This window comes from Hyperoodon ampullatus, assembly GCF_949752795.1.
Source record: "Hyperoodon ampullatus genome assembly, chromosome: 16".
In the NCBI taxonomy this organism is placed as follows: domain Eukaryota; kingdom Metazoa; phylum Chordata; class Mammalia; order Artiodactyla; family Ziphiidae; genus Hyperoodon; species Hyperoodon ampullatus.
This window is the reverse complement of record NC_136929.1, coordinates 65,716,347-65,776,088: the sequence shown is the minus strand read 5'-3', so window position 1 is coordinate 65,776,088 and position 59,742 is coordinate 65,716,347. Positions and strand designations below refer to the sequence as shown.

General features: G+C 36.7%; 2 protein-coding genes across 2 annotated transcripts; one reads left to right on the top strand and one right to left on the bottom strand.

The window, feature by feature from the left end:
* Window positions 1-1,410: 1,410 nt before the first annotated feature.
* Window positions 1,411-7,548, top strand: EXOSC8 (exosome component 8; the record flags this gene model as incomplete). Its single annotated transcript, XM_079721956.1, has 11 exons — window positions 1,411-1,427; window positions 2,550-2,586; window positions 2,820-2,883; window positions 3,662-3,735; window positions 4,822-4,867; window positions 5,575-5,668; window positions 5,757-5,802; window positions 6,222-6,318; window positions 6,622-6,742; window positions 6,970-7,076; window positions 7,406-7,548. 11 exons carry the CDS (start codon window positions 1,411-1,413, stop codon window positions 7,519-7,521), a joined length of 819 nt encoding a protein of 272 aa, XP_079578082.1. The 3' UTR covers window positions 7,522-7,548.
* On the bottom strand, window positions 7,542-40,958 carry SUPT20H (SPT20 homolog, SAGA complex component; the record flags this gene model as incomplete). The annotated part of the gene is given in 25 exon segments (XM_079721955.1): window positions 7,542-8,035; window positions 8,794-8,897; window positions 10,270-10,375; window positions 13,810-13,932; window positions 15,843-15,898; window positions 18,185-18,339; window positions 18,887-18,956; window positions 20,910-21,068; window positions 21,202-21,304; window positions 21,862-21,979; window positions 22,546-22,578; window positions 23,146-23,172; window positions 24,671-24,828; window positions 25,959-26,030; window positions 28,546-28,602; window positions 28,702-28,858; window positions 30,637-30,776; window positions 33,177-33,230; window positions 33,353-33,469; window positions 35,900-36,003; window positions 37,005-37,134; window positions 39,607-39,673; window positions 40,145-40,203; window positions 40,856-40,936; window positions 40,938-40,958. Coding segments are annotated over 25 exon segments (2,412 nt in total). The 3' UTR covers window positions 7,542-7,894.
* Window positions 40,959-59,742: the final 18,784 nt, after the last annotated feature.

The window sequence follows — 59,742 nt, the reverse complement described above, 5'->3', positions numbered from 1 at the left end:
GGGGAGGGCGGGGGGCAGGCGCTCTGTTCCACCGTAGTAAGGTTGCCAGAATTGGCAAGTACAAATTCAGGATGTCCATATAAGTTGAATTTCACATAGGCAACGAATCGTTTTTTAACAGCATTATTAAAATAAAACTCACACACCATATAACCCACCCATTTGTTTTCGGTATATTACATTAATTTTTTAAAACTGTGATAAAACATAAAATTTCCCACTTTAACCACTTTATGTGTACACTACAGTGGCATTAACCGCATTCACAATTTCCTGCAACCATCACCACCATCTATTTCTTTTTTTTTTTTTTTTTTTTTTTTTTTTTGCGGTACGCGGGCCTCTCACTGTTGTGGCCTCTCCCGTTGCGGAGCACAGGCTCTGGATGCGCAGGCTCAGCGGCCATGGCTCACGGGCCCAGCCGCTCCGCGGCATATGGGATCCTCCCAGACCGGGGCACGAACCCGTATCCCCTGCATCAGCAGGCGGACTCTCAACCACTGCGCCACCAGGGAGGCCCACCACCATCTATTTCTAAAACTTTCCCAGTTCTCCCCCAGCTTCTGGTAACAATAACACGAACTATTTTGGGTGTACTCTTTGTTTATCTGACATTCAAACTGAATTGTATACCCTGTATTTTATACGAAGGAGATGGAGGTCTTGAGCCACGACACAGGATACAACAAAAGCTGCTCCTTTGGAGCCCGCTCCCGGCACCTGTAAATGTAACCTGGTGCGGAAAACGAGCGCACAGAAAATTTACGTAATTCTTCGGTGCTGGAGCAGGGAGGCTTTTACCTGGGAGAAGGCAAGCCCAGGGCCCAGAATAAAAAGGAGGCGGGAAAAGGACGCTGAAACACAGGAATTATGCTCCACACTCAACACCTGATTCTTTGCTTTATATAAGGTCGGTTTTCTCTGAAACTCTTCAACCACCAGTCTCTAAACAGGCACTCATCACTTCTGTAATAGCCGATTCGTCAAAACGCGTCAAAGTCTAGGAAACCTCGAGGGGCGTCTGCCTAGGGGAAGTCTAAGCAAAAGCAGTCTGGAAACCTTCCCCACGCCGCCCGCTCCGCCCACTCCACCCTGCCTTCGAGATACCCGGCAGCTGGAGAAGGGCGCAGACGTCAGCGTTGAAAGTGCGAAGCGGCGCCGTAGAGCCGGCGGAAGGGGCGGTGCTACCCAGCCGGCGGCTGCGCAGACGCAGACGCGCAGACGCAGACGCGCAGACGCGCAGACGCAGACGCGCAGACGCAGACGCGCAGACGCAGACGCGCAGACGCAGACGCGCAGACGCAGACGCGCAGACGCAGACGCGCAGACGCAGACGCGCAGACGCAGACGCGCAGACGCAGACGCGCAGACGCAGACGCGCAGACGCAGACGCAGACCCACGGGAGGAAGATGGCTGCCGGCTTCAGGTGAGTGTGGGAGGCTGGCGGGCGGGAGTTCGTACCGTGCCGGTTGGTGGCTCCCGTTACCCGGAATTTTCTCACCGGGAAGCCCCCCGCCACCTGGTTCCCACTTCTTTCCACCACGGAAGCGGGCGGCGGGCGGGAGGATTGGAGGTGGTAGTAGTGAAAGGAAAGGGGGCGTCTTCCCGCTGGGGAGGCGAGCGCTGGAAGGGGCTGTGTTGAGCTCGGTACCCGCTGCGAGCGCTGTGGCCTGGTGTTTAGTGGACCTGCAGCCCCAGGGGAGCAGTTGTAACCTCGTGAAAAGTGTTCTGTTAGAAGCACCTGCCACGCTGCTCTCCCTCTCCCTTGAAATTTATTTCTAAAAGCGTTGTTCCTCGTTCGGAAGGTTTTACTTAAGCGTTTTTGCTGCCGCTCTGGAGAAGCTTGTAGATTTTTGTTCTGAGTCCAGTTTTAAATAAATAAAAGAAATAAGATTCCAAAGGAAACCAATTGTACTGAAACAGTTATCTGTTTATATAAATTCCAAGTTTATGGTATAATGAGATATACATCTGTTTTAGAATTAACTTGCTTAATTGAGATATCCTGGGGAGCTTAGTAACTAACTCCTGGAATTTCGAAGTAACGATGAGTCTTACAGGTACCTTTGACAACTCTAAAGTAAAAACGAAAACATTTACTCTCTGTGGTTGTTAAAGTCGCAGGTACGGCCAATATTATAATGGTTTATTGCCAACGGTCGTAATTGAAGAGTATGCTTTAAGTCACGGGATAGTGAAAAATATGTAACTTTTTTTTCCCCTGCCCACCAAGAATCCCTGCTTCAGAGTGAGAGTGATGTTATTTTCACACCTGTATTAACCTCTTCTAAAGATGCCCTAGGGTTTTGGGCTCCAACCCTATACTGGTTTAAAGCAAAATTAAGGACAGCCTTTGAGTATGGTTATTGCAAAGGTATCTAATTTTTATAATTAGCAACACGTGGCAACATAAACGTTAGAATTCATGAAAGAAACTTAGTTACAAATTTTGGAGATTTCTGCTCCATCACCACACTATTAAGATTTTTGCCAGTTTCTGGATTTGTATTGATTTACTAATTTATCTCATTTTTAACCTGTGTTTCAGAACTGTGGAACCTCTGGAGTATTACAGGAGATTTTTGGTAAGTAAAGGTGGTTATGTACATTTTTTGCCTTTTGATAATGATATCATGTGTTTTCATACAAATATCATTATATTGCACACCTAACCTAATATGTCATACGACAATTATACCTCAGTTTTTAAAAGATAATTTTCAAGTAATTCAAATTAATTTGAATTAACAAGGTTTAGTGTATTTTCACTGGTGTTTATAAAATATACATGTAGATGTACTTTCATATATTTATTTAGAAAGAGAATTGCCGTCCTGATGGAAGAGAACTTGGTGAATTCAGAACCACAACTGTCAACATAGGTGAGGGTATTTTGAGTTCTAAAACAGAATGTTGAAGTTGCTTCAGTTCTGAAAATAGTTTTTTTTTAAAGTAAATTTTTCTTTGTAAAGTTTTTTAAACTCACTGTCCTCTCAGTTGTTATGCTCATTTTAAATTTTAAAGTAACTGTAAAGTGTTTCCTGCCTTCCCCTGTTCAAAACTTCTAAGACATGGTTTTCTTATATATCCTACATTTATTAAACCTTCTGTTGCAAACATGGAATTGCCCAATTTTACCTATATGACATTCCCAAGTTTTAGCCTCTGAGCCATTTAAACAGTATTTCAGACAAATTCTACCGTGTCTAAGGGATTACAGTGATTTTTGTGTCAAGAGATTTAAATCTTTGTAACAGTCCTGTGATTGAACAACAAAGGATTAACTTACTTCAGGGACAATGAACAGTCCTTAGACTGGTGCAGCTGACCCTTGAACGACGAGGGTGTTGGGGTGCCGGCCCCGCACAGTCAGAAATCCGAGCGTAATTTTACAGTTATGGATTGGTGCTCCGTAACTGAGGCTCTGCATCCTCAGGCTCAACCAACTGTGGATCGTGTAGTACTGTGGTAATATTTATTGGGAATAATCCTTGTATATAGGTGGAAGGGTGCATTTCAAACCCATGTTGCCCAGGGGTCAACTGTAATTTTAAAAATACTCAAGGAATAAATTTTCATAAACAACTTAGATATGTAGCAAGATAAAATCATATGTAGAAGACGAAAACACTTTTTCATTTTGTTTAAATACTTTTTCAGGTTCAATTGGTACTGCAGATGGTTCTTCTTTAGTGAAGCTGGGAAATACTACAGTAATTTGTGGAATTAAAGCGGTAGGTTTACTGTATATATTACTAAGATTTGAGTTACTAAATTAGCTTCATATACTTAATAGATTGTAATATACACTTATAGTTCTGTTGATTAGGCAATCAGGTGTCAGTTTTTTAGTATTTGTTTTCATTTCCCAAGTTTTCACCTTTGAGTTTTAGATAATACAACCCAAGTTTAATGGCTCTTAATTACAATTTATGAACATTCTCAAATGTGCTGAAATGGAACAGTTTAAAAAAATCTTCACCACCTTTACTTTTTAAAGAATTTGGTTGTAATTTGAGAAATTGAGAGATTTTTGGTGACATATTTTTATCTAGTGATGCCATTTAATTTGTGCAAATGTGTAGAAATTGCTCAAAAGAAAAGCTTGAGGGAATAATAGCTACTATTTACTGAGTATTTGCTATGTTCCAGGCACCTTATGTTAAGTGTTTTACAGAATTATCCAGTTTAATCCTCAGAATAATCATTTGAAGTATTTCTCTCTTCATTTCCTATTTTACATGACATTCAGTAACTTGTCTAGGAACATAAGGCTCATAAATAGAACTTGTCTAACTCTAAAGCCTCTGCTTTTTGTACACTGAACTCTGAGTTACTTAACCTAAGTTCATTCAATAACTGGCCCAAAGTCTCTCAGCCAAAAGGTGTGGGTCTGACTTTTGAACAAGGTCAGTAATTCTAGGGCTTTTGCTCTTGACCATTATACCATCAATTCCTAAATCTGACTGTGTCAGTATCACCTGGAGTTTAAATTCAGATTCTTGGCTACCGAATAAGAGAATCTATTTTCTTTCTCTTAGGAAGACAGGGTGGGATGGGAAATCTAAAGAGCCCCAAGTAATTTTGATGAGTAGCACTACCATCAGCTGTGCTACACTGCCTTCTTGCCTTGCAGAGCTAGTGAAGAGTGGTCCAGTGTTCCTAGAGCCCCTGACATACGTTCCCAAGCTCATCTTCCCAGTAGATGCTCATGATGTAGTTAACTAGCTAAGATGGTCTTTGGTAGCACCTTCCATAACTGACTTCTTCACAATTTTTTAGTAGCTTCTTTCATAGGAAACATTTGTCTGCTTCTGTAGGAATTTGGAGCACCACCAACAGATGCCCCTGATAAAGGATATGTTGGTAAGTTAAATGGCTTCATAAATTTTATACAAATACTTTAAAAGTTAATACTATTATAGTTAAATCTTAGTAGGTGAGTTGAAAATTATTCATAAGCTTCAGACGTCCCTGAAAAGTTTTATGTATGTTTATGTTAGAAGATAGCATAATAGCAAGATACAGAATTTTGTAAATACCTTTTATCAAACTTGTTTGATCACTTTTGGTTTATACAGATGTCATCAACCAAGAAAATAGATTCTCTTAGGCAAAGGGCTGTAATTGCAAACTTTTCTGTTCCATAAAGAATTTTCCTTTATACCACTATGTGATTTTTTTTCTTAACTTGGACCATCTTTTCTTTATGGTAGGAACCAACATTTTAAAAATGCATAACAGTTGGTATGACTAGAGGGGCTGTCTACTGTTACAGATTGGGGTATTTTGAAAGAAACCTAGAAACTTTTCTGAATAATTTAGGATTGAGGCTGTTTCTTAAACACATGCTTTTTTTTGGCGGGCGGTTATTTGTGTGGGAAAAAATAAACTTTAAGCATAAGATTCTCACAAAGATGAAAAAGAATATAATTGATGTGTTACAATGCTTTCCACTTGGAAAGCCTATCCATGCCTACAGTTGTCTTTGCCGTGGATTGATATTATCTTTAAAACTAAACGAGAGGTGAAATTTGGTTCATAGCTGCAGTTTCTTTCAGTTCCTAATGTAGATCTATCACCTCTGTGTTCCTGGAGATTTCGGTCTGGACCTCCTGGAGAAGAGGCCCAGGTGGCCAGCCAGTTCATTGCAGATGTCATTGAAAAGTAAGATCATCATGATAAAATGTGACTATCATTCATTTTAGAGAGTTTTTGAACTTTTATTTACTGTGTTCTATGTCTTCAAATCAAGTTCACAGGTAATTCAGAAAGAGGACTTATGTATCTCTCCAGGAAAGGTAAGAGGAATAAAGAAGCTATGAGCTTTTCTTAATTCTGAAATTTTTTTTTTTTTTTTTTTTTTTGGCGGTACGTGGGCCTCTCACTGTTGTGGTCCCTCCCGTTGCGGAGCACAGGCTCCGGACGCGCAGGCTCAGTGGCCATGGCTCATGGGCCCAGCCGCTCCGCGGCATGTGGGATCCTCCCAGACCAGGGCACGAACCGGCGTCCCCTGCATTGGCAGGCGGACTCTCAACCACTGCGCCACCAGGGAAGCCCTGAAATGTTTTTTTGTGGGGGAAATTTAATTTTTTTTTTAAGTTTCTGAGCCTTGAAGGTTATCTTGATTGTCTAGCCAAGGGTGTGGCTTGTAAGTAGAAACAAATACTGCATTATAGCAATCAGAAGGCTCTAATTTCCACTTTGTTTAAACTTTTAGCTTGCTTGGGTTCTATACTGTGATCTCATTTGCCTCAACCATGATGGAAACATTTTGGATGCTTGCACCTTTGCTTTGTTAGCAGCTTTAAAAAATGGTAAGCAACGTTAATAAAAGGGAATATTCCTACTTATGTGTCAGAATGTTCCGTTTTGGTAAAATTTCTCAAATTTTTAAAGGTTTTTGTTAAGACTTACCTATCATTCATGTGTTTCTAAATTAAAGAAAAACATATTTGTATCTATTGTATTTGCCTTAATTGTTCTAAGATATATATTTTAAAAAATAATACTTCTGGACAAGTTTAATAGAGGGAAAAGTGAATTAATGAAGCATAGAACGCCTTTTTGTTTCTTTCACTAGAGTGAGAGACTGACTTTACATATTCGCCTTTTTCTAGTACAGTTGCCTCAAGTTACTATAAATGAAGAAACTGCTTTAGCAGAAGTTAATTTAAAGAAGAAAAGTTATTTGAATATTAGAACTCATCCAGTTGCAACTTCCTTTGCTGTGTTTGATGAGTAAGTTAATCAAATGTATTAAAAGGTTGTATATTTAATTGAAGGGAGGACAAAGATTCTTACAAGTAGTAGAATTTCAGGTTGCTATTAACTTTTCTGGTTTCTACCAGTTCTGTCTAGCTCCTTACTTAAGCTAAAATGCAGGTAGTGAGTTTAATTTGTACTTCTTTCTAAAATAAAATTTGTCCCATGGGTTGATAATTTATACCTTTTCATTTTTAAAATAGCACTCTGCTTATAGTTGACCCTACTGAAGAGGAGGAAAACCTGGCAACTGGAACCTTAACAGTAGTAATGGACGAGGAAGGCAAGCTGTGTTGTCTTCACAAACCAGGTATGCACTTTCCTTCCATTGCAGTACTAAACACATAGATGAAAACTCAGCATGAGCTTCTTTATATTAGGGAGGGCCAAATGGAACATGGGATGTTTTACTGGTTTACGTAATGTAAATTTACTATGGTTTCTTTGTTACTTCAGATGCCTTGCATTTTTATATTGTACGTCAGTGGTTCTTAACCTTCAGGAGGTCTTGTTAAAACATAACCTGCAAATCTTGAGACTACACCACTGGTTTATATTATTCACTTTTTTGGTTTTACGTCAATAACTTGACATGATGTAGATCATTTAAAAATAAGTGTTGGCACAATAATTTTTCAGGTGGAAGTGGACTGACTGGAGCTAAACTTCAAGATTGTATGAGCCGAGCAGTTACAAGACACAAAGAAGTAAAAAAACTGATGGATGAAGTATTTAAGAGTATGAAACCCAAATAAACCACCACCACATTTTCAAAACAGATTTGTAAAAACTGTATTTGTTACACTGTGCACAAACCTTTTATACTAAATAAATATCAAACTACATTCTTCTGAAAGATGTTTCTAGTATTTCTTAGGTCACTTCTGTATTATGTACAGTGAAACCATTTTTAAAAAGCAATGACTTAGGCAAACCCACCCTAATGGTTCGTTAAACCATTTCCCTGTTTTTATTTAAAAATCATAGGGTTGTGCTTCTATATAAAGTTTGTATATCTAGCAATGTAAAATACTGACACATGTTAAAAAACAAAAACGAAGTAGAAACTCAGAATCCTTTTGATTCAATGCTCTTACGTTTTTAAAAAGAAAAAAAATAACGCAAGACTCAGAATTTTGGAGTGGTTGGCGTGCCTCTCTTCATTTTACTTTTTGACTGGCTGCCTGTATGCCGATGACGATGTAGCTGAGCTGTCTGTGCTGCTGCTGCTGCCGCCATAGCCATTTGATGCTGCAAGAACCGCAACTGCTGCAAAGCAGAAGGGAAAAAATCAAGTTAGGTTAAAGGTAGGCAGGTATGGAAGATGCTTTTCCTGAGAGTGATGAAAACAACAAAACTGAAAGGGAGAAAGCACCAAGGTAACAAAAAAGGACTATACCACATCAGGACAATGCACAGTCAAACAGCACCAGTGGCACAGAAGCCTCCTGCGGGCTTTAAAAATGGTTCTTGGTAAACTTCAAAAGTATTTCTGTTACTTTGCCTGACCAGTCTATATTGCAGTAACTCAGCAACTTCAGTTACCATATTGTTGTATGATAGTTTATAGCAATATAAAACCACCCTGCAAATTAAAGAAAGTCAACTATAATATGCTGACTTCTAGAATAATGGAACAACATTCTTCAAAAACAGGTATGACATTTACAAATAGGAACACTGGTACACTTGCCTTTTTCTGCAGTACAGTATTAAAAAGTTAACCATTGGCACTTACAACTAACTATTTCAAAATGTACTGAAACCTATAAAAATGTATGTTAATGTGCCACCAGCACTTCAGGAAGGATTTTGAATTAGGAAAAGAGTATGACTTAAATGTACAAAATATTCAGTGCTCCAAGTTCACTGGCTAAAATTGTCAGACTTTTAAATAAAATTTGCTATTTACCAATTACTGTATAGTCTTAGAAGACAGTAACATTAAAACTAAAGTAAGGTATTTTGAAGTACTTTTGGAGCAGAGTATGTTTAAAAATGTAACCAGAGTGAAGTTGCTGGATTACTTGGATCTGTTGCTGCTGCTGTTGAAAGGCAGAGGAGAGCTGGAATCTCTGCTGAGGAAGGCTTTGCTCAGGTCTGTTCTCGGCAGAGCCAAGCTGAGACAACACTACAGAGAGGAGAAGGGGAAAGCAGGCCAGTCAGAAAGTTTGAAGGCTACCAGGGTTAGAAAAGGACAACACAGAAAATGAAATAATAGAAAAGTATCAGTATGATTAAGTATCAAATCACAGACATTTCAGAATAAATTTAGTACAGTCTCCTGTTAGTTGAGGGTACCATTGATGATAGAACTTCCTGGACATGGAAGAGAAGGGAGAGCATGTGGGCCAAAGCACTGTACCCCTCTCTTTTCTTACATCTCAATGAAACTTGATACTAGTGCTATTTTGTTGAGAAGGCTTTCTAGCAAAATGCTGAATACAGTATGTTATTTTAAAATATAACCAATCAGGTAGGAAATGGAGTGGGAGAAATCCCAACTACCATAAGGACAAAACTGGTAGACAAGCAGTAAAAGATTAGCAACAAAGGTGGTGAACCTTTTAGAGCTGAGTCAGATCAGGGACAAGTTCAACTCTCATTGCTCAGTTGAGGACATTTCAGACCTGGATCGTTTGAGTGACTCAAAGCTTAAAGGTAATTAGTGGCAAGTCGAGCTAGGAACATTCTCATTTTTCAGCCTAGAGTTCTTTCCACTAAATTACACTACAGCTATTTTAGGAATAGCTTGTGGGGTAAAAGTTTATACTAATAAATTTCCATTTGGAAATTCACTGCCTCTAAATTAGAACTTTACATAAATTATTCCAAATTCGGACACTGGGAATTATATCGGGTTCTAAAGGCACCATAGTAAGTCCAGTGATAATTCAAAATGTTAACGTGTTCACTCATTAATCCTCAAACAGTATATCAGTTTTCTTATACATGTGGCTTCTTTTAATTAAATGTAGTTATAATTGCCATCTTCAATTGATGAAATGATCTTCATTAAAGGTATATCTTTGCTGCACCATTTATTACTAGAAGTGGTGAGCAATCATTTAGTACAATCACATTTTTTTACAAGTGTCTTACAGAAGCTAAGCTACTTGACTATTAAGTCCTAATTCATACAACAAGCCACTGGAATGAGAAAAGATTGTGCAATCTGGAAAAATGCAGTCTCAATAACCCAGGAAAACTGAAAAGCTAACAGCTTTAGAAGCTTCCTAGTAAATTGAGTAACTGTAAAATTTTCCCAACAAAATTTAACATGAGGAAAACATTAACTGCTGTTAATATATGTAGGTCAAAGCACTTTAAACAATTATCAAAATAATGAAAAAAATCTGAGTGCCATCAATTAATAGTTCACACATTAAATACAACTAAAGTTTTTCCTTGTAACTGCGCAAGGAAAATAAATAGTTAAAATGGTGAGATCACAAATAGATACTTTAAATAAATTCAACATATTTAGTTATGAAGATACCAACCAGCTGCCTGTGACTGCATATAACTTCCTACTCCAGCAAGGTTAATAACTGCAGTGTGCTGAGCAGATAAGGCCTGTTCTTGACTGGTACAACTTTGTTCAGAACCCTGAATAAAAAGATAATACGTGACTTGTACAAAAATAAAAACAATTTTGGATTGGTGGAATTAGTATTTTATTCCTGTATGAAAAAAAAAATCAACATTAGTCTAGGTCTTGCAAAAAGAATGGCCTAAGGAAAAGACATCAAAGGTATTTAGAATTAGCAAGAATAAGCTTATGGTATTTTGAAAGCAAGAAAATAAAACCTAATTTTCAGAACTGATACTGTATTAAAAATAATTACTAAGGCTTCTATAAAGCTTCATCAGAACTTTTTTTTTAATTGAAGTATAGTTGATTTGCAATATTGTGTTAGTTTCAGGTACAGAGCAAAGTAATTCAGTTGTATATATACACACACACATATTTTTCAATTATTTTCCCTTATAGGTTATTACAAGATATTGAAGGTAGCTCCCTGTGCTATGTTAAATCCTTGTTGCTTATCGATTTTCTGTATAATAGTCTGTATATTTTCTGTATAACAGTTAATCCCATACTCCTAATTTAAGCGCCCCTGCAACATGGTAATCATACATTTGTTTTCTATGTCTGTGTCTGTGGGTCTGTTTCTGTCTGGTATATAGATTCATTTGTATTATTTTTTAGATTCAACATATAAGTGATATCATATAACATTAGTCTTGCTCTGTCTGACTTAGTTCGCTTAGTTTGATATTCTCTAGGTCCATCCACATTGCTGTAAATGGCAGTATTTCATTCTTTCTATGGCTAATATTCCACTGTATATATATATATACCACATCGTCTTAAGCCAATTATCTGTTGGTGGCACTTGGGTTGTTTCTGCCTTGGCTATTATAAACAGTGCTGCTATGAACATGGGGGTGGCATGTATCTTTTCAAATTAGAGTTTTCATCTTTTCTGGGTATATACCCAGGAATGGGAGTGCTGGATCATATGGCAGCTTGGGTTTTAGTTTTTTAAGGAACCTCCATACTCTTCTCCGTAGTGGCTGCGCCAATTTACATTTCCACTAGCAGTGCAAGAGGACTCCCTTTTCATCTATTTAGGCCTGCCCATTTTTTGATAGGGCTGTTTGTTTTTTCAATATTGCTTCTATAAAACTTCATCAGAACAAGTTTTTAAAGCTTTAAACACTGCAACATAGTACTAGAACTTCTAGTGAGCACATTCAAGAAAAGGAAACAAAAAGGCATATAGATTAAAAAGAAAAAATAACTGCCCTTATTTGCAAATGGCATTGACTATCTAGGAAAAACACCCTAATGAATCTACAAAAAAACTTCTAGAACAAATAAGTGAGGTCAGTAAGATTGCAGAACACAAGATCAACATACAAAAACATACAAAAACAATTCTGTATACTAGCAATGAACATGTAGAAAACGAAATTAAAAACAATACCATTAACAATTTCCCAAGAATGGGAAAAAAAAAAGGGAGGGAGGGAGGGAGGGAGAAAGGAAGAAAGGAAGGGAGGAAGGAAGGGAAAGAAAGAGAAAGAAAACTAAAGAAACTTAGGTGTAAATCTATGAAACATACAGGTTTTGTATGCTGAAAACTAGCTGATAGAGCTAGCCTAGATAGAGACACACTGTGTTCATGGACTAGAAAACTCACAGTCAACGTCGTAAGCCTTTCCCAAAATGACCTTTAGGTTTAACTCAATTCCTTTAAAAATTCCAGCGAAGTCTTCTGTAGATATAGGTAAGATGATTCTAAAATTCATAAGGAAAGGCAAAGGATCTAGAACAGCTAAAGAATTTTGAAAAAGAAGGATAACATCGGAGGAATCACTGTGTCTGATTTTAAGACTTACTATATATATATGTGTGTGTATGTATATATGTATGTGTGTGTGTATATATATACTTAGTCTACAGTGATCACAACAGTATGGTACTAACAGAGTGACAGATATTAATACATAGATGGGTGAAACAGAGCAGAGAATACAGAAATAGAGCCACACAAACACAGTCAACTGACCTTTGACAAAGGTGCATAAGTAATTCAGTTGAGGAGGATGGCTTTTCTAACAAATGGTGCTGGAGCAAATGGACATCCATATCCCCCCATAAAATGAACCTGGACGAAAGTCTCATACCTTTTATAAAAATCAACTGAAAATGGATCATAGATTTAAATGGAAACTATAAGAAAAAACCTTTTGGGCCTAGGGCTAGGTGAGGAGAGTTCTCAGACTTAATACATAAAGCACAATTCATTAAAAAAAAAAAAAAAAAGATAACTCAGACTTCCAGAAGCAATTCAAATGTCCATCGATGGATAAATGGATAAACAAAATGTGATATATAAATACAATGAAATACTATTCAGCCTTAAAAAGGAATTTCTGACACATGCTACAACATGGATGAACCTTTTGGGTATTACGCTAAATTAAACAGGTCAGTCACAAATAGACAAATACTGTATAATTTCACTTATATGAGGTGCCTGGAGTAGTCAAACTCACAGAAACAGAAAGTTGGCTAGAAGGAGGGGGAAATAAGTTGTTTAATGGGTATAGAGTTTCACTTTTGCAAGATGAAAAAGTTCTGGAGATTGGCTGCACAACAATATGAATATACTTAATGCTACTAAACTGCATATTTAGAAATGGTTAAAATGGTAAATTTTATGTTACAGTATTTTACAATTTTGTAAAGAAAGTGCAAATCAAGAATTTTATATCCAGCCAAGTAATCCTTTATGTGTTAATAAAGAAAAATAGCTTTAAATATGTGCCCTTCCTGAGAAATCTAATAGAGGATGAGCATTATCCAATCAAGATTTGACTGGGTAATCTTTGGTGGAAGGACTGATAGTGAACATTACATATATTTAATTGTGAACTAAGAGAAACGATGAGGGTGGGACTCAACAATCAGTAATTTTTAGTTTCCCAGATGATTCCGAAGTGCAGCAAAGGTTCAGAAAAACCTGAAGTTCCTTATACTACTTTAATTTACTTTAGTTCTTGTTCAATTTCATTTTGTTTGGCAATATACAAAGTATTTGTTTTTGTCTATCTTCGCTCTGTTCTATGCTTCAAGATAAAAAGAATATCTCTATTCTAATAGACACAAAATACTATCAAAAGAAGGATGATGACGGGGTAGAAAATACATGGCCTATAGAGGCAGAAAGACCTGGACTTGAATCCCTGGCCCTGCCACTCGATGTATGGTTGTGAGCAAGTCAGTCACCTGAATCTATTTCAGACTATGCAATACGCAAGATGGAAGTGACATCATCTATTCAAGTATGGCTGTTGTGAGAATTAGAAACAGGCACCCAATAACTGATAGCTGCTATTGTTAATGAAGAACCACACATGAAAAGTTGGTTCAAACAATTTAAATAAAAACACTTGAAATATGCTTGGCATATACCAAAAAAGGTTATAATTCTATGATACAAAGCATATGGAGGGTAGAAAGGACATACCTGCTCCCCTGGCTGTTGAGGAATAGAAGTTGTGGGTTGCTGAGGTTGCTGTGGTGTAAACTGAGAAAGCTGCTGCTGCTGCTGCTGCTGCAGTGTGTTAAAAATGAGCGAGCCACCTGGAAGCTATTAAGTATTTAAGCAAGAATTAATTAGCCGATTTCAGATTAAATTTCTTTATTCTACAAACATTTCTGGAGCATTCACTATGTGTCAGGCATTCTTCCAGGGACTGAGGAAACAGGTGAACAAAAATGGAAACAAAACAAGATTCCTGCCCTTAAAAAAAGGAACAATCGCTTTAAACACAATTTTTAAGTGCTGTTACTTTGGCTCTCAAATATGTTAGTAATCTCCAGTGTAAGTCTTTCTGCTTCAAGTTAATAGTTAGCTATCCAAATATACATACTGCTTTTATTTAACTGCTTTTATACATCAACACAAAACAGCATTAAATGCATTTGGAAGTATAAACAAGAAGCTAGTGATAATCAGAGATATATATTAAGAAAACTCGTCTCCCTAAATTTGGTCTAGCTTTGCCCTAAACCAGAAATGCATGCATTTTTATATAACATAGCTAGGAATTCCAAAGCTGAAAAGAAAGTGCATTAGATGTCCATATTTAGTTTGGAGACATTACTTGCTCTGTCATTCTGAATCTAAATTAATTAAAAACAAACAAACAAAAAAAACTTTAAAAAAAGAAGCATCCAGAAAACTCCACACTAAAAACTAAAACTATGCATTCCAAATGCATCAGGAAACAAATGGTTTTTCCACTTTATTCTATAGGAGTTTAAGTTAAAAGCACTTTGAAGTTTTGTGGGAAAGTCCAAGCAAATATCAAATACAGAACTCTTAGGTCTTTATAGTCAAAAAAGGTGTCTCGGGTCAAAAGCTCTATACCCAGCACAGCTCACTGTTAGGTAAACCTGGACAAAGCACAGGTCAAATGTTCCTTCCTCAATTAGGTAGACAGTAATAAATGTTGCAAAATATAATTTATAAGGTGGCTTTGCCCTCAATCCTTATTATCAGTGCTATTAAGGAATCCCACTCCTCTTAACACTGAGACTAATCCTTGTAGAAATTCCTACAGCAAAATGCAGGAAAGTTGGCTAAATAAACCAATGTATCCATATCACAATTAGATTATTCTGCAATTAGTCTGTAAATACTGACACTGTTTGCATATTGTATACAGGAAATAAGTTTTAAGATTTAGTTCTAAGTGTATTTCCTGATTTATTACTTCTGAATATCAGGTTGGGTTGATCTGTTTGTTATTGTTATTTCCCAATAATCCATAGCTCTGCCATTCTTTGTCTCCAAATCTTTATATTTATGTCTACCTTTTCTAAAAATTCTCTGTAGATAATCCCATCCATTTTCCAACCTACTAGCTTAATACTGAATTCCATCCTTAAATGACCTAGCATAACACTCAGAATATTTTAAGTTCACAACATGTACTAAATTCTTTACCTACAATCTCTCTTTATACGTTAACATTGATAAAATGTGTTAAGAAAAGCCTCACTACTGGACACAAACTGTAATCTAACAAACATTTATTGACTGACTACTAGGTGCCTGGCACTGTGCCACGAAGTCATATTCTCCTCAGGAAAAGAACACACATACCTAATTTTAAAACTTTCTATTCACACAGAAAATCTACTATAAGCAAACAGCAATACCTACATGCATACATAAAAAGTCTGTTAAGAGAGAAATTATTTCTAAGTATACCTGCTGCTACTATTGTAGGCAAGTTATTTTCCTTGGCAGTTGTCAACTCTCCCCTCTGGAACTAGTTCTTGATTTGGCAATGGTGCCAGAGCCGATGAAAGTGCAGTACATAGGATACCAATTCTTTCCCCTTATCTACTTGAACTTGCAAAGGTAACCACACCCTTAGAAGATTCTGGACAACCTCAAAACTTCAAATGCTGATATATACAAACTTACATGGTTAAAAACAAACAAACAAAAACTATAAAAACTTTAATAAAAAGCAGTTTCAGGTTTACCTGGAGTAGATTTAAGGGCCTGAGACTTGAAGTATTTTTTAAACCAAATGGAACACCTATTAAATAAAACTCATGGTTAAAACAGGGAATTAAAACTTTATTATACTTGAAAGTATTTTATACTTTAGTATATAAAAATACTTTAAAGTACTTCCTGCACAGATGTGCTTATTTTCTATATTTAAAAAATTTCTTACAAGCAAAAAACCCCCTATTTTCACCAATACCAAAGATGTGGGCACCAGATGTACACTACAATCTGTATTTTAGAAACTGAGACTTCTTTATAACTATTTTGACTGTTGGCTGGAAAAGTAATCTAGCAGTATGCAAACACCATAAACATAATAAAACTATCACTGTTGTGCAAATACATTTCAGGGACTGGCATCTATTTATATTCCTCAGTGCTAAACAGCATATGACAATAACCCTATCTCTGAGAAGCAGTGTGCTCTGTGCCATTTTTTAAAGTACAAATGCTAATATTAATAATGCTAAAGAACGCTGCTGAATTTTGTGTGTAAGGATCAAGCTGAAAGTCAGGAAACGATGCTCTGTTAATTCTGAACTTATTCCCCAAAATCTGTGACACAACATGGAGCACATCATAAAGCAGGGGTTGGCAAACTCTTCCAGTAGGCTTTGTGGGCCATACAGACTCTCATATACTCTTTCTTTTGTCTTTTTTAAAAAAAACAAACTTTAAAAAATGTAAAACTATTCTTAGCTTAGATGTGGGTTATAGTTTGCTGATCCCAGTCTCAAAGTATGTATTGTATATATTTTCCTCACTAAATATACCAATTCGAACACTAGTTAAAAATGTATATAGTCCTCTAAGCAGATAACTGTACTAAAAAAGATGCAGGGCAAATAATGCACAGATGACAGTATGAAAGTCTTGTATAAGAAATGGAAAATGCATAATCAGATAAAAATGTGACAATACTGATATTCCCTCCAGGATTCTCATGAAAAAAAAAAAAAGACATAACACCCTTTAAAGGTGGATGATATCTGTATAATGTTTTATAGCTTTCTAAAGGCACTTTCATATCACTTCATTTATTTCTCATAAGTACCAAATGAATTTAGAAATTTTCACTCCCATTTTAGAATAGATGAAACTCAGGCTAAGGGAGAAAAATTAAGTGACTGCTTTCAGACCCCACAGTTAGCATTTGGAGCCACAAGTAACTGGTAGAATTATATGTAAATATAAAATCCTAAATTCAACACTGATTCCATTTCCAGGGCTTCTGTCACTAGAGCATATTTATACATATTAAAATAAGAATATGAGCTAGAATTAGAAAATCACAGCAATATAACATGTTTAAATTATATTCTTTGGATTCTCTTTCTCTTAACTCATAGAAAGTTTCAGATAAGTTTTTCTGACTATGCCGAGTTTACTTTTCCTGTTAATTTTTTCTCAGTAGTAAGAAATCGAACTGTTCTGAGATATAATACATTCTCTTAAAGAGCATTTAAAAACGGCACAAGTCAGGACTTCCCTGGTGGTGCGGTAGTTAAGACTACGTGCCTGGATTCAATCCCTGGTCCGGGAACTAGATCCCACACGCATGCCGCAACTAAGAGTTCGCATGCCAGAACTAAGGGGCCCGCCTGCTGCAACTAAGACCTGATGCAACCAAATAATTAGTAAAATTTAAAAAAAAGCACAAGTTGTTAAAACTCTTTTTCAGTATATGTAATTATAATTATTACTACTACTGCAAGAAAACTACTACTAATGATGATGACAGCAAATATTTTTGAATGTTTATCACATCTCAGGCATAGTTTAAGCACCTCATCTGTATTTATTCATTCAATCCTCACAATTATGAGGTAAAGTATTATTATTATCCACATTTATGAAGAAAGTGAGGCACAAAGGTAACTCTGTCATGATTACACAGTTAGAGTAAGCTGCACAAGCAGGGTTCAAATCAGGCAGTCTGGCTCCAGAACTGAGGCTTTAAATGCCATGCTGTGTTGCTTTTCTTGCTCACATATGTTTTCAAAATACATTTCCTTTACCTGGGACAGGACTACACTGACAATTATAAAAGTTACTTTTATAATAATCTTTGGAAGGTAAAGATAAAATTTGCAGAGACATAGGCTTACCAAGTTTCCTCACAGAGAAGTTCATAGTTAGATGGGTTTTTAATTCAAATACCAGAACTCTTAAAGCTTTTGAAAGGAAATATTTCCGACATAATACTTCATAAAATAAGGATGTTAAATGTTTAAATAATATCGTTAAATGGCATTTTTACATAAGCATGGACTTTAATTTTATTAGAGGTTATTATTTCTAATATTCTGACCTGCTTGAGAAGCTGCCTGCATTGCACTGGGCAATGCATTTGGTAGCAGACCTCCTGAGGGTAGAAGGCCACTCAAGTTTATTCCTGCAGGAGTTATGGCACCAGTGTTACAGCCCAGCATAGGGTTTGAACCACTCATCAAAGCTTGAGCTCCACTGCAGGAGAATAAGACAGAGCATTAAACTAGCACTATAAAAGGGAAAATCAGCCACATAATTCCTTGGATTAAAAAACAAACCACTAAACAAACACAGATATTTGTCTTAAATGTCAATTTGGAGGCTTAGTTTCATTTTTTTGCTAGAAAGTGACAGCAAGGTTGGCTAAAATTAAGTACAGTTTATTTATCAATTAAGTACTATATATTTATCAAGTACTGTATATTTATCAAGTACTATATATTTAAAATACAATTTGGAAGAGTAATGTCCTAATCAATGGATTAAAAGATGGTAAAACAGAGGATAAACAGGAAAATCTAAGCCGCTGTCAATGTGTAGTAGTATCATCTTAGTGCATGTAATAGATTGATCACCTAAAATTAAAACATACTTGTTGAGATAGCTTCTATCCACATAGAAACTATTTTCTTTCAATTTCAATAATATGCAATTTGTTCTTAATTTCACAAATAAGAATTTCTTTAGATTGCTTACAGTATCTTAAAAAAAAAAAAAAATCAGGGCATCAATGCAAACTTACCAAACAGAGCCCACTACATTGATGAAGTTAAGTCCAGCAGAGTTTGCCATGACTTGGGTGGCCGTGGTTCCTGTAGTTATAGATGTTACCATGGTGGAAAGAGGAATGGTCGTTACAGGCATTGCCTGGCTCAGAGACCTTTGCTGCTGAGCAAACTGAGTTAACAAAGTGGGCTGAGGGGTGAAGCCTGAATCTTGGGGAGTAGGGGTAGCTGAAGGGGTAATAGGAGTTGAGCTCTGAGCATCAGGAGGGTGTGGGGTCGATGAAGGGGTTGGTGTAGGAGTAGATGGCTTAGGAGTTCCAGATCCTGCTCATTGAGAAAAATAAAAATTGCTAGTTTGTTATAAATGGCCAGTCCTTTTTAAAATAAGGTTAATGGAATCTTATTTAGCACTGACAATTTGTTCCAGTTTTTTTTTAAAGCAGTTAACTGCAAGTGTTAATTTCTACACATGATACATGAGTGTTGCTACACTCAATTACAATTAAGGATGCAGTATATCACCTACAAATCCCATCAGAGGTGCTATTACAGTAACAGTAAAAATATACGTTTGTATTCTACCACAATACCCATTTAAAAGTTAGTTTCCTACATGCTACCTTTGGCCTATAAAGTTTAAAAGGACTTCAAATTAATTTTTGTTATTTACGATTTCACTAATTTAGGACTTCACTTAGAAATATTGCTTATTTTCTGTTAACAGTCTGAGATAAACTCTGAACATATTTAATAAATTACATATGATTAACAATCATATTTGGCACCTAGATATACATATTTAATTCCTAACACATCAAGTTTATCCTGACAAACAAATTTTACAAAACACAGTAATAAAGCAAATATTTGAGAGATAATACTGCATCTTTAACAGTAACTGTGTACTTCTGTTTAAATGTAGAATGTATAGAAAATCTGTTGTGAATGAAGTATGCACAGTTTATCAACTTTAAAAAAAACAAAAACAAAAAACAAAAACCAAAAAAATAAAACCAAAAGCTCTTGAGGTGTTTTCTTTTTTAGCTTTCATGTCCTGCAGAAAGAAAGGAAAGAAATGTGAATGTCCAGAAGCTGTCACTCAACCCTTACTTAAAGTAACAACTGTGTGCAGTAGATTAACATAATCCATACCCACAACATAAGAAGTGTGAATAAGACTTTCAGGAAATTTATAAATTTTTCTTTGTGCAAAACAAGAAGGCAGAAAAATTACACCTTTTGAGCTATCAAGATGAAGATGTTTACTTCTAATGCAAAGACCACCCTGTCACTGTGCAGTGTACTAAAACTTTCAGCACACATTAGTTATTTATTAAAAAATCTAAAAAACTGGAATGCTTTTTTGCAAGTTGGTACCTAAATATCTCAGATATTTACTAATTTGAAGAAATTCTCCCAAACTAACGCTAGAATTCTTGAATAACTTCTTGATGTTAAAAAAAAAAAAAGTATTCAGTAGTAAAAATTACATTTTAATATCTTCAGGTGCTTTATGATCATCCCACATTTTAGTAACTGATAACAATTTATAAGAGTGTAAGAGTGTTATTGAAAAATCGGCTTTCAGTTTACTGTATCACCACCTTGGAACTAGTTGGCTTCTTACATTTACAAAGATAAGACTGCAGCAACAACTCTTATGACTTTTTTTCCATATCAGCTGCATAGTTTACATAAAATGTAAAATGCCCAAGGGTACACTGGAATAAAAAATAATTTGGACTCTTATTGCCACATTTAACTACCAGATTATTTTTTTCAGGAGATGTGTAGGTTGCAAGTCTATAAGAAAGGTATACACAAGGTGCATACATAAATACAGAAAAACAAATACAATTACAATAAACATGTAATACATACAGTCAACAAGAGATTGGCATGAAGCGTCTCAAAATTTATACATTTTGGGTAGACAGTACATTCAGATTTCACTATTTCACTGGTCAAAAAGAGGCATCTTAAGAAACACTAATGCAAAAGCTTACAAAGAGTTAATGAAGAATTTAAGTTATGACTCACTTTGTGATGAACTGGCAGGTGACAGGGCAGCTGGAGAAAGCATGCTAACTTGATTGAGATCCATGGATGACTTCCGAGAAAGACTTGGTGGCTTAGAAGCAGGAGGAGGAGTTGGAGATTTAAGAAAGCTGCTGACCTGCTGTGGTGTAAAATAGTTACCTAGAAGAAAAATATACACGTTGTTTCCTAGATTCACAATTTAAAATTCTGAGTAAATCAAAATATGAGTAAATGGATTATGATCATCTGTTGTTTCTTACTCTAGATTACAAAAAACTAAGGAATGTAATACCTGAGGAACTATTTCCTGAGCTTGAGGGAAGTTTGATGGGTGGAGGTCGATGTTTTACTCCCTTCCCCAATACTGAAGACTGAACTGACAGGGTCTCAGGCTGCTAAGACAGTGACATTAAGCATACTCATTAAAATTAAGGTCAAATCAGAAATTCACAAATTAGTAACACTATTATAACCCCTGGATGAAAACACAGTTTAAAAAAGTGCAATGTACTTTTAATGTTTATAGATTGGGTATTACAGGTGTTTCAAAAAAATGTAATTCCACATAAGGAGATCCATGAGATAACTTACAGTATACACAGGATGAAGGAAAGATTTCTGAGTAATAAGGGGGGGAGAAAGTTTGAGGGAGAAGAGCAGAGTAAGATGACAGCAAAGCTTCACCCTTAAATCGTCTCCAGAAAAATAGTAACTGTTGACGCCAGGTGGGTGATCAGTATACACAGATGTTCATTACACTTTTTGCTCTACCTCTGTGTACATTTGAAAGTTTCCATCATAAAAAGTGAAGTAATAAAAAGAAAATCAAAAGTAAAAACAAAACTAAACAATACCCCTATCCCTCATAAAACAGTCCTTAACATTTCTCAGATTCCTTGAGAACAATTAGGCAGAAAAAAGTAACAGCGCAAAAAAAGCTAAGCAAACACACTTCTGTTTCCTTCCCTGGAGAAGGCTGACTCAAGCTCGCTGAGCCACTGGAGCTATGCGACATCTTCACTGGACATTTGGCTTCGTTCTGGACCAGTTCCTGGTACTGACTGACTACTCTGAAATATTAGGGGGAAAACAGGTAATGATTAGCTAACTATTTTAAACATAAATTTACTACATAGGAAATAAATAGTAACTGTTAATGAAACAAGTTCTATCAAAAATAACACAAAAATTAAAATTAGACAATTTATCTTTGATAAAAGCACATTCTTCTAATATTTTCAATAACAAGCTAGTGCTGAAAACATTTTGCTAATTAACAATCTAAAGATAACTTGCAGTATCTTGTCTCTAATACAGAAATTACAGGGATTATTTCACCAATAAGTAGCCAAAAGAACTACCCATTGACTCTCCCTTATATTCTGATTAAACTATTACCTAGAAATCATTTTCCTTAGCTACTGTAGATATATCTAAGTTCTCTTATTTTAAATAAAGCTACATTTTAAACATTATCCTTTTAGTTGTTACTTTCCTAATTCTATTTAAAAATCCTAGTAATACCTAGGCATAATTAAAATCAAAGCTTTAACTTCGAATGGAGTAGTCTCTACCCTACAAGAGTGAAGTTTATCATATCCACCCAGATCACAAATAAAGATGCAAATATTTTTACCTCTCAGCATCAGTCTTTGATCCAATAATGAACCTAAATTGTTTTTAAAAAAAGAAGAGAAAAGTATTAGATAGACTTGTTTTAAGGAGCCCTGAGATTACTTTTGAAGACTTCCATATTTTAGTGACAGTAATTTTATAAACTGAATTAAAATCTACCAAGGTATCATGAAAACAAAAATTTTAAAATACATTAAAAAATAGGAAGCAATGACCAAGCTCTGCATGCATTACAAAATAATTCTGTGAATAAGTTGGCTGATTTAATTTAAAGGAGATTTACTTTGGCAGAAAACCTATGTTTCAAAACAAAATCTGGGCTGAAAGTTACCAAGTGCTATACACCCTTACAAGTGTCTGTCCTACAGCAATATTCACTGAACTACCGTGTACAAAGCCTTTGGCCTTCCTCTCACTTTAACCTTTGATTTTGGAAGACATTATTAATGTCTATATAGCAGGCCCTTAGAATATATTTTAGATGAGGAAGATGGTTTATCATCAATTTAAATAAAAAGTCTTTATCAAGTCTTAAAAGAGTTTGACATTTATATGATTTCTTAACGTATTAAAATAGTGAGTTTGTTTATTTTTTAATTACCAATTTGAATGATCATCTGTGGAGAAGCTGAAATATAAAATGTAAAAAAAGAAAAACTTGGTTAATGCAGCTCAAACTTTGACTTCATAGCTATAATCAAGTAATTTATGAATATGGGAGAAGGACTAGAAGGTAATAAACAATGCAGCATTTCTGCAGCAACGTCCTGATGTAAAAGGCAAAAAATTCAATTCTCTTCTTGTCAAATCTCATCAGTTGGCTTTTTGAACAATTTTTTTTTTTAATGAGAGAACATATGCCCTTGTGTTTGAGAAAAGTTAATAACTATTTAAAATGACCAATGTGTATCTTTAAAGGGAGGACTACAAAATATAGCTAATCGAAATACCTGATTTTTCTACTTAGCATACAAAAATAAAAACTGCTAATGTGAAAAAATTAGCTGAGGATTGATTCCCTGACTGCTGTTTCCTCCCATTGACTTTTACTTCGGTATTGGTGAGGTTACTCTTTAAAATCCATTTTTCTGCCATGGTTTCAATTAGTATTTTGTAAGGATTTAACATAGAGCTGGCCCCTGCTTTTTTCTGCTGAGGTTCTCTTTATTTTTCCTTCTTTTCAAAATAGCATCGACTTGATTAAAAAGCAGAACTAATAATAAAACGAACAAGGAAAACAAAACTAAATACGGGTACCTTGTAGTAAATACATGTAGCCCGTAAGCTTAGGAATATCAACTTCCGTTGGTGCTCTATATCTGCAGATTCTGCATCCCCAGATTCAACCACCATGGAATGAAAATACTTGGGGGGAAAATATTCCAGAAAAGTCCCAAAAAGCAAAACTTGAATTTGCCACGGGCTGGCAACTATTTACGTAACATTTAAATTGTATTTATTACTTATTTACATAGCATTTACACTGTATTAGGTATTGTAAGTAACCCAGATAAAGTACATGGGAGGGATGTACAGAGGTTGCAAATACTACACCATTTTGATATAAGAGACTTGAGCATCTGAAGATTTTGGTATCCAAGGGGGTCCTGGAACCAATCCTCTGTGGATACCAAGGGACAACTATATATGTATTTCTAGAGCCAGTAACTACATTAAGCACTGAGTCTGTGTCCTTACAGGCAGTGCTGAAATATCAAGCATTTTTAACAGCTTTTACATTTAATTTACAGTAAACTTGCTTCCCATTTAAACAAACTATTGCCCAGAAGCACTTCATGCTCACAGAGAGGTTAAAGTCATAAGTGGCAACACATAAATATACCAAGAGGGATATCACGGGCATATCTTTCAAAGCAAATATAAGAATAATTTATAGCACAGGTTTTTTTGTTTTTGTTTGTGTTTTTTAAAGAAATTATTATTTCAAAGAACTCTTGGACAGCATGGTAACTACAATTTAAGTTTACTTAGGTCTGCTGCCAGATCTAACTGGAGTATTTAACTAACAATACAGGGAAACTTTTATTCATTAATAGTTCATCAGTAGTTGCTAAATACATTCTGATGACTTATTTTGTCAACTGCCTGTATTTAACAGAACTCACTGGGATGGAGACATCTGACTGTCACTCTCTTCATCTTCTTTACATGGCTGTATTTTACCATAGTAAAGTGGATCACCAAGTGACTGCAAAATGGTCAGCTTTGTTTTCTGATATGGATTACCAGCTTCACATTCAAATATATAGTCATCTTTTACATCCTGAAAAAGACCGAGCATCCCAAATAAATACCTTCTCCAGTAAATACATAGTCAGAATTAACACAAATCAGGAGTAAATGACACACTAATTTACATCTTGCAATAAAAAGACACATGGAACATAGTCCTTAGAGAAAAAAGCCTAAGGGAAAGAAGCCCAGGATTCTTTTTTCAACATGGTACTTTGGGAACAAGAGTTTCAATGGGATATTTAGTTAACGAAGCCCTAGTGAATGTCAGAATTTCATATACTGAACATATGAATGCAAATATTAAATACTAAAAGGATAAAACTTTCAAAAGCAAACCTGTTTCTATTTGTCATTAGTCTTTTTGCTATTGCACGTACCAAGTATCTCTCATGGGACTTCCCTGGTGGTCCTGTGGTAAAGAATCCGCCTTCCAATTCAGGGAATGTGGGTTTGATCCCTGGTTGGGGAGCTAAGATCCTACATGTCACAGGGCAACTAAGCCCACGCACCACAACTACTGAGCCCACATGCTGCAAACTACAGAGCCCACGCGCCCTAACTACAGAACCCACGCACCACAACTAGAGCGAGAAAACCCGCATGCCGCAACTAGAGAGAAGCCCGTGTGCTGCAACGAAAAGATCCTTCATGCTACAACGAAGATCCCGCGTGTCGCCAACTAAGACCCAACACAGCCAAAAAGAAATTAAAAAAAAAACAAACTCTCATTTCACTCCTAGATTCACATAATTAATTATGCCTATTAATTATGCCACAAAATTAAGTATGCCTTTAAGAAGCCACTGCAATTAGAGAGACATACACAAAACATTTCTCTTTAAAGATATCCTTAGAATAACTTACTAATTATTAATTTGAAACAGAAAACAAATCAGAACTACCAATAGGGGACCAAAACAAAAGTAAAAATGCAGTTAGGCCTTAAAATTGTCCCTAGAATGGAAACCATATTTTATGAAAAACAAAACTAAACCGTTGTTCCTTTTTTTAATTCACTAAACTCCCAGAAAGTTCTTAAAAACAAACAAACAAAAGAAGATCCCAAAATAAAGGCTACTGTACTTTATATGTCTAATAAATTCAGATCCCAGATTAGAAACAGCATCATTAGAAATGGAGACTGCAACGGTTACTTACATGGGCTGGCCAGACTGTTGGTTGTGAGTCATCAGATTTGATAGATTTTTCCACTTTGGCATATTTTTCCACCTAAGCAATCAAATCAAGAGACATCAGATATAATGAAATCAGTATTATGACCAAAGAGAAAAACCTAAGTAACTTAATACAATACACTGAAACGGGGCAGGACCCTTCCCCAACCCGACCCCCCGTCCCCCTGCTTTTGTCTGTGGAAAAACTTTAGTCAAAGAATAAGTTTAATCAGGGAAGTGAGAAAATGCAGAAACAAAGGAAAACAGTCAAGGAGACCAAATAATAAGTTTAGTCATGGAGCAAAGTCAAGGCCCGTTAGTTCCTCCTCAAGGGCTATAGATAATACTCCGAGCCCTATCCTGTGAGCTGTCTTGTAGATACTGTAACCCCACCAGGTGGAAGAAGTCAACTACATGATGACCAGGCTGTAGCCATAACATAAGTTGCCACGATTCCGAGAACTAGCCTCAAAGAAATGGGAACAAACTGACCCTAGAAGTGAAGATTAACTGTCCCTGAAACAATTGAGATGATGCTGGTCAGACCACTGATGACCAGTTTCAAGACGACTGTCAGAGCTGACTGTACTGTTTCTGCATGTAGCCCCCTCCCTCCGTGTATAGAAACTCTTGCTCCCTGATTGTCAGGAGGGGTAGTCGGCCTTTGGACAGGCGCCTGCTCTCCCCCACAGCTGCTGGCATCCAAAATAAAGCAAACTTTCCTTTCCACCAACCTGGCCTCTTTACTGGCTTTTAAGTGGTGAGCAGCTGGACCCCACTTTCGGTTACTATACTTTTTAGCACAAGAATTCTTGAATCGCTAATAACACCAACTACTTATGCTTAAGTAGTTTAAAATTCTCCTGATATATATTCAATTAGACCAACTGGTTTTACAAATAAAATGAAATTAGAATCTCTTTTGCCATTAAACAAGTGTAATAAACACAGCTGCTGTTTTGGACAGTGCCTCTTCTTTATGCTCCATAAGGTGATATCACATTTGACTTTTAGGAAAACTGGGATGTCAGAGGTGATTAGGACCAGGATCTGGATCATTTCCTTTGGCTGGGTCTTTAATGGAACAGGAATTGTCATGTAACAGTGTGGACAAAACTAGGAAGAGACTAGGGAAGTTACATTAGAACTGGTAAAAATTTTTGTAAATCTTTTCCATTTTCTAGTCAGACTTGAACCACATATTCCATGTATCTCCTACCAGTCTGTGTGAACCAAAAGTTCTCATCTTCCTGGTAACCATGATTCTAAGAGTAACAGATTCACTTGGGCATCTGGTAAAAATTCAGATTCCCATATCCCTCCCCTGGAGGCCTGATTCAGTAAGCAGGTCTGAAGTGAGGGTTTAAGTGTGTACGTTTAACTGGTATCCTAGATGCTTCAACAGATCGAGTTAGCCTGAGAAACTTTTTATTAGGGCTTTGCTACTCAAGGCATGGTCTGTGGACTCCAGTGCCACCAACCTAGGAGCTTTTCAGTATTGCAGGATCTCAGGCCCTAGCCCAGACTTGTTGAACTGGAACCTGCATTTTAACAAGCAACCCATGTGATTCTTACGTACATTAAGGTTTTGGAAGCCCTGCTTTAGATATCCAGACTGCCCTCCAAAGCTAAATCCCACACTTTGGTATTTACACTAAACATCTCTTCTCAGGCCACGTTCCTTGAAGGGCGCATAAGTTACTGAAAGATAATGTGGCTTACTCTCTTGAGCTGTATATACAGTGTACTTCTGATGCTTTTGACAATTTTTAAAAAATCAAAGGTAATAAGAATTATACATGTGCTAGCCTGGGAAGGATGCACAGAGCAAACATCTGTTAAAATAACCGACCAATTCTAAAGAATTGAGTGAATAATAAAAATAGGAGAAATGGGGAAACAAAAGAAATATGGGACCTCCCATCAAAAGATCTCTTTCCTGTCTTTGTTCATTTATAGTTCATGTGTTTCATGGGCCAGCAAAGAATACCACCCAAGGCTCCTAATCTTGGCTACTGCTCCAATATTATTAATTTTTAAATTTAGCCAGTGAGAAAAGCAGCATTATCAGGAAATTGTGATGAAATATTATGAAAAAAATCAGTCATTTTATGCATATTATGTAATATGTACCATCTTTTTGCACATTTTGAAATACTTTGGTTATTATTCCTGCTCTAAACACAGACCTATATTAAGGAGTTACATTTTTAGACAAGTTAATGTGAAAACAGAATAGCTGCTGAAAATGAGCAGCTGACTTAAGAAGGGTCTTAGCACAACCTGAGAGAATGAACTAGTGGTTACCAGTGGGGAAAAGGACTGGGAGAGGGGCAATATAGGGGTAATGGGGAAAAAAAGGGTTATTATGGGATTATATAAAATCATATGTGTGAGACTGCTGAAAACTGTAAAGTACTATAGAATTCAAAGAATCTTTCATTCAATAAAATAAATAAATAAAATAAAAAAGAAGTAGTAAGAGTCTCTGTTTTCCCAAAGTTTAAGCTACTATTAGTCAAACTTAGGAACCTTACATGAAAGGACATGCACTTCATGCACTGACTTACATCCACCTCAGAAGGTATGGCCAAATTACAGGGACTCCGTTTCCACATATCCACACACTAAAAAATTAAAAAGAGTATAAATAAATACACTGAACACTGAAAATAAGGCAAGGCATTTGGCAGAATAATAAGCTTCATTTAAAAATATATACTTACGTTTCCTGCTTTAGAAATTTTGAGGTCATAATGCTGACCTGCTTTTCTTTCCTTTCTTTTTTGTAAGAAATCAAGTAATTTTAGCTGAGGAGGAGGTGGACAATGAGACAGATCCTGCTGCCGATTCAGCGAGGACCTGGAATATCTCTTGAAACACCTGAAATATTAAGAGATTGAACTACAGAAAGCTAATACAAGAAACTCAGAATAAACATGGTTTAAATTAGTAGGCGTTAAATGTGTAATTAAATCACAAATATCCGTAGAACACTGTCACTTGCCAAGGAATGTTCTAGGCACTGGTGAAATAAAAATGGACAAGACTAACAAAATTCCTGCTACCACGGAGCTGACAGTCCAGAAGTGAAGACATACATATACAAGTAAACAGGTCAGATCATTCCAGATAACAATCAGCAGTAGGAGAAAAACCAGGGTACTGTGGTGAATACGTGATAGAGAGGGCAACATTAGGGCAGGGAAGGACTCTGAAGAAATGATGCGTGAGCTGAGACATGACAAGAAGGAACAAGCTGTGAAAAGATCAGGGAAGGAACAGTTGAAGCAGAGAGAGAGAATTTTAAAAGGTGCTGAGGCAGGAACAAAGTTGGCTTATTTTTAAAACAGAAAAATGAAGGTAGGACTAGAGCATCTGGGTCCACACAATGGGAGATGAGGTCAAAGAGCAAGGCAGGGGCCTTGCAGATGAATGATAATGCATTTAGAGTGAATGTGAAGTACAATGGGATGGTTTTAGAGGAATTTAAGCAAGTGGTGGCGTGGTTGGCTTTGAGGTTTTCAAAACATTACTGTGGTTTGCTTACATGGCGAACAGACCAGAAGCGAGCGAAGGTGAAGTAGGAAGACCAGCTAGGAAGGATTTTATTGCAGAAGTCAAGATGAAGATGATGGTGGCTTGGCTTAAGGCACTGGCAGTGGGCGTGGAGAGATATGGACAGAGATACTAGGAGACTTTATAGGACTGCTAATGGATACAATTTGGACTTATTTCACTATTTCCAAAGCTGCACCTTTTCCCCAGAATATATTATTTCCACAGTAAAGCAGGGAATTTAGAAAATGGGTAGGTTATTTCAGCCCCTTCAAACTTGAAGAAGACCCAAAGTGGGCAACTCAAACAATTATGCAAAGATAACTTAATGATGAGCCTACTATAACTGCAGACCAAATTAATATGCATTCTTTTACTTTATTAACTAGAAGAGATAGCTAAAACATTCTAAGACAAATTACCATGTTATAAAAAGGCATTTAGTTAGAAACTGACTTCTCAAAATGTGATCATTTTCCCAGATCTCTAAAAGAAATTACAAATTGTATCATTAAAGGTAATGTTAACAAAAATTAAACTGGTGTTAGGAAGTGATAAATTATTCTTTCTGCTCATACCTGTCTCTTCTCAGAATTTCTATCTTTTTGGTGAACAAACTCTGAATTTATAGGTAGTTTGTTCTTCAAAAGAATGCAGAAAATGCATCACTTCAATATAAAGCAGAGTACATGTTAAAAAAATCCTAATTCTTACACAATAAAAGTATTAAAGACAATTAAAAATCCAATTTTAAAAAATCAAGGATTTCCCTGGTGGCACAGTGGTTAAGACTCCACACTCCCAATGCAGGGGGCCCGGGTTTGATCCCTGGTCAGGAAACTAGATCCCACATGCATGCTGCAACCAAGAGTTCGCATGCCACAACTAAGGAGCCCGCGTGTTGCAACTAAGCAGCTGGTGAGCGGCAACCAAGGAGCCGGCGAGCCGCAACTAAGACCCAGCACAAATAAATAAACAAATAAATATTAAAAAAAAAAATCAGAGCACATTTATTCTTTAAAGGGAAAAGATACCATAAATGGCAAAATTTAGAGCTACTGCTCTAGTTCTCTTTTGGTTTATCCTTCCACAAAGGTAATTACCGTTTCATTGGGCGCGTGTTCATCTTTTGCTTGTTATAGAGCAGCCTGTTTGCAGTGCAGGTTACAGCTATAGAAGGATCAAGACACAGTGGTTCAGCTGTAGCTAGAATCAGTTGGCTCTCAAGCAAAAGTTTGTCTTCCTGAAATATGTAAGAGCATATATCAATACCAGATTTAAGATTTTTAAATCATACGTATCACTTAATCTAGAGATATTCCTTGGAATATTTCTGCTAAGGAGTACAGTAAAATACAGTATTTCAAGTTCCAACCTAAGTGTGTAAACTTTAGAAACCTGACAGCATAATGAAACTACTAATGGAAATTCAGTAATTGGTACAAAATGGTCAAATTTTAAGAATGCCTATCCATTAGCCCAACAAATATTTACTAAGCACCTACAATGTGTAAGACACTGTTCTAGATGCGGGGGGGGGGAATCATGAGAAAACAGATAAAATCCTGTCCCCACAAAGTTTACAGGACCAAGAGAGATGACAGCACTTTCACTAACTGAGATAACAGTCCCATTCTATACTCAGCTTAACTTCATTACAAGAATAAAAATGACTCCACTAATACTGTATAAACTATATACACCAATTCCAAAGTTTATATAGGCTTTTTACCTGTATCGTTTAACTTACTTTACTGAATCCTATTTTTTCTATTTGTTTTTTGCTTAAACTCTGAAATATTTTAATGGCTATTAACTAAATTTTTAAAAAGTCAAATGAATCAATTAATTACTGCTGACTAAAAATTTTTTCAAAAAAGAAACATTGCGGGCTTCCCTGGTGGCGCAGTGGTTGAGAGTCCGCCTACCGATGCAGGGGACATGGGTTCGTGCCCCGGTCTGGGAAGATCCCACATGCCGCGGAGCGGGTGAGCCATGGCCGGTGAGCCTGCGCTCCACAATGGGAGAGGCCACAACAGTGAGAGGCCCGCGTACCGCAAAAAAAGAAAAAAAAAAAAAAAAAAAAGGAAACATTGCTTCTTTCGCTAGGTCTATTCAACTTATTACGGAAATTTTCAAAAATACACAAAACAGAAATATAATGACACCCACGTACCAACACCCAATTTTATTTAACAACCGCCTCTAACTTTTTTTGTTTTTCTTTGTTTTCCTGGAGTAATTTTAAATACATTTTCAATGTTGTATTATTTCATCTGAAAAATCCTTCAGGACGCACTGCTAACTGCTAAGGACCTCTAATATCCAGTCTAGATAAATTCCCATTATCTCAAAAGCGTATTCTTAGTTGGTTTGAATTTGAACTCAAACAAGGCCTACACATTGTATTCGGTTTTTATCTCTCAAACATTTTTTTAAAAAAATTCTGTAACGATCACCTCTTCCCCCATCTTTTTTTCTTTTCTCATGCAACTGATTTGCTGGGATTTGAGCAACTGCTTCCTCAGGGTATCATTTAACTGGGTCTGGCTGGTTGCTTCCTCATCCATGTCATTTAATGGTTTCTCTTACTCCATAAATTACTTTTAAACTGTTGGTTAGATGTAGAGGCTTGATTTAAATTAAGGTTCTATTTTTTAAACAAGAGCTCTTCAACAGTACGACTGTACACTTTCTCGTGCGCCACGCAAGGAGGCACACAAGGATTGACTGTCCCACTTTTACACCAGATGGTTTAGTCAGACTATAGGTTTTTCACATCTTAGAAATACAGCCATCTAGATTCATTAAGACTTCCAAGTTGATGACATTTAAAAAAGTCTATCATTTCTTTTACACTTGTTAGCTGAAATTTTTCTTGCGGATTTTCCTTGAAAAGGCAGAATAAAGGCTTTGGTCTCTCCCATTATTTACCAATCTTCAGAGTAAGAAATCAATGCCCTAAGAACCTCCAATGATGACCAGTGAGTTTGTTTTTGAATATTCTTTTAATAGCTTTTAACCTTCTTGTAAACAAAAAGTTTACAGCCCAAACTACAACACTTCATAGTTACTGATGAACTGAATCTTATTTTATAATCATATTTCACAGCTAGAATAATTCTCATTATTGATATTTTACTTTAACTATCGTCTTTATAGTAACAGAGAAATAATTGAACACTCTTGTGAGTGGGCACCTCATATATACTGAGCCAGCACTGGAGGACTAACTGGCTATTCTCCAGGTAAGAGACGTCCCCTAGGACTACAACCAGTATGGATGGCAAAAAAGACAAGACGAGCTAGGTCTGCTTTAGAATCCTAGATGACAGAAAATCAGCATCTATTTGTATCCACAACAAAACATTCTGTTTGAGAGGGGATACAAAACTATGTTTCACATTGGGTGAGGTCAGCCTCACCCTATTATACTATGCCCTAAAAGCAACTGGGACTGAACTGTTTTAGTTCCTTGAAGGATTACTGCATCTTTGTAGAGACCCTTAACTTCTAAAGCTCATAAAGCAATCCCAAACTTTACTCATAGATAGAATTATGAGCAGAAAATATCTTTTGCTTAACTTAGTAAATATTGTTTCATCCTATATATTACTGTTTGGGATTAAAAAACAGAACTAACCTGCGTCCATTTATGGTTATCACTTGTTATTGAATGTACATCACAGATTAAAGTCTAGAAGAAATAAAAGTTAAAAAAACACATTAATGTATAGGCATACAAACATATGAAGACATTTAGTAAGTAAAACTCCAAATAAAATCTGAAATAATACTTCTTAATTAAACATTCCTTACCTGCATTGTTGGACGTAAGAGAATGTGCCTACTTTGGTAACCAGGAGATTTCATGTTACTGGACTGCCTGTAGTCACGTATTTCTGCTATGACACATCCACAGTGAAAAATATTAACCTGTTTTGAGTGAAAATATATAAGTAGATGTCATTTTTCAAAAGCCTAAATAAGTGGGTTTATATTGAATGTTTCAGGTTCTTTACATTCTTATGTAATGTTTCTGACCACTCACATACTCTTAAATGGAACTCCTTGGTGGATTTACCACCATATAAACCCTTTAAAAGCACCTGTTTATGTTCATCACGACTCAAGAAGCAGTTTAACACTGTTTAACTGTTTGCTAGTAATAGAATGGCATCTGGCATTTGTACACTGTTAATGTTACAGATCACTGGTATCGCTGTTCTTTTTTTTTTTTGGCTGTGCCATGAGGCTTGCGGGATCTTAGTTCCCTGACCAGAGATCAAACCCGCGTCCCCTGCACTGGGAGTATGGAGTCTCAACCACTGGACCGCCAAGACGGAAGTCCCTGCTTTTCTTCTTGACACTCACTGGCTCACTGGTGTACTCTGCTAACCCTGTCATTACTATAAATTGTCAATAACCATGCCAGAGTTTTAGCTTATAGATACAACTGCTATATTTGCTCTGCTAAAATTTCCAGAAGATAGGCTTTACTAATAAGAGGAAGAAAGCTGACATTAATTCAAATAATAATCTCTGTTAATGATACTGTTTTTTTGTCCTTTTTCTAAGTCCAAAGGTAAGAATCTCTGTCACTCAAGTCTTGCTAATTATCACTTGCCACAGTCGCTTATGGTATTGTGTGTTTTCACCATTCAGAACTTTTAGTGGGTACTGTGACCTCCATGTTGTCAATCATTATTATGCTCATGCTTTTTAACCAACATTTACTGAGCCACGACAATGTGAACTTTGTGTCACGCACTATCCAAGAAGCTTCATAGATAAAGTGGTGAGATACTTGCTCTCAGTGTGGTAAGACAGGCAGTAAACATGTAAACAAATAAACAAGGTAGCTTGAGACAGTGAATGCTACAGAGGAAATAAAACAGGGAGGGGCTTAATTTAGACTGTGTGCTCAGACAGAACTCTCTGAGGGAGTAATTTTCAGCTGAGACCTGAATCACAATAAAGGGCCAGACGTCTGGGACAGATGAGCACAAGAGCAGACAGAAGAGCAGATGAATAAGACAGGTATAAGCTTGGTGTGTTTTAATATGGAAAGAAGTCACGGACGGCTGGAGTGTAGTGAGTGGGGATGAGAACCAGGAGGTGAAGACACACAGAAAGGCAGGTGTTTTGTACACTGAGAGGACACTGGAGAACTTCAAACAGGGAACTGTGTTGTTGTTGTTTTCTGTTTTTGTTTTGTAAGCTTAATCTGGTTGTCTGTGGAAAACTGATTTCTAGGGTTCTAGAATGAAAACAGGAAGTTCAGGAAGGTAACTATGGAAGGTCAAGACCATATATTTTGAAGGTACAACTGACATTTGCTGGTGGACTGAATGTGAAAGGTGAGAGTATAGTTATCTGTCAGATTGGAAAGACTGGTAATAGAACCGGTTTGGGAGGTAAAAATAAAAAGCTCTGTTTTGTCATGGTAAGTCTGAAGAACCTAATCTACATCCCAGTAAATATGTATATTTGGAGCTTGGTGGGATGGTCATTGTGATAGAGATAAGCAAGGGATTAACTGTCATTTTTAAAAACTCATTAAGCTGTTTGAAATCATCCAGGGAGAGGGTGTTACTAAAGAACAGAATCCCTAGGACTGAACCCTGAACATATTTATGGGGGAACAGAGATGACAGCAAAAAAGACTGAAAGACTAGAGGGAAGAGAAAAACCAGGAAGGTGATGTCTCAGAAGCCAAAAGAAGGGTGTTTCAAGGAGGAAGCAGTTATTTACACTGAACTTTGCGAAGAGACCAATTAAGGTGAGAACAGGAAAGGATTTTCTTAGAAGTTGAGAGATGGTACAATATGCTTATATTCTTTACCTACTAGAGAGAGGAAAATAGATAATAGAAGAGAGGAAGGTTAAAGCTGCAAGACCAGGAGAAGGATCCAGAACATAAAGTGGAGAAGATGCCCTAGGAACAGCTTATTTCATCCATTTTAACAGGAAGGCAGGCAGAAAGTGTGGACAGAGATGTAGGGATGCTGGGAGGAAATGGGAGTTCCCATCTGATGGCTTCTTTTTCCTCAGTAAACTACAATAGTATGGCTGGAAAGCCAAGAAAGTAAGCAGTTTCTTCCATAATTTCTTGATTGTAGCTATAAGGAGATTTCCAGTGGATGAGTTAATTGTTATAGCAAGTTTAGAAGAATCAACTAAATCTAAACATTTCAGTAGAGCCTAAAGGATAAATATCCCACAATAAACCAATTTTCACATAGCTATGTACAATGTCTCATTTCATGTTCCATGCACTAGTGAGAATACAACTAAATACCCTTCATCACAAAACAACATGTATCTAGCAAATCTAAGGACATTTTAAAGAGAAAAATTTTGTACCTGAGATTTTTCTAGGAGATCAACCAAAATAGGAGGTAATTCTTCTGCATCCAAGTATTCAAGTAATTCCCCTTCTTCATAAGGCAGTCGAATGGTCTCAGAATCTTAATTTTAAAACATAAAGTTTCAGAAAGTGATCAGCCTCGCCAAAAAGCCTAGGTAATAATTTAAGTAACTTCTGATAAAAAATAAAGAGAATAAAGCCAAAAGCTCTCCTAAAGTCCTTCTTTATTTAAGTCTTAAAAATAAATCACCTTATATATTGCTAAAAAACTTGATAAACTGTATACAGTTTTAGAGCAGAAAGGAGAAAACACCTAACATACTATGGAAAACGTCTGGCACAACAATCATAGTACCAATCACTGCCAGCAGTATAGTAATCAGAATATGATAAAATTCCAACATCTGTTAACTAAAAAGTTCCTTGAAGACTGCTTAATCTAATCTGGAAGTCAGAGGGATAATCTGGTATCACTCTGAAAAATGACTACTTACAGACCCAAATTCTCTTGGTGTTATACAATTAACAACCAACACAAGAAAAAATTCTTAACTAGGTAAGTTCCTTGTAGAACTCATAGTTTCATCACTGTATCAAAATTTAAATGCCTCTTTAGTGAAATCTAAGAGTATTTATATTTTAAAACTCTATTTTCATATTCACAATAGGAATAAAATGTTGAAATCTATTCAAAAGGCCATGAATCTGCTTAACTTTGAAAGCTTCAGACTCAAAGTATATTCAAAGCACAGAAGAAAAACATACCTTAAAACACCTGGTGCTATCTTAAATACATAAATAGCAACAGAACGAAAGGAAATTTTGACAAGTATTTAAAAATTATGTCTTTTATAATTTAACTTCAAAGACCTCAGTCAGAATACTTCTCAAATTCCAGAAGGCTAATCACACTAGAGGTAACTTCTAATATTCTAACAAAACATCATAAAGAGAACAATTTGGAATCAAAGTCTTCTTTTATCAAGTCATCACTGATCGGAAGGACAGATCATTTAGCAGGTTAAGAAGCTACTTCTAAAAGACAGCACATCCCACCTAGCAGAGGGATTTTCGTGGCTGCTGCCCTCTGGAAGTTCTTACCTGATCCATTTTTTCCCCTGAGCATCAGAGAATATCCCTCATTTCCTGGGTATAGGTTGACCACTAAACATGACAATGTCTCCTGCATAACAAGCTTCTCTAACAAGTTCACATTTCTTCTTAATTTCTGCTTTAAAAAGAGGCAGAGCTCATGAAAATAATCCAGCATCACAAAGAATGCAATCATTTAACAAAATCAGACCTGAGTTAATCTTCGATACTCCTTCCACATCTGTGTAAACTTAATTTTGATCTATTACTATGTTTTAGGCAAATGAATTAATATCACAAAGAAAAACTAGTGATCTACATATAAAACAATAAACACACTTAAATATGAAATATGTACTGAGTACACAAGTAGCAAATATTAAAAATATTTAAAAAGGAAAACCATTAACTGTAAATATTTTTTAGAAAGATGCTATAATGTATAATTAGTTTCTATTAAGTATAAATGTACATAAATAATTTGGGGCATTTTCTTTGGTTGTACTGTTACAGAGCACATTTCTTAAATATTTTAGAGCCTAAATTAGATCCAAACAAGCTCAACAGCTCTAATCAGCTGAAATGTTAAACCCCAAAATATCTAACTGGTTAAGAGGACGTAAGTAATTTAAGCAATTTTCTGTAAATCAATTTAACAGCTCCTTAGAAACCACTTTGCTAAAAAAACCAAAAAACTATCAGGGAACCTAATACACATACATCAAAATCTATTATTTTAGAAATGTATATGGTTTAAAATGAAACCCACTTATAGATATAATAAATCCTTTCATCAAATCTTATTTGTGAAAGATGTCAATAGAATATTTTTCATGATATCAAAAAACAAATCCATTTTGAGTATCATATTCAACGTGCATATATATATATACAGTCATATGCAGAAAGAAATTATAAATTCTTGATCTATAATCACCACAGAATCAAATAAATGCATTTTGAAAATAAATTTTTAAAAAGCAAAGCAAAGCAAGTTTTAACCACATTGATGGGAAGTCAGAAAATGTCTTTCTTAAAGGACCAGACAGTACTTTAGTCTTGTGGGCCGTATGGTCTGTGTTGCAACTACTCAACTCTGCTATTTACCTCAAAATCAGCCACATACAAGACATAAATCAAGGGGTGCTGCTGTATTCCAATAAAAGGTCATTTACAGAAACATGTTGTGGGCCAGATCTGGCTGGTGGACAATGGCTGTCAACCCCAATTTAGCATCTTCATTTATGTATCTCTCCTATCTTAGTTCTGTCTCTGAGGCAATGGATATGCTCATTATACTGACTGTGGTGACGGTTTATGGGTGTATACTGTGAAAATTAATAAAAGGAAACCTCAACTAAAACTGGAGTGGAGAAGGACTGCAGAGGGAGCTCTTCTGCCCCACCACTCATCATCAATTACCCCAAACAGGAAGACATCAGTTACTGATCCCACCAGGAAGAGAACTACCTTGAACTCCCAAACAGGAAATGCAACTCCTTTACTTCCCCAACTCGGGGAAGGGAGACTTTCTTCTTCCCAGCAACAAGCTCAGTGAATGGGAAAGGACTGCAGCCCAGCCAATGCAAAACACCTGTAGCTCAGCCAATAAAAAGCTGTCATTTTGGCACTTTTACTTTCCTCCAATGAACTCTCATTTTTTCCTTGCTGATGATTTTCTTTCCTTGTCCTGCCCTCCTTACAATAAAAGCCTTCCATGTTGTGCAACTCCTCAGAGTATCTCTGCCAGATGAGATGCTGCCCAATTCATGAATTGTTTAATAAAGCCAATTAGATCTTCAAATTTATTCAAATTTTTTTAATACACGTCAAAACTTATAAAATGTACACTTCAAACATACTCAACTTATTGTATGTCAACTATACCTCGACAGAATTTATGGAAACCATACCATAAGATTTACTCATGGTTTCACAATCATTTTTCTCCTAAAGATTTTAAAGGTTAGATACTACTGGAATTCCACCAATTTTTTGCCTAAGAGGTATTCATTTTTAAAGACAGACAACAGAAGCTCAGTAGAGCCCTTTAAGGCTCTTACGACCTGAGGGTCCAAAAGATATCAAGAAATCAATTTCTATTACATTTCTACTGCCCATACTTTCATGCTAAATAAAAATGAATTAAGTTAACTTGGGCATAAACTAATTTTTCTGACCAAATTCACCTTTTATTATCACATCTAAATCTCCTACGTATCCTGTAATAGTTTTAACTATCCAGTGCAACTCACCATGAAGAAATAGTTTAATTTTCTCGTTTAATTTTCTCCTGTCTTCAGTCTACAAATAACTTCTCAGGAAGAAAAAGATGCAAAAGATAATATATATGGTGGCTTTGCTTCTTCTAACTTCCCAGTGAGATAGTCCGTTACTCAGCAAACATGGTTCCCCTCTGCTGCCTAAGTAGGTGATCTCTGCCAGGTACCAGATTAGCCAGAGCTCTGGTTTAGCTGCAGAACTGGCTAGTCTGGTTAGAAAAGATATTTGTTCACTAACAAAAATATAAATCATCCAAATCTAATTCTTTCAAATTTCCCTCTTCCACTACATTTAAAAAGTCATAATAACATAAAAAATGTATACTTACCTTAACCTCAGGCTCTTTTTCGCATTCTTCAATATATAAATCATAAAGTTTTTGAAATATTGATTTTCTAAAATTTAATAAACAAAGGCAGTATAAAAGTAATGTTAATATAATAATCATAAAATAAACATTTTGAATTTTCCTGTAATTTTTCCTCCAATTTCCCAAAAACTGGGGGCGAAGTGGGGCTGGATATGGTAGCTAACACCAACCTAGAAATTTCTAATACAGTTGACCCTTGCACAACACAGGGGTTAATTCTCGTATCACTTAGAGTCGGCCCTCTGTATCCGTGGTTCCTCTGCATCGACAGGTTCAACTAACCACTGACCATGAAGTACAGTATTGTCTACTACTGAAAAGCATCTGCAAATGAGTGGACCTGCACAGTTCGAACCCACATTGTTCAGGGTCAACTGTATATGCAAAGTACCCAGAACATAACATTTCTAGCTCAGTGTCTAGGAAGAATTAAATAAATGATGGCTATCATCATATTTCTGTGAGTCTAAGATATCAATTAATTAAGCATTCATACCTTCCACTAGATAGGTATTTCCTTTTAGGAGGTCTCTGTCGGGCACTTTCAATGACATACTAAAAAAGAGAAGTTTAAGAAAACAGCTTGTCTTTTGCATACTGCATGAACAACAGTATTAATAAATCATGTAAGGCTAAAAAGGCTGTTCAGTCACTCAAGTCTCTGATGCATATTAAATCATACCTTTTAGGGAAACCTACTTTATTTCTAAATATATGTTACAAACAAGTGAAATTTAAACTGCACTAAAATTTAGCACAATATTTACTTGCTATATTATAAGCAAAATCATAAGAGTTTCACCACTGTGATTTCACAGGTTAGCAATATTTTCAATGTTTTATGGTTGTTCAGAATATGCATAGCATACCCAATTACAAGGACTCTATATATTTGAGCTATTTTTCCCCTTTAATTGAGCAGTTAGAATATCTGTTAAAACAGAAAATTTTAGAAACTCTATGACCTGTTCAAATGTTTATTCCACTGTGTTATTCAATTTCTATTCCACAGCATTATAATCTGAGCATTCCAAGTAACAGACGATCCAAACATCATCTGGTAGTTTTTATGTATTTACAGAAAAATTTGCATACTCGTCCTAATATTAAAGTACTCTTTTGACAGTCACATACGAAAATCTCTTAAAACTGAGTTCTGTCAATTAAAGACAACACTATTTCAATATGTAACTTAGTCACGCCTCACCTCCGCACGATCCAAAGCTAGTTCTAAAGCTTGTTGCTGTAAAAAGTAAATAGTGTATTTGGTAATATTAGTTATTTTCACACAAACATAATTTAATATACATATAACATTTTCTAATTAAGTGTTTAAATGTGTTTTATTTTCTAAAACAGGTCTAACATTTTTATTTCTCTCCTCCACCCACCCCACTGTATGCTCAAGATATAGCACAAAGAAAATATATGCAGTCTCAGGCACCTGAATATGACCACAAATTAGTTAAGAAATGCTACCATGATTTTCTCTGGCCACGCCTGTGCAGCTGATACAGGGCTGAGGGTTGGATATGGTAACTACTACCATTTTAAAAACATCAACATTTTAAGAGCACCATTCAGGAAAATATACTGGCCATCAGGTATGCAATTAAAGTGAAGCAAAGACTAAAATCCCTTAAGCTGCTAGGAATCCTGAAAACCGAGGGGCTTGTTATGTTGGTACCTAATATCAACTTAGAAATTCCTAATATTATGCAGAGAAACTATAATACAATGTTTCTAGGTCAGTGCCTAGCAAAAATAGAATAAATGAAGGCTATCCTTAGCATGTTTTAATGAGTTTAAGATACCATCAGTTATATGCCTGAATTATTATTTAACATTAAGAAAAAAGTGCTGCCAATTATAACTGTAAGATGTCACTGACTGTAGACACATTATCACTTCAGTAATTAAAACGTAAAAGCAAATGCATCTTAGAAATGATGAAAATATAGTATTATTATTACATGTACAATTTGAGATCTACTAGTAGATCCCCATCCTTCACTGATTTCTTAGAGACCCTTATTATAAGGCAAGAGGGAGAAATAAGAAGGTTAACTGTCTTCCTCATTTGTATAGCATTCTTCTGTAATGATACCCAAGAATAAAAAGTACTAGATTTTAAAAAAAATTAAGCAAATACACCACCAATGATTTCTTTCTAGTTTTGTGGTTTGGGTATCACACAGAGTTACAGTATTTTTCATTCACAATGACAGTCATTTTTAATTTCATTGAGAGGCAAAGAATTTCATTTTTTATTTACAAGAACCTATATTTTTGTTTTATTGTGCAGACTCCAATACTTCAGTCTACTAAGTTGCATGGAATAAAAGCTCCTAGCACCCACCAAAATCCCAAGAGGGTAGGGAGAAGAATAAATATTGCCAGACTTTGGAAGTCATGAAAAGGTTGAAGAGACCCTGTCCTCCTAGTCCTAAGGACGGAGAATACATATGATTACAAAAATAGTTGGCCTTTTTTTTATTTAATAGATCTTTATTGGCGCATAATTGCTTCACAATACTGTGTTAGTTTCTGTTGTACAGCAAAGTGAATCAGTCATATGCATACACATGTCCCCATATCCCCTCCCTCTTGAGCCTCCCTCCCAGCCTCCCTATCCCACGTCTTTAGGTCATCGCAAAGCACTGAGCTGATCTCCCTGTGCTATGCTGCTGCTTCCCACTAGCTCACTATTTTTACATTCAGTGTGTATATAAGTTGATGCCACTCTCACTTCGCCCCAGCTTCCCTCTCCCCCGCCCCGCCACCCCATGTCCTCACGTCCATTCTCTACATCTGCATCTTTATTCCTGCCCTGCCGCTAGGCTCATCAGCACCTTTTTTTTTTAGATTCCATAGATATGTGTTAGCATATGGTATTTGCTTCTCTCTTTCTGACTTACTCCACTCTGTATGACAGACTCTAGGTCCATCCACCTTACTACAAATGACTCAATTTCGTTTCTTTTTATGGCTGAGTAATATTCCATTGTATATATGTGCCACATGTTCTTTATCCATTCATCTGTTGATGGACAATTAGGTTGCTTCCATGTCCTGGCTATTGTAAATAGTGCTGCAATGAACACTGTGGTACTTTTTTTTTTTTTTTTTTTTTTTGATGTGGACCACTTTTAAAGTCTTTATTGAATTTGTTACAGTACTGCTTCTGTTTTATGTTTTGATTTTTTGGTCCAGAGGCATGTGGGATTCCTAGCTCCCCGACCAGGGATTGAACCTGCATCCCCTGCACTGGAAGGCGAAGTCTTAACCACTGGACCGCCAGGGAAGTCCCTAGCTGGGCTTTTTAAACAGCAGTAGAACCCCTACATATCAAGCATCTAAATGGAGTAAGTAAAAAAGTCTAAAATATGCCAGTATTTCAAAAGGTTGTTAAAATAAATTTATACCAATTTAATTTATTAAACTATCTTATGGGCAGATTTCAATGAAACTTGTTTCCCAGGATTCAAGATGAGATTCTTGAGAATAAACTATTTTCCAACATAAAAACATAACTTTGAATATATACTCTTGACAAAAACACAAGGTTCTTTTAATTATTTTGGCCATAAAACCTTCAAGTAAGTTTAGATCAAAAAATTATAATAAACACAATCAAATGTATACTCTAGGACAATTTCAAATAGCCAGTCTTCTCAAGCAAATATTTAATCTTCTGATATCAAAACTTTAGAAGCTCCAGTGAGATATACTTGCGTATGTAAACACTAGTATAGTTTATTCACTATTGCGTTCAATTACTTAAGAGGGAAGTGACTGGCTAATACGAATGCAAAATACAAGGCAAGGTCAGAACCCCACTGTGATAGCTTTTCTCTAACAGTGCAAGGGTATACACGCAAGATCCCAAGAAGAGAAGATATATGTTTTCTGAGGTTTATCCGATATGGTGGTTAGTGTTCATTTATTCTCTGTCAAATGCTGCTGTTTCTTTAAAACAGAAAGTGATTTTTTTCTCCTTTGTCTTTAATTCTTTAATGGCAAGAGTTAAATGCCCAGCCCTAAGTATGTTTACCGACTCTAAGTGGTAAGTAGAAATCTGCCATTAGAAGTTTAAAACTAATGCTGCTTAAATGTTATTTGCAGTAAGCAGGTTACATTTGTTGTTAAGAATTTTTTTTAAATCTAAATTAAGAGGAACTTTAAACTATGAGAAACCTATGCCCCCAGAACTATTTGTATTTATACCATCCTTCTTGCCAATGATTTGGACTATAGTAAAGCAGACAGAAGTAATTACTTTTTTTTTTTTTTTTTTTGTGATACGCGGGCCTCTCACTGCCGTGGCCTCTCCCATCGCGGAGCACAGGCTCCGGACGCGCAGGCCCAGCGGCCATGGCTCACGGGCCCAGCCGCCCCGCGGCATGTGGGACCCTCCCCGACCGGGGCACGAACCCGTGTCCCCTGCATCGGCAGGCGGACTCTCAACCACTGCGCCACCAGGGAAGCCCTACTTTTTAATACTTCACAAAAATAAGGACAGATAGATTATCTGTGTAATCTGGATATGATTTTAACACTGAGTTGAGCCCCCTATTTTGTAGAGAAGATTTTGCATGTGATTGCTAAGTAATTTCCCAGTTAGGGTAACTTGGGCAGCTTACAAGAATATTTCTGTTTCATACAGATACCTTTATCGAGATGAAGGAAGAGAACATTCTAAGAATATTAACATACTGAGCTGTAGCTTACCATTGTGGTATAAAATAGCGGTCCAAAAAGGAGAAAACTTATGTGCGTTGATGAAGTGGGGTGAAAACCGTACTTTTAGAAATCAGTCTTAGAGTACTGAAAAAGCAAAAATAACACAACCCCTATATTAACATAAAGCTCTCAAGAGATATGCGATTACTTAGTAATTAACAAGGAAAATTATTTGAGGCATATATATTTCTAATACTCTTTAAAAATAATTAGTAACAATAAAATTCATTATATGACAATCTATACACTCATTGCTGAAAAGTTGTAACTAGGTAGGGCAAAATACAGTTTGCAAGCTAAAATCATTACTCAGTTTCTTAAAAATGTTTAACACCCAGGAGAGAATGTTTTTTAATTTCTTCTATCATCACAGTTGCTGCTTTCATTGTTACTCTGCATTATTTTAACAGCCTGCCCTCTGGCCTTGGTCACTGCACAGTTCACTTTACAAATCATAGATTTCATCATACCTGCTGATAAAAGTCCTCTAATGATATTCCCCCAAATGCCCCAGGCTACATTTTCCAGTGCAGCTCCAGTTCTTCCAGCCTTTCACCTCTTCAAGCAAACAAGATACACCCCTGAAGAACCTCATTCCTCTAACACACAAGCTCTCATCGAGGCTGCACAAGAGAGTAACCTTGGGAATCTTTAAAAAGTGGGATACCCACGCTCCACCCTCCAGAGATTCTCATTAACTGGTCTGGAGTAGGGTCCAGGGATCACCATTTTGGAACTCCCTAGGTGATTCCAAGGTGCTGGCAGTTTAACTCGACTGCTATATCCTCTCTGCCTCCCACAGAAATAGTATATTTGCTCTGAGAGTGATGCTAAATAAAGCTTATTTTTAATCTAATTCTTTACCTAACTCCTTGTAACCACCCCTGTGTGTCTATACACAGCTGAGCACATCTTTAAGCGACAGAAAACACTATTTTCCGTGTTAAATTGTTTTGGTTCGCTTTGGGTGAACCCAAAGCTTAAGTTTTGCCAGTTCAGGTTTGAAAAAAAAAAAGGAGGGGAGAGGGTGGAAAAAACAGGAAAAAAACCCACAAACCACCAAAAAAAGACAAGCACCATACAGGTTCCAGGAATAATCATTTAAAAAACAAGTAAGACAGTAATCCTACTCTAGAAGAGCTCATGAAAGATTTAAGATGAATTTACGGTGAAAATTTTCTGACCATTGAATCTAAAGATGAAGATACACTAGGTAGAGGCGAAATGTGATGATGACTATCTCTTGTCACTAAATTGCGGGGGATGGAGGGGAAGGCTTAGTGAATTTAAACTAAGTACTAAAAAACCCAATAACCACTTACAAACCAAACATTCTGACTGTATACAGAATTTACTAGAACCCTGGAAGAAAACCACTGTAATTATCATCGTCTTCATTTTACAGAATAAGGCTCTCAGAACTAGTGACTTTCCCATGATCACACAACTAGACTGGAATTCAGACCTCTCTTTTTAATATTAAGATTCTTTCTCCTAAATCCTACAACCTTCCAGACCACTCAATCCAACAGCCATTTTTAGATTTTTGAAAGCAAAACATTTAAAGTAAGGCCTCGATTCTACTCAGACTAATAAAATATTTTTTCTTAATTTTGACCTATTTTTACATCATGGTTATCACCCATCGTACACGGTACTCAATCTGACTCCGAAAATCGCGCTAATCACTTTCTATTGAGAGTCCTACTTCACTGTACGCAGCCCCTGCCTGGTGGTGATTATCGGAGATGGCTTCCAGAGGCAAGCTATTCGCCAAGTTTATTTCTGAACTCCCGAGAACCACGGCGAGGACCAGTAATCAATTCTGAACGTCGCCATCAATCCCACTGATTTCCCCGATCGACGTGAGTCTCCTCCAACCGCTCAAGCATTTGTTTACAACTCAGACTTTACCTGAAAAACGGCCCAACTCCACAGCGCAGCGAACTACCTTTTTTCAATATGGACACCGAAAACCCCGCCCCCAAAGAAGCGCTACGCGCAATTCTTGCGAGTTTCCGGAAATACCTGTAACTGGAACCCAAGGGTCAAAACTAAGATGAAAAGCGTGACTTGGAAGCACCGCGCGAGGCAACGGAGGGACCGCCGGGAGGGCGGCTGGCTCGACCCGGCCCACCGCGTCTCCGGGGACACGGCCTTCCTCCCTCAGGCTCCGGGCCCCGGAAGCGGCGAAAAGCCACTCGGGAAGCCGCTCGCTCACCTCTGACCCCGCCCCGAATCTCGCGCGCCTACCCCGTCCACAGGCGCGCCACCGCCACCCGCCGCAGCCCACCTGTGCGGGCCGCCGCCTCAGGATATCGCCGCGCAGAACGTGTCGCGCCGACCTCGGCGCCGCGCTGCCGGCTGCGCGCCCGCCCGCCGCTCGGTCCGCACGCCCCCTTGCCCGCGCGGCGCCACAGCCGCGCCGACCGCCTGTTACGGCGCCCGCGCTTCCGATTGGCGCGCTGGGCGGGCGACCGCGGGCGGAAGCGGTAGAGGTGGGAAGGCGGGGCCGCGGCCAGGAGGCTCGACGCCAGGATGCTCCCGCCTGGGGCTGGTCCCCGCGAGGCCTTTCGTGACTAAGGCCCGGTGGTGGGGCGAGGCCCACGAGCGCTTTCGCTGGCCCGGCATCCAGCTCCGTAAAACGAGAGGTAGCGTGTGGCTCTTTGTGAGGTAGGGAGCCCTGTTTAATTTCTACAGTGAAAGAAACTTGGAACAAGCTTTTCTCGCTTAGCCCATCCTCATGAAAGGGAAAGACACCATTCCTGTATTTAATAGTGCAGGCCTTGCAGCCTATGATAGTTTATCAATCAAGTGCCAATGAATTTAATACCATAAAACAAAACACCTCACTGAAGAGTTGTAAAGATTCAGGAACGGAATAACCAGAGCACATTGCAATGTCTGGTTGTAATTCTGCACCTTTAAACAACTTTGGTTGTTGGGTTATAAACTTTTATAAAATGATTATTGAAGTGAAGCTCACAGAATGTGAAATGAAACACTTTTAAGTACACAATTCAGTAGGCTTCAGTACATTCACAGTGTCGTGCACCCACCAACCATACTGGTTCCAAAACAATTTCCTCACCCTTGTTAAGCAATTACACGTTATTCTTCCCTCTCCCAGACCCTAGCAGACCCCAACTGCTTTCAGACTTTAAGGATCTACCTAATCTGGGTATTTCACGTAAATGGAATATGTGACCTTTTTGCATCTGTCTGCATTCACATAACATAATGTTTTCCAGGTTCATCCACCTTATAGCAAGTATCAGGACTTCATTCTTTTTTATGGCTAATATTGCATCTTATTTGTGTGTATATACCTCAATTAATTCATACATCCAGCAATGGACATTTGGGTTGTTTACACCTTTGAGCTATTGTGAATAGTGCTGCTATGAATATTTGTGTCGAAGTATTGTTTTCAGTCCCTGTTCTCAGCTCTTTCTGGTATATACTGTTAAAGAAACCTGGAATCTGACAGTAATTCAAGCGGTAAAAACCCCAGATTTTATTCAGGAACTATTGCAGTAGGGAAAAGAAACATTAGTATAGAACTGGGTTCAGTTACAAAAACAGCATAGACAAGTAAGGATTTATAGCCAAGGTGGGGCAGGGAAACTGGGTGGAAATTTCCTAAAAGGAAATATCAGGTGTAAGGGCTGAATTCTGGCCAAACCGACTTGAAAGGATTCTTAACTGAAGGCAGACCAGGATGATCAGCTATTAACGGTGGGGGGGATGAAGAATCCGATCAGATATTGAGGGTGATCAGATACCCCGGTAGGGGTTCTCTCTAAACTGACCTAGCTGGATTCTTACTACATCTGGTTGATGCAGATCCCACAAGACCGATACTAAAGTAGAGGCTAAGAGGGCTTAGAGGAGCCTGACTAAAGTTTAGTCAAGGAGAGAGTCTTTGTCAGTACCCAGGAATGGAACTGCTGGGTCATATGGTAATTCTATGCTTAAATATTTGTGCAGTCAATAAACTGTTTTCCACAGTGGCTGAGACATTTTACATACTGATAGCAATGTATGGCAGTTCCAGTTTCTCCACATCCTCACCAAAACTTTTGTCTTGTTTTGTTTTTGATCATAGCCATTCTAGCGGGTATAAAATGGTATCTCGTTGTGGTTTTGATTTGCAGTTCCCTGTTGGCTAATGATATTAATTGAGAATCTTTTCATGTTCTTATTGGCCATTTGTATATATTCTTTGGAGAAATGTCTACTCAAGTCCTTTGCCCATTTTTAAATTGGGTTGTTTGTTTTTTTGTTGTTTAAGTTATGAGTTCTTTATATATTCTGGATACTAGACCCTTATCAGATATATGATTTACAAATATTTTCTCACATTCTGTAGATTGTCTTCACTTTCTTGCTAATGTTTTTTGATTTTCAAACTTAAATTTTTGATGAAGTCTAATTTATCTATTTTTTTCTGTTGTGGATTGTGATTTTGGTGTCATATTTAAGAATCCATTGCCAAATCCAAGGTCATAAGGATTGTTGAAAACCATCTCTGCACTTCGTTTTACACAAAGCAGAAAGTGAGTTTATCACAAGGATTTCAACCTGCAAGCCAAGAAACTTGAGGCTATGGGAGCGACGAGTTCTGAGTTGCTCACAGACTAAAGAGTGTGTATAGGGTAAATGCAGAAGTAATTTGGCTTTTTCAGCTGATCCTTATTTGGATCAGTGTAGTTGTGTCAGGGGAACAAGGAAGTCCAAAGATAGCATGAGCAGACTTGGTCTTTGGGGACTGGCTGGCATCCTCTGCTGATTTCTGAGGAGGGCTGTAAATTCCTGCAACTTACATTAGGTAAGGTAAAGTTTCATTTTTCTTTAATGCACCTGTGTTGTCCAACTCCATTTTGTCCCCGATATAAGTGACTCCATTTTAGTTTTGGTTCTACAGAATTCACCCCTATATTCTTCTAAGAGTTTTATGGTTTTAGCTCTTATATTAAGTCATTAATCCATTTTGAGTTTATTTTTATATACATTCTGTGGTAGGCATTCCATTTCATTCTTTTGCATGTTGTCCCAGAATCATTTGAGGAAGTGAATATTCTTATCCACAATAATTGGACTTGACAACCTTGTCAAAAATCAATTTGCCATAGATGTATGGGTTTGTTTCTGGAGTATTACTTCTACTTTGTCCGTCTATATGTCTGTCCTATGCCAGCACCACACTGTAGCTTTGTACTAAGTTTTGAAATTGGGAAGTGTAAGTCCTCCAGTTTTGTTCTTTTCCAATATTGTTTTGGCTCTTCAGATCCCTTGCAATTTTATATGAGTTTGAGGATCAGCTTTTTCATTTTTGCAAAAAAGGCAACTGGGGTTTTGATAGGGATTGCATTGAATTAATAGATCTCTTTGACAAGTATTGTTATCTTAAAATATTAGGTCCTCCAATCCGTGAACATGATGTCTTTCCATTTATTTAAGTCTTCTTTAATGTTTTTTCACAATATTTGTAGTTTCCAGTGTACAAGACTTTCATCTCCTTAGTTAATTTATTCCTATCTATTTCATTTTTTTTTTTGAATGCTATCTTAGTCTGTTTGGGGCTGCCATAACAAAATCCCACAGACTGGGTGCCTTAAACAACAGAAATTTCTTTCTCACAGTTCTGGAGTCTGGGAAGTCCAAGATCACGGTGCTGGCAGATTTGGTTTCTGGTGAGAGTTGTCTTCCTGGCTTGTAGAGAACTGCCTTCTCCGGGTGTCCTCATGTGGTGGTGAGGGAGAAAAAGGCAGCTCTGGTGTCTCTTATTATAAGGATACTAGGCCCTCTTTCCAAAAACAATCACATTGGGGCATAGAGCTTTAACGTGAATTTTGGGGGAACACAATTTAGTCCATAGTAAATGCAATTATAAATGGAATTTTTACTTAATTTCCTTTTCGGATTATTCATTGTTGATGTATTAAAAAAGAACTGATTTTTGAGTGTTGATGTTGCACTCTGAAAACTTGCCAAATTTGTTTATTAGTACTAATACTTGTGTGTGGTGTGCATGTGTGTGTTCTTTAAGGTTTCTTTTTTTGTTTTTTTGTTTCTTTTGCGGTACGCGGGCATCTCACTGCTGTGGCCTCTTCCATTGCGGAACACAGGCTCCGGACGCACAGGCTCAGCAGCCATCGCTCACGGGCCCAGCCGCTCTGCGGCATGTGGGATCTTCCCGGACCGGGGCACGAACCTGTGTCCCCTGCATCGGCAGGTGGACTCTCAACCACTGCGCCCAGGGAAGCCCTAAGGTTTCTTTATATAGGATTGTGTCATCTGTAAATTGAGGAAGTTTTACTTATTCCTTACAGTTGGGATGCCTTTTATTTCCTTTCCTTGCCTAATTGCTCTGGCTAGAGTCATTCCTTCATTTTAAGGTATTGCTGCTAGATACAGAGTGCCTAACCAGGTTATCCAGCACTGAGTGGAGTTCAAACTGACTTTAGCAGGTCCTGGGTCAAGACTGGTCCACTTTTTGGTATACTAATTAGGGGTATTGATCCAGGATTGGATAAGTCTAGACCAGATTATTTTTAAAAGCAGGTTTAAAATAAATAAATAATTAATTAATTAAAAAATAAAAAGCAGGTTTAGGTAGACTTTATCTCTCCAGCATCGCCTAAGAGCAGTTTCTCAAACAGGTGATGAGCTTTGTGCTGGCACAGAGCATTCAAACATTTGCTAAATGCTTTAACTCCAGTCATGGGACCTCCCTAAACAGATTCCACATAGAGAAAACCTGAAATCATCTTAAAATGTGTGTTGCATGAGAATGAATTCTGAGTTATGAAAATGCTTCTTCTAATTTGTAACTAGACAAGCTCTCTCATAACAATACTTTAAACATTTACTGTGTAAATTTTCACACGTTAATCTCATTGAACATTTTAACTGTCTTAAGAAATAGGGTAGGAATCTTTCCATTTATAGTTGGTTGAACCATATGAAATTGCTATATTTTACCATTTTTAACCTACAAAAATGGCAGTTACGTTTGGTCCTACCTAAAAGGTGAGGAAATTGGAGAAGTTAAGAAAGGCAAAGGAGAGTTAGTGGTAGAGTTTCACAACTCCTATACTTATGTCTCCAGCCTAGAATACTCCCCTGGACTCCGTACTCATCCACATCTCCTCTTGAACATCTATCTAGTAAGCTTCAAGTTTAACATGGTAAAAACTGCTCCAATCAAAAGACATAGAATGGCTAAATGAATTTTTAAAAAGTATATGCTCTTTCACTTTAGCTTTAAGAATGTGTACAGACTGAAAGTGAAGGGATGAAAAAAAGATATTCCATGCAAATAGACACCAAAAAAACCCCAAAACAGGCTTAGTTGTATTTATATCAGACAAACAGACAAAATAGAGTTTAAGCCACAGCCTAATAACAGGCAAAGAAGGTCATTATATAATGAAAAAGGGGTCATTCCAAGACAATATAACATTTGTAAATATACACCCAACATGGGAGCACCTAATTATATGTAGCAAATATTAACAGACCTGAAGAGAGAAATAGATAGCCATACAGTAATAGTAGAGGATTTCAATACCCCACTTTCAACAATGGATAGATCTTGTAGATAGCAAATCAGTATTGGTCCTAAACTACATGTTATATCAGATGAACTTAACAAACATATACAGAAATATGAACTTAACAGACATATAGAGACCATTCCATCCCAAAGCAGCATAATACACATTCTTCTCAAACACACATGGAATATTCTCTAGGATAGATCACATGTTTGGCCACAAAATAAGTCTTAATACATTTAAGAGATTGAACTCGTATCAAGCATCTTTTATGAAATCAGAAATCAATTATAAGAAGAAAACTGGAGAATTTACGAGGAGATTAAACAACATGCTTCTGAATAACCGATGGGTCAAAGAAATCAAAAGGGCAATCAAAAAATATTTTGAGACAAATGAAAATGGAAAAACAAATACCAAAACTTATGGGATACAGCACAAACAGTTGTAAGAGGTAAGTTTATAGGAATAAACACCTACATTAAGATGCAAGAAAGATCTCAGATTAAAAAAACTAACTATATACCTCAAAGGACTAGGAAAAAAATCTAAGCCCAAATTTAGTAGAAGGAAGGAAATAAATTTAAAAGAGTAGAAATAGAGACTAAAAAAGACAATAGAAAAGATTGAGCTGCTTTTCTTTTTTCTTTTTTTTTTTTTTTTTTTTGCGGTATGCGGGCCTCTCACTGTTCTGGCCTCTCCCGTTGCGGAGCACAGGCTCCAGACGCGCAGGCCCAGCAGCCATGGCTCACGGGCCCAGCCGCTCCACAGCATGTGGGATCTTCCCGGACCGGGGCATGAACCTGTGTCCCCTGCATCGGCAGGCGGACTCTCAACCACGGCGCCACCAGGGAAGCCCTGCTTTTCTTTTTAAAGATAAACACAGTTGACAAACCTTTAGCTAGACTCACCAAGAAAAAAAGAGACTCAAATAAATAAGAAATGAAAGAGGATACATTGCAACTGTTACCATAGAAATACAAAGGATCATAAGAGATTACTGTGAACAATTATATACCAACAGATTAGACAACCTAAAAGAAATGGATAAATTCCTAGAAACATACAACCTACTAAGACTAAATCATGAGGAAATAGAAAATCTGAACAGACAAAGTGCTAGTAAGGTTATTGAATTAGTAACCAAAACCCTCCCAACAAATGAAAGTTCAGGACCAGATGGCTTCACAGAATACTACTAACCAATTAAAGAATTAATATCAAATATTCTCAAATTCCTTCAAAAAACAGAAGAGGAGAGGACGTTTTCAAACTCATTTTATGAGGTCAGCACTACCCTAATACCAAAGCCAGCCAAGGACACTACAATAGAAGAAAATTACAGGTCAATTTTCACTGGTAAACATAGATGCAAAAATCCTCAACCCAATATTAGCAAACCAATTCAACATTACATTAAAAGGATCTTACACCATGATCAAGTAGGATTTATTCCTAGGATGCAGGATGGATCAACATCTGCAAATCAATCAATCATATTGACAAAATGAAGGATAAAAACTATATGATCATCTCAATAAATGCAGAAAATTATGTTGCAAAATTCAACATTTGTTCATGATAAAAACTCTCAACAGACTGGGTGTAGATGGAACATACCTTGATGTAATAAGGACCGTATATGACAAGCCCACAGCTAACATCATAATCAATGATGAAGAGTTGAAAGCTTTTCCTCTAAGATCAGGAACAACACAAAGATGCCCATGACACTTTTGTTCAGTATAGTACTGGAAGTCCTAGATAGAGCAACTAGACAAGAAAATAAATAAAAGGTATCCAAATTGGAAAGGAAGATGTAAAACTGTCTCTATTTGCAGATGACATATATAGAAGACCTAAAGATGTCACCAAAAAACTGTTAGGACTAATAATCAAATTCAGTAAATTTGCAAGATACAAAACCAATATACAAATATCAATGCATTTGTATACACTAATTACTATTAGGAAGAGAAATGGAGAAAATAACTCCATTTAGAATTGCATCAAAAAGAATGAAATACCTAGGAATAAATCTAACCAAGGAGGTGAAAATCTGTACACAGAAAACTATAAGACATTGATGAAGTAAACTGAAGACATAAATAAATGGAAAGATATTCTGTGCTCGTGGATTGGAAGAATTAGTATTGTTAAAGTATCTATACTACCCAAAGTGATCTACAGATTTATTAAAATCCCTATCAAAATTCCAATGGCATTTTTCACAGAAATAAAAGAAACTCCTAAAATATGTTTGGAACCACAAAAGACCCCAAATGGCCAAAGCAATCTAGAGAAAGAAGAACAAAACTGGAGTTATCACACTTCCTGATTTCAATCAATATTACAAAGCTACAGTAATCAAAACAGTATGGTATTGGCATAAAAAAAGACACAGAGATCAATGGAACAGAATAGAGATCCCAGAAATAAACCTATGCATATGTGGTCAATTAATTTACAACAAAGGAGCCAATAATATACAATAGGCAAAGGACAGTCTCTTCAATAAATTGTGTTGGGAAAACTGGGCAGCCACATGTGAAAGAATGAAACTGGAGCACTATCTTACACCATACACAAAAATTAACTCAAAATGGATTAAAGACTTGAATGTAAGACCTAAAACCATAAAAGCCTTAGAAGAAAACATGAGGTAAGCTCCTTTATAGTGGGCTTGACAATGAATTTTTGGATTTGACACTAAAACCAAAGGCAACAAAAGCAAAAACAAACAAGCAGGGCTCCATCAAATTATGAAGCTTCTGCATAGCAAAGAAAATCATCAACAAAATGAAAAGACAACCTATGGAATGGGAGAAAATATTTGAAAGTCATATATCTGTTAAAGAGTTAATATCCAAAATATATAAACAACTCATATAACTCAGTAACAAAAAAACAACCTTATTAAAAAACCAGCAGAAGAATAGAATAGACATTTTTCCAAGAAGACATTCAAATGGTCAACAAGTACATGCAAAGGTGCTTATCATCACTAACCATCAGGGAAATGCAAATCAAAACCACAATGAGATATCACCTCACACTTGTTCGAATAGCTATCATCAAAAAGACAACAGATAACAAGTGTTGGTGAGGATGTGAAGAAAAGAGAACCATCATGCGCTGTTGGTGGGAATGTAAATTGGTGCAGCCACTATGGAAAACAGTATGAAGTTTCCTGAAAAAATTAAAAATAGTTCTGTATGATATAGCAGTTCCACTCTGGGTATATATCTGAAGGAAACAAAATCACTATTTTGAAGATACATCTGCACCCGCATGTTTGGAACCAACCTCAACATCCATACACAGATGAATGGATAAAGAAGTTGTCGGGTGTGTCTCTTTCCCTCTCCCTCTCCCTCCCTCCCTTTCACTTTCTCTCTCCCCTTCCCTCCATAAATGTATATATATATATATGTAACTGTGTGAGGTGATGGATATTAGACTTATTGTGATCATTTCAAAATATATCAAATTATGTTGTACACCTGAAACTAATACAATATTCTATGTCAATTATATCTCAATAAAACTGGGGGAAAAACATGGTAAAAATTGAACTTCAAATTCACCAAGTCTTCTCCTGCCACCTTTCCCATCTCAGCAAATGGCAACTCCATCTTTCCAATAGCTCAGGCTAGGAAACTATGGCTGTCTTTAACGTCTCTCATTTTCTCACACTCATATTTAGCCGTCAGTAAATCCTGTCAGCTCTGCTTTTGAAATATAACCAGAATGTGACCACTTCTTACCATGCTGTCTGAGCCACCATTTTCTTTATTCTATATTATGGTAATAGCTTCTTAACTGGTTGCCTGTTGACATCTGCTTTCCATACAGAATGACCTTTTTTAAACATCTAAATCTGATTATATCACTCCTCTGCTAGAAGTGTTCTGATGACTTCACATAGCCAAAATCATTAAAAATCCTACAAAACCCTTTATTTCTCACACCTCCATGACCTTTTTGATCTCATCTTAACACATTTCTGCCTCCAGGCCTTCGCATTTGTAGTTTCTTCTACTTGTAATTCTCTTCTTTAAAATTAAAAAATTCCAATTGTAAATACTATGTATTTCCAAGAGATCATTTAAAAAGTAATCATAGGGCTTCCCTGGTGGCACAGTGGTTGAGAGTCCGCCCCTGCTGAAGCAGGGGACACGGGTTCGTGCCCCGGTCCGGGAAGATCCCACATGCCGCGGAGCGGCTAGGCCCCTGAGCCATGGCCGCTGAGCCTGCACGTCCGGAGCCCATGCTCCGCAACGGGAGAGACCACAACAGTGAGAGGCCTGTGTACCGCAAAAAAAAATAAATAAAATAAATAAATAAATAAATAAATAAATAAATAAATAAAAGTAATCATAATATCAACATCACACTATAAAAGTAAACTATAATTCCATAATATCATCTGATACAGTGTTTACATTTTCTTAGTTTTCACAATTAAAAAAAAATTGTTCAAATCAGGATCCAGACAGGATCCACAAGTGCATTTGCTTAATATGTCTCTTAAGATACTTAAAATATTTATTTATTTATTTATTTTTTTGGCCATGCCCTGCGGCATGTGAGATCTTAGTTCCCTGACCAGGGATTGAACTCATGCCCCTTGCAGTGGAAGTGCGGAGTCTTAACCACTGGACCACCAAGGAAGTCCCTAAGATACTTTTAATCTATGAAGTTCTGTCTCCATTTTTTCATGTCCTTTGTTTGTTAAAAAAAAAAAGATTGGACATTTTGTGGGGTAGAATTTCTGACATTCTAGATTGATATTGTTTAACATGTTTATCTCCTTTTTATTTCCTCTAACCAGGTTATTAGATTAGACCTGGAGGCTAGACAGATCCAAGTTTGATTTTTTTCACAAATATTTCATAGATGAGTTTGTATTTTGCCTATTGTGTTACATTGATGAGAGGTTATAATGTCTGGCTGTCTCCTTTTTGTGATGTTAAGACTTCAGTAGATTTAGGTATTGAAATAATTCATTGTAGCCACTAGAGGTCAGGACTTTATTTTAAAAACAAGCACTTCATTAAAAAAAATGCAGTGCTCACATAAAAAAATTTTTTTAATTAAAAAAAAGCACTTCATGAAGGATCTAGGCTTAAGTTTTGTAAAAGAGTGAAAATAATCTATATTAATGATGTGTTTTAGGAATTTCTGGATAAAAATTTTTTGACTCAAATATAAATGTTTGCTGCTTTAAGAGTTTAAATATTTTTTTGCAATATAATCTTTCTATTTTTAAATCATTATCACTATGCTAAAATTATGTTTCCTAGATTTAAATACTCCTGTACTCCAGAAGTTCAAGTCATTTTATATGCTGCTTTAACTGTATATAGTACTCTGGTTAAAGTGGAGAAACAGGAAGATAGGACAGAAGGAAGAATGCTGGTGAAACCAAACATGGAGTAAAAAGCACTGAGCAGCAAAGGAGAGGAGGAAGTGAATTTATATATCCGTGGCTACAGTGGATATCTGAAACTGCTTCCTCTCTGGGGCTGTTCTCAGGCCCGTTTCCCAGTGCTATCTCCAGAACTGCATAAGAAACTTGCCTTGCTATGGGTAGCCTTGTGAGTCCAAAGAAGTTCTTCAATTTAATCATTTAAGAATTTTGATTGCGTATGCTGCTATGTGTTGTTTGTGTTCTTCACAAGTGGGAGAAATTTAACTCAGCGATGTAACTGTTATGGTAAATTACTGGCCAAAAACCTCATGCCAAAACAGTAGTTGAGTATGATAATAACAATAATATATACATTTTTAGAATCATCCTATAGGGGTGGAAAAACATGGACTAACCCAGAGAACCCAGGGTTTAGATTCTGGCACTGCTTTACTATGGCGTCTTGTAACATGACCACTTTGAGCTTCTGTTTACCTGTATGTAAAGTGGGACCAGTGAGACCTAGAGCTGCCAGGGTGGTTGCAAGGATTGGGTCTTCTTATCTCATTCATTGCTTCTATTTAGTTTCCCTTACTGGATCTTTGCACACTCCCAACCTCATTTCTTTTTATTGCTGAATATTCCATCATATGGATGTATCACATTTTATTTATTTATTCATCAATTCAGGGTCATTTGGTTTGCTTCTACTTTTTGGTTATTTTGATTAATGTTGTTATAAATACTCATGTATAAGTTTTAGTGTGCACGTATATATATTTTTTCTCTTGGGTATTTATCCAGGGATGGAATTATTATTAAGTCATATGATAACTCTGTATTTAACCTTTCAAGGAAGTGGCAGACTGTTTTCCAAACTGGCTATACAATTTTACATTCCCACCAGCAGTGTATGAGGACGCTCCAATTTCTCCAAGTCCTTGCCAACATTTGTTATTGTCTGTCTTTTTGATTACAGCCATCCTAGTAAATGAGCAGTGATACCTCATTGTGGTTTTGGCTTGCATTTCCTTAATGGCTGATGATGTTGAGCATCTTGTTGTATGCTTATCAGTCATTTGTATATCTTCTTTGGAGAAATGTTTATCCAGATCTTTTGCCCATCTTTTACTTGGGTTATTTTTCTTTTTATAGTTGAGTTGTAAGAATAATTTATATATTCTGGATACTACTCCTTCATCAGATATGATATGAGCTGTTTATATATTTTGGAGATTAATCCTTTGTCCGTTGATTCGTTTGCAAATATTTTCTCCCATTCTGAGGGTTTTCTTTTCGTCTTGTTTATGGTCTCCTTTGCTGTGCAAAAGCTTTGAAGTTTCATTAGGTTCCATTTGTTTATTTTTGTTTTTATTTCCATTACTCTAGGAGGTGGATCAAAAAATATCCTGCTGTGATTTATGTCAAAGAGTGTTCTTCCTATGTTTTCCTCTAAGAGTTTTATAGTGTCCGGTCTTACATTTAGGTCTCTAATCAATTTTGAGTTTATTTTTCTGTATGGTGTTAGGGAGTTTTCTAATTTCATTCTTTTATATGTAGCTGTCCAGTTTTCCCAGCACCACTTATTGAAGAGACTGTCTTTTCTCCATTGTATATCCTTGCCTCCTTTGTCATAGATTAGCTGACCATAGGTGCGTGGGTTTATCTCTGGGCTTTCTATCTTGTTCCAGTGATCTGTATTTCTGTTTTTGTGCCAGTACCATATTGTCTTGATTACTGTAGCTTTGTAGTATAGTCTGAAGTCAGGGAGTCTGATTCCTCCAGCTCCACATTTTTCCCTCAAGACTGCTTTGGCTATTCGGGATCTTCTGTGTCTCCATACAGATTTTAAGACATTTTGTTCCAGTTCTGTAAAAAATGCCACTGGTAATTTGATAGGGATTGCATTGAATATGTAGATTGCTTTGGGTAGTATAGTCATTTTCACAGTATTGATTCTTCCAGTCCAAGAACATGGTATATCTCTCCATCTGTTGGTATCTTCTTTAATTTCTTTCATCAGTGTCTTATAGTTTTCTGCATATAGGTCTTTTGTCTCCCTAGGTAGGTTTATTCCTAGGTATTTTATTCTTTTTGATACAGTGGTAAATGGGAGTGTTTCTTTAATTTCTCTTTCAGATTTTTCATTATTAGTATATAGGAATGCAAGAGATTCCTGTGCATCAATTTTGTATCCTGCAACTTTACCAAATTCATTGATTAGCTCTAGTAGTTTTCTGGTGGCATCTTTAGGATTCTCTATGTATAGTATCATGTCATCTGCAAACAGTGACAGTTTTACTTCTTCTTTTCCAATTTGTATTCCTTTTATTTCTTTTTCTTCTCTGAATGCCATGGCTAGGACTTCCAAAACTA